The 52,795-nt window shown below is 46.9% G+C and overlaps 3 protein-coding genes and 1 long non-coding RNA gene across 13 annotated transcripts; 3 read left to right on the top strand and 1 right to left on the bottom strand.

The window, feature by feature from the left end:
* Window positions 1-2,726: 2,726 nt before the first annotated feature.
* Window positions 2,727-22,661, top strand: C1H14orf93 (chromosome 1 C14orf93 homolog). Of its 3 annotated transcripts, XM_070626686.1 has the most exons (8): window positions 2,727-2,812; window positions 13,280-13,799; window positions 14,012-14,329; window positions 16,411-16,725; window positions 20,136-20,197; window positions 20,430-20,533; window positions 21,220-21,332; window positions 21,609-22,661. In XM_070626686.1, exons 3-8 carry the CDS (start codon window positions 14,273-14,275, stop codon window positions 22,026-22,028), a joined length of 1,071 nt encoding a protein of 356 aa, XP_070482787.1. In that variant the 5' UTR covers window positions 2,727-2,812; window positions 13,280-13,799; window positions 14,012-14,272; the 3' UTR covers window positions 22,029-22,661. The 3 variants fall into 3 exon arrangements, with proteins under 3 accessions (XP_070482787.1, XP_070482783.1, XP_070482784.1); XM_070626682.1 differs by having other exon boundaries at window positions 13,280-14,329; XM_070626683.1 differs by having other exon boundaries at window positions 2,762-2,897; window positions 13,280-14,329.
* Window positions 22,662-26,136: 3,475 nt separating this feature from the next.
* On the top strand, window positions 26,137-36,596 carry AJUBA (ajuba LIM protein). 2 transcript variants are annotated; one of them, XM_008528984.2, is made up of 8 exons: window positions 26,137-27,606; window positions 30,432-30,533; window positions 32,021-32,088; window positions 32,222-32,284; window positions 33,015-33,145; window positions 33,228-33,279; window positions 34,026-34,094; window positions 34,533-36,596. In XM_008528984.2, the coding sequence occupies exons 1-8, from the start codon at window positions 26,571-26,573 to the stop codon at window positions 34,656-34,658; spliced, it is 1,647 nt and encodes a 548-aa protein (XP_008527206.2). In that variant the 5' UTR covers window positions 26,137-26,570; the 3' UTR covers window positions 34,659-36,596. The 2 variants fall into 2 exon arrangements, with proteins under 2 accessions (XP_008527206.2, XP_070482779.1); XM_070626678.1 differs by lacking the exon at window positions 26,137-27,606 and adding an exon at window positions 28,307-29,102.
* A 546-nt stretch (window positions 36,597-37,142) lies between these two features.
* On the bottom strand, window positions 37,143-45,228 carry LOC139084308 (uncharacterized). The gene is made up of 3 exons (XR_011541675.1): window positions 45,088-45,228; window positions 41,675-41,806; window positions 37,143-37,473 (listed from the first exon to the last, which is right to left on the bottom strand). It is a non-coding gene; the product is annotated as an uncharacterized lncRNA (long non-coding RNA).
* HAUS4 (HAUS augmin like complex subunit 4) lies at window positions 44,800-52,512 on the top strand. Of its 7 annotated transcripts, none has more exons than XM_070626696.1 (10): window positions 44,800-44,995; window positions 47,215-47,292; window positions 48,749-48,891; window positions 48,973-49,104; window positions 49,442-49,576; window positions 50,434-50,530; window positions 51,051-51,196; window positions 51,339-51,469; window positions 51,832-51,900; window positions 52,035-52,512. In XM_070626696.1, the coding sequence occupies exons 2-10, from the start codon at window positions 47,238-47,240 to the stop codon at window positions 52,216-52,218; spliced, it is 1,092 nt and encodes a 363-aa protein (XP_070482797.1). In that variant the 5' UTR covers window positions 44,800-44,995; window positions 47,215-47,237; the 3' UTR covers window positions 52,219-52,512. The 7 variants fall into 7 exon arrangements, with proteins under 7 accessions (XP_070482797.1, XP_008527200.1, XP_008527202.1 ...); XM_008528978.2 differs by lacking the exon at window positions 44,800-44,995 and adding an exon at window positions 45,257-45,459; XM_008528980.2 differs by lacking the exon at window positions 44,800-44,995 and adding an exon at window positions 45,285-45,451.
* The last annotated feature ends 283 nt before the right edge of the window (window positions 52,513-52,795 follow it).

Raw genomic sequence — 52,795 nt, 5'->3', positions numbered from 1 at the left:
CCCTTAAGAATATAAACACTGGGGCTGGCTCCGTGGCCGAGTGGTTAAGTTCATGCGCTCCGCTGCAGGCGGCCCAGTGTTTCGTTGATTCGAATCCTGGGCGCGGACATGGCACTGCTCATCAAACCACGCTGAGGCAGCGTCCCACGTGCCACAACTAGAAGGACCCACAACAAAGAATATACAACTATGTACTGGGGGGCTTTGGGGAGAAAAAGGAAAAAAATAAAATCTTAAAAAAAAAAGAATATAAACACTGCCATTTCATTTTCAGGTAAAAGGAAAGTTGTTGGCCGGGTTGCCACATAAGCAGGGGTGCTGCTGGGGTGAAAACAACACTGGAGGCAGTAGCCCTCCTGCTGAGAACTGGATCCTACCAAGAACGTCCAGGACTTTGAGAACCAACAAGTGTATGGAAGAGGTCTGACCGACGGCCAGTGCTGAAATGTGAGGGGCTGAATAAGACAGCTGGCTTGGGGGTTTAGGTCTGCCACCTGTTAGCTATGAGACCTTGTAGTAAGCTCTCTCTGATCCAACATGTTTCTTGTAAAATGGGAATGCCAATAACCTGCCTGTTTAACACTGATATAATCAGACTGTCTTCTTTCTTTCTTTCTTTCTTTTTTTTTTTTTTGATGAGGAAGACTGGCCCTGAGCTAACATCTGTTGCCAGTCATCCTCTTTTTGCTTGAGGAAGATTGTGGCTGAGCTAACATCTGTGCCAATCTTCCTCCATTTTGTATGTGGGACACCTCCACAGCATGGCTTGACAAGCAGTGCCCGGAATCAGAACCTGAGAACCCAGGGCCACTGAAGTGGAGCGCACAAACTTAACCACACCACCAGGCCAGCCTCAGACTATCTAATTTCGTATATTTCATTTATCATATTCAATTTTCCCCAATTATCCTGGTAATGTCCGTGATAGGCTTTTATTTTTCTGAGCCAGATCCAATCAAGGGTCACATTTTGCATTTACTTATGTCTCTTTATTACCCTTTCATTTAGAACAATCCCCTCCCTCTTGTGTGTAGCTGCATTACATTGATATTTTAGAAGCATTCAGGCCATTTGTCTTGTGGAATGTTGTGATGATGAAATCAGATAACAATACTTTTAAAAGCTGTGCAATTGAGCCAGTGAGGCATAATGGTTAAGAACTTGGACTATGGAGCTAGATTTTCTGGGTTCAAATCCCAGATCTCTGTCTTACTAGCCGTATAACCTTAGTCAAATTATTATACCTCTCTGTGCCTTAATCTTATCTATAAAATAGGGATAATAATGGTACCTACCCACTACTGTGGAGATTAAGTAAATTAATTATGTAAAGTGTTCACACCAGTCCCTGTACGGTAAGTGCTCATGAATTGTTCGTTACTATAGAAGGCAGATTCTTGTAGGATCTGAGTTTCAAAATCTGTGTCTTAGAAAAAAATTTCACTCACTGAATTTTAAGTGATTTTTTTTTTCAGTGCTTACTAAATGTCTACAATTATGCCAGCTGCTGCAGTAAGAATAAAAAAATAGTTCCTGGAGCCGGCCTGGTGACACAGAGGTTGAGTGCCCACGTTCTGCTTCCGTGGCCCGGGTTCGCTGGTTCCGATCCCGGGCGCAGACATGGCACTGCTTGTCAAGCCATGCTGTGGCAGGCATCCCACATATAAGTAGAGGAAGATGGGCATGGATGTTAGCTCAGGGCCAGTCTTCCTCAGCAAAAAAAGAGGAGGATTGGCAGCAGATGTTAGCTCAGGGCTAATCTTTCCTAAAAAAAAAAAAAGTTCCTGAATGAAAATGAAGTTTAAGACATGATCTCTGATCTCAAACAGTGTGAAATTACTAAAATACGTGAAATAATCAAGGCAGAGTCAAGTGCTGCTAACCTGAGTGAGCATGAAGTTCACACTGGTAGGAGAGGGAAGGAAGCGTTGTGTTGACTGAAATAGCAGAAGAAGAATGGATAAAAACTGACTAGTCAGAGAAGAGGAGACAGGCATGACTCAGGCAGACAGACCACTTCAGCAAAGAAATAATACGGGGATGAAAAGTGAGCGTCTTGGCAACTAAGAATAAACAGGAGCATGGGACCAGATTGTGGGTGGCTTAAAATCCAAGGATAAGCAACCTGGTCTTCATGCCAGAGGAAAGGGGAGCCATTTTTGGTTCTAGAGGAGGTAGTCTTAGCCAAATGGAGAAAAACTGGGGACTCAGGCTGAGCAAAAACAACGCCCAAAGTGTAAGACTACTTTGTCTCTCACCTGAAGGATGTCACATACTTTTATGAACGCTCATCTAATGGTGGGGCTGTTAAGCAATAGATGTGACCTTCCACGCAGAGACATTCTGCCTGGAAATCAGGAGCTCGGGCTCATGCACCAAGTCGTTGATGCTTAATTCTTGTCTAGAATTTTACTGATTGTTAACCAAGTTTAGCAAATTATCAGGAGCTTGCTCACTGGATTATTTATATTGGGGACTGAGGCCTCGTCTCACTGAGAAAAAAAGGATGGGAAAGGGTGAGAGGAGGGTGAGAAAGTGAAAGGAAGGGGAGAGGGGTGGAGAAACCGATAGGTGCGCGCCGCGCCTCCCGGGTCCGTGCGGGACAGGGCCGGGTCGGCGGTCGGGCGGCCCTTAGGGGCCCCCCCGGGGCCCGGGCCTCGGGCGCGGCGCGTGTGCTCGCGGGCGGGGCGCCCCGCGGCCGCCGGCGGCCAATCCGGGCGGGCGTCCGGGGAGGGGCGGAGCCTGCCGGCTCGGGCTCCGCGAGTCCTCCTTTTTGCACACACACGAATACAAAGAGCCATACGACCTTCGGGTATCCTTTTTCCATTTTTTTTCCCTCCTTAATCTTGTGTGTGTTTTCAAAATTTTTAAAAATCGAGATCTGTGGCAGTGCTGGGGTGAGGAAACTGTTGTTAAGGGGAATTTGCGCTTTCCCCCATTTCTTTTTCTGTCTCTCTTCCTCTTTCTTTTTCCTGGTCAAGGTTTTAAATATACCAAGAAGTTGAAAAGCAGGATGGCCGTGTACAACTGTTTCCAGACAAATTTATAGAGATTTTTTCTTTTTGCTGTCACGTTTTAGGAACTGGTAAATTTTTATGGTCGAGGGATTTAAAAAAATTAGCCGCTTGGGAAGTATAGATTTCTTTTTTTTTGAGCGGGCTGAAGGGATAATGTAAATTTCTGCCACCGGCAACGTCGAAGGAAGCGGAGACTTGAGACTCCCTCACAAAGCTGTTTGCGTGCGTTTTACACACCCTCCCTCAGAACCAAAACCAAGTGGCTTGAATGTGGCAATTGTCCAAGGCCAATAGGTTAAAAATATTTGGCTATTATAACTGAAACACTCATTTCCCTGGGGGGTGGGGAGGCGCGCAAAGCCCTTCTTAGAGTGTGTCGTACACACATTTTCATGAGGACATTGTGTGTGTGTGTGCTTCTTAAAGCAAATGATTTTGTAAAGATTTATCTTGGGGTTTTGTGCTTTGCGTATATGTACAGCATGTGTGTATGTGCCATATCAGATTTTGTTTCCAAAAGTGATTACGTTTGGTTTTATGTGTGCAAAGTAGCCCCTAAGATGTAAGTTTTTTGTTGTTGTTGTGTTCCCAAATGTGATCCAAACAGGATTTCGTGTGCAAATTACAGTTTAGAAAAAAATCCTATGCTTAGCATACTTAGGCATTTTCATTCTATGTGCATTTATTGTATTTTTCTGCTCCTCTTTTAAAGTATCAGATTAGTGAATAATTAAATAATTGCTAGGGAGTATACAGTCCTTGTGGCAAATGAGGGTAGGCAATTTATTGAATCTGTGGTTCCAAGCTTTCTTTAGTGACTGTTTTGCCAAAGTGGTTTTGCTTTTTATTGTCTCACGTTCTTAAATGTACAACTGTGTATATTTTGGCCTTTATGTGTGGTTTGGTTGTTGTGTTCAAAAGGGAAATTCTCTCTTGGCCTTTTGACAGAATGGTCGTTTATAGGTTGGGATTTGTTTGAAAAGCTCCACAGCTGGCAAAGTATCAGGAAAGTAATCCAGTGAAGTCCAGTTCTCAAAGACTGCTCACAATGGTTGTGATGGGGGAGGGGCCAAGAGGAGGCAAAGGCCAATAATACACAGGAGGGATAGAAATGCATTTCGGTTATCGTGTTGTGTTTTTGGAACGAAAAGCCTTCTCTTCATATCTAAGAGTTACAGAGAAAAGTGTATACATTAAAGGACAACAGGCTCAGAGCAGAGCCTCCTTATATGAGCCGTATTCTCATTTCATTCTGTTACAGAACCACTGTCTCCTAGTAGGAGTCATACGGAAAATACGTGTAATCAAATCTATATTCACAGACTGGCGTGAAAGCATAGGAGGTGTATAAGTTGACGAGGGAGAAACTGGAATGTCACAAGGGAAGTAGCAACCAGGAGATAAAAAAGGATCTCCTGTAGAGTTCACATTTCAGTACCACACACCTCTGTATGATGATGGTAGTACACTCCCGTCCCTCGGCTGGCGCCCTACGCAGTTTCAAACAGTATTTAGGACACTAAACAACTGCGATAAAACTATTTGGACAGGTCTTGAAATTCATTGCAATGCAAGTGGCCCTGTGTGGGCTCTCACCTGTATTGGGTGTATTTTACTCCCTAACAGTGCAAGTCAGATAATTAATAAACACTGTCTCAAATGTGGATCATTCCACAAGTTTCGACCTGCATATCTTTGAAACCCAGTCAGACGCCAGTGACCTTTGCGATGGCAGCAGTGCTGGGAATTCTTAACGGAGTTTTGCCCTTTGTAATTCTTTTCCGCATCACTGCAGGTCATCACAGGTACTTTTTAGGGTCTCAGAAAACGGAGAGCTCTTCCTAGAGCGGTCCGCAGCCCACGTCCAGACTTCCCGGGCTCTGATTTTTACTAGGAACCTAGCTCATATCCAGTGTCCTTGCTTTGAGTTTCTTAGAAAGAAAGACACTTCCTCCAACAAATATATCGTTGGCTTGACCTTCCTACCAAAGTAGAGCAAAGCTAAGCTTAGTTGATTTTGCTTGGGAATCCGGGGGCCCCTGGAGATAAGAACTTTGAACTAAGGGGAACTGCCGCTTTGCTGGTGATATCTGAAAGACTGTGACCAGGGCCGGCAGGAACTAAAAGCCTCCTACCACCAAACGTATGAAACCGATTTGTGGCCACTGTACATATAATCGCGTACACGCAGCTTTCTAACCAGCAGACAGCAAAAGCGAGTAAACAAAACAAAACAAAAAAAGCAAGCTAAAGATGGCGGCTGACGGCCTTGAAAAAGCTTCGCAGTCCCGTCCCTCCCTGAAGAGGCCCCTCCCCTCCCTGTCTCGTTGAGTGACTGTGGCTTGCAGCCAATAGCGTCCCTGGCCCTGCTCCCCCCTTTAGCTAACTGCCAATCACTGGGAGCCAGAGGACAAGTGGGGCGGTGCTTCCCCCGGTGCGCGCGCTGGCGGGGTACACGGGCCGGCGCCGCCGTCTCCCTCGGCCGTCCGCGCGGCCGCCCGCGCGCCGCTGAGTCAGCCTGCGCGGCGGCGCGGGGCACACGCAGTGGAATAGCCGTAAGGCTGCCAGAGCGGGACCGCCGCGGGAAGTCCCGCGCCGCCCTCAGCCCGAGGCCTCAGAGCTTTCGTGGCCACGTCGCCTACCCAGCGAGATCCCGCGCTCGGGCCACTCGGCGGCAGACAGCCGTCTCCGGAGCACCTCTTTGCCGGGACCCCCAGGGCACTCTGCCGGGGGCTCAGTGGCAGGTCGCCCTGTGCCCTGCGGTCTCCAGGGCAGACCCGAGCCCTGCTCCCCGCGTCGCTGCGGTCGCCCTGCCTGTAGCTCAATCACACTGTTTCTTCGGAAATGGTTTTGCCGTCCTTCGTGCCCACCTTGTCATCTTTGACCAATTTTCAATCAACTAACATTTACCGAAGGCTCGCTGCGCACATGATACAGCTTTAGGAGCTAGTTTTTCAGTTTTCTGGAAATGTAGGAAGAGTCCTTTATGTCTGGCACGTTTATATGAAGACCTTAGACCGGAATTTTAATCTTAACCAAGTTGCATTTTAGCAAATGTTAATAAAAGACTGTACTGCTCTGGGTTAAAATGTACCACTGGACATCACTTGGAATTTTCGGATTTCTTAGGACCTCATTCTGCCCTTTGGGTACATCTTTTTTTTTGCCTCTAAAAGTTAGGTCTTAGATTTTCTTTGCTGATCATTAGATGGGTCAGTCTTTCAAAATGTAGGAAAATAGTATTTTAAGACATTTATTTACCTGCTGTTCTGTGATAAGGAGCTCATTTCTGATAGAAATAGGTTTTGAGAGGACCTTCTAACAGGTGAGCCATTTTGCACCTTCAAGTGGAGGAGCAGGGCTGACCAGCACAGCAGGAGCTTTCAGTGGCCATTTTCCTTTTTTTGTTTCTTAAATGGAGATTATGGTATGAATCGCTGTGCTTTCGGTAATCACATTTAAGGAAGTCCATTGCTAGCATGACCCTGAATGAGTCCAGGGCCCATTATAAAAACATTTATCATCTGAGTGATACTATATCATACACATCTATTAAATAGTGAGAAAACTTTTATTTTTCATAGTTTGGAGGTGAACTCAGTCATGCAGAAAATTCAAACTCAGAATGGGTAAAAAGCAAGCAAGGGAGCTGCCAAGAGTATGATATATTTAGTTCTACCAAAAATACATGTGACTTGGGAGGAAAGGGATGGTTAAGATTATGGACAGTTTCACCCTGAACTGTCTAAAGAAGATCAGTGTTCTTTCTTGTTTATCTAAATATTTATGAATAAAATATCAAAGTTATTGAAAAGCACATTTTTCTAGGCTCCTTTCACATGTGTTAAAATTAGACCACTACGGAAATGAACCCCAAACACATATTTTATGCAAACTGAGGTTTGACAGATGCTGTCATTTTCTGTTGGCAACTCATCATAAGATGGAAGATCTTTTTCTTAACACTCAATTCTAAAAGTTGATAGCATTTTGCAAAAGGCATGTATATTATTCTATGGTGGTCAATCTTACTTTATTCCTATTTTTTCTTTCTTGAACAAAAATATGAAGTCGGTTTTAAAGTAAATCAGCAATCTGAAATTGCAGAAGTTGACAGTATTGATGTTTAATAATAACGGTATAGACACTGCCTGGATAACTGACTACAGTTAACCGTTGCTTTGCCAAACATTCCATGGATTGGTCCATGGGTTATTGAATTAAACAGTTATACATTTTGAGAAGTAAAATAAAGATATCAGGGTAAAGTTTAGGCGTGTTAATAATGTTGGCAGGGTTAAATGGGCTTGAGAACCTTGAACTAGTGATGGAAAAAAGCCAGAATAATTATGTTAGGTCTGGAGTGTTTGAAAAGAACTTAACAGGTTGTAACAACAGATAATGTAGCAGCAGTGCCTATAACAAAGTTCTATTACCAATTTGAATTATTTATACTGAGGAAAATCAGTCTCCAAAGTAAAAAGAATGTGCCTCTAATATACAATTTTGTCTTCATCTATCCACCTCAATGAATCTTTGCCTCTGCATTTGTGTTTTTCTTCTCTGTGGTCTCTAGAAGGAGCTTACCTTCCTTCCTTCTCACATTGGGAAGATCCTTGCTAGAAGAAAACTTAAATCCTTTTTTTTTTTTTTTTTTGGTGAGGAAGATTGGCCCTGAGCTAACGTCTGTGCCAATCTTCCTCTACTTTGTACGTGGGACTCTGCCATGGCATGGCTTGATGAGTGGTGTGTAGGTTTGTGCCCAGGATCCAAACCTGCAAACCCCGGGCTGCCGAAGTAGAGCATGCAAATTTAACCACTAGGCAACCAGGCCAGCCCTTAAATCCTTTTCTAGTATTTTTTTTAAAAAGATTTTATTTTTCCTTTTTCTCTCCAAAGCCCCCTGGAACATAGTTGTGTATTTTTAGTTGTGGGTCCTTGTGATTGTGCTATGTGGGATGCTGCCTTAGCATGGCTTGATGAGCGGTGCCATGTCCACGTCCAGGATCCAAACCAGCGAAAACCTGGGCCTCTGAAGCAGAGCGCACAACTTAACCACTCAGGCATGGGGCCGGCCCCCCTTTTCTAGTATTTTTATATTTTACTTTTTCACTGTCCTTTTCCTTTATGCATTTTAAATATACTGAAGCTCTAGAGCCCCTTCTGACTTCCTTCCTATTTCCTTCCTTCCTTTCACAATTAAACTCTAGAAAACTTGACTTCCTGTCTTGCTTCTATTTTCTCTCCAGCAATTCCTCTTTCATCAGCTGCATAGTTTTACTTTCACCGCAAAAAATACCTGTCTGGTCATTTTCAATGACCATCACAGACAAATAAAATGTATTTCCTTAATTTTCATCTTCTTTAACCATTCTGCTGCTCTTATCACAGTTGATTAGATCCACTTTTCTTGACATTCTTTCTCCTTTGGCTTTCATAACACTGTTTTTCTCCCACCTCACTGACCATTCTCTTTTAATGAAGCCTCTTTCATGGATTGGTTTGAAGTGCTGTCCTCGGCCTTTGCATTTCACACTTTATACTTAGCCCTTGGAGAGCTCATTTACTCTCAGTTTCAACTACAACCTTCCTGCTAAAGATTCCAAACCTGCATTCCAGCTCTGTCTGACCTTCCTCTTGTTTCTGTTTTTCAGTCTTAGTCAGTTGCTTTTCAGGACATTTCATTTAGAGATGTTGCCTTCAGTTTGAAACTTAACATGTTAAATGAATACATATCTTCCTTAAACATGCTGGTTTCTCCTCTCAGCTTCCTTATTTCTGTCATTATGTCAGAAATAATTATGACCCATATTATGACCCTCAGGTTTATAATCTTGAAGCTGTCTTTAACCAGTTATCTCTATCCCCCATATGTATTAAGTAAAGAAAGAATATCAGGGGCCGGGCTGGTGGCGCAGGAGTTAAGTGCACACGTTCCGCTTTGGCGGCCTGGGGTTTACCGGTTCAGATCCTGGGTGCGGACATGGCACTGCTTGTCAAGCCATGCTGTGGCAGGCGTCCCACGTATAAAGTAGAGAAACAGGGGCACGGATGTTAGCTCAGGGCCAGGCTTCCTCAGCAAAAAGGAGGATTGGCAGCAGATGTTAGCACAGGGCTAATCTTCCTCAAAAAAAAAAAAGAAAAAGAAAAAGAAATAATATCAGGGGCTGGCCCGTAGCCGAGTGGTTAAGTTCGAGCGCTCTGCTTTAGTGGCCCACGGTTTTGCCAATTTGGATCTTGGGCGCGGACATGGCCCTGCTAATCAAGCCACACTGAGTGGTGTCCCACATAGACAACCAGAAGGACCTACAACTAGAGTATATGACTGTGTACTGGGGGGCTTTGGGGAGAAGAAGAAGAAAAAAAAAGAAAAAGAAGATTGGCAACAGATGTTAGCTCAGGTGCCAATCTTTAAAAAAAAGAAAAAGAAAAAAGAAATATTATCAGTTCTTCCGCCAGGATGTTGAACCTTCATATCTACAACTCTCATTCTCATCAACTCACTCTTGGATTTCTTAAACATTCTCCTAATCTCCAACTGTTCCACCTTAGGTCTCTAAGACAGGGGTCAGCAAACTACAGCCCATAGGCAAAGTCTGGTCTGCCACCTGTTTTTGTATGGCCCACGAGCTAAGAATGGATTTTATATTTTTTAATGTAATATCAAATGTAATATTTTGTGATATTTCCATGTCCGTAAGTAAAGTTTTACCAGCACGTTGCTATGCTCAATTCTTTATGTACTGGCTGCTTCTGGGCTGCAATGGCAGAATTGAGTTGTTGGACAGAAGCCCCACAGCCTGCAAAGCCTAAATTGTTTTCTGTCTGGTCCTTTACAGAAAAAAATTTGCTGGCCTCCTGCTCTAAGAGTTTCTTTAACTTGGTTTCCAAGACCTCTGTCATCTTTCTGTACCTTACTATAGAAGCCCCTTTACTCTGACCTCTCACATGCACCCTGTTAATTCCTGGAAATTGTTTTTCTTTCATCTCTCAGGTCATCTTACCACCCTGCCAGTTCATCCTATGCATTGCTCAAGGCTCATTTGGAGGTTTTTCTTCTATAAGACCTCTTTCTCATATGATTTCATTCTGTTGATCTCTCCATTATTTTGAACTAACTCAAGAATTTTTTAGTCTGTACCGTATTGTTAGGCACTTGTGTGTATTCTGCTTTGTTCTTTAGACATTCCATTCTCACATACACTGTAACCTCCTTGCCTGTGTGGACTTTGTCTTCCCTTTGTGTGAGTCCGTTTTGGTGACTCATCCTTTAGCATGGCCTTGCATACAGAGAATTTTTAGAAACACCATTTTTTTTTTTTTGGTAACTTGCTCACCTTCTCTAATGGGGATATATGTAGCTAATGAAACTAGTGCTTGTTTTTAATCACTTCTCCATCATTTAACTGGTTATCTGGTTAGTAAATATTATAATGTGAAATATTCCTTTTATTACCTGCTGATCCCTTTCTCTCTTTGTCCTTACATTTCAATGTCTTAGAGTTTATGTGGAAGACTACAGCAGGAGGCGAGGAAATTAAGTCAGCAATAATGTCCACAGAAACAAAAAAAGTTGTTTGAATGCCCATTGTGCTACAATGCAGGCTTTTATAGAGAGGTTAATTCAAGAAAACACCTATCTGTTGCTCTGAATATGACATTCTAAAAAGGACCTAGCATGGTAATACACAAAGTAGAAAAGCAGAAAGAAATTGAGGAACAAAGTGAACTCACAATAGGAAAATACATTTAGCATTAAAAAGTAGCAGAGTTTGGGGCCGGCCCTGTGGCCGAGTGGTTAAGTTCACACACTCTGCTGCAGGCGGCCCAGTGTTTCGTTGGTTCGAATCCTGGGCTGGGTGCAGACATGGCACTCACTGCTCGTTGAGCCATGCTGAGGTGGCGTCCCACATGCCACAACTAAGAACATACAACTATGTACCAGGGGGCTTTGGGGAGAAAAAGGAAAAAATAAAATCTTTAAAAACAAACAAAAAAAACTAGCAGAGTTCAATATTATCCTTAGTCTAAAGCCAGGTCATGATAGTAAGTAAATTGCAAATACTGTTTTCTCAATTACCTTTCTAATTTCATAGAAAGGTTTTGTGCCTATAGATGCATCTTTATAGACTCGAATTTATAGTTTCTTAAAAATTTGATATTAAATTTTGAGGAAAAATCCCTGAAATTCCATTTCAAGCCGCTGCATTTTTTTCAAGATTAGGAAATCAGGATGGGTATCCAGGGTGGGAACTCAAAGCTTTCAGGAATAGTCGTAATATCGCCCAGCTGCTGTTTGTGGAACACTGACTGTGTGCCAGCACTCTGTAGGTGCTTCCATATATTGTGTATAATCTTCACAAAAACACTCAAAGTAGGCCGAGATGAGAACACTGGGGCTCAGAGACGTGAATACTTTGCCCAAGTTCACAGAGCTCTTAAGGGGTAGAGCAGGGTGAGAACATCCCATCCCATCCCCTCCCCCCTCACTTTTTTTTAATTCCTGTTCAGTGCTGTTTTGGAAAGATGACCTAGGAAAGACTATTTAAGGGGGAGGGAAGGGCCCTGGGATAAAGGCCTCTTGTGTGAAGCAAGAGTGTAGCAATCATCAATTTGGTACCAGAAAGGGTACCCACACAGTGTCCCAACCTGATGCATCTTAATTTCTGATTTTACAAATACTGAACCCAACTGGTAAGCATTTGTATATTATCATCTCCATAACTTAACATTCTTTCTCTCACAACATCCATATTTCAGAATAAACTCCTTGCAAGATGTTTGTTAAAAAAAAAAAATTAAAAACCCTGCGGGAGCAGTGTACACCCTTATTTAGGAAGGAAAAGGATATATAAATGATTCATCCATAAATTGACATAGGAATCGCATAGTGCTCTCCTTTAACCTTTAGTTTTAATTTGGCTTTAACCTTTAGTTTTAGGTTCAGCTGTGCCTTCCCATGACTCTAATGACAGAGAAGCTGTAAATGGATTTAAGTTCTTGTAAGAAGTGACTGTCTGGCACAGAAAAGCGTTTCTTCAATATAAAAGGTAGAAAGAGCAAATTAAAGACAATTCTTTAATAACCAAATGTAATTAAAATGCATTGTCAGATTTACATTTTAGTACCTCGGAGGCATTGATATTGCCTGTTTCTGAAATGAGATTGCTGATTCAAAAAAAAAACCCCAATCTCAATATATAGAAAATTCTCCTAACCTCCTCCTCTCCTTTTAATTGTGATGTTATGATATAATTTACAAGGTAAGATAGAAATGTATCTCTTGAGGAAATTGTAAACATACTTAAGATTGTGTCACTTAGGGAGCTTTAGGCAGAAGGATTTTTTTTTTTCTATAATCAAGTGTCATTTAGAAAATGACAATATGAAGTTCCTTGGAGTGTTCTCAGTGGTACAAACCAACCCTCCCACGCCTTTTTTTTTCCTTTTCTTTTCTCCTGGAGTACTTCAGTTGCTTAACTATAATGATTCAAGAGAGAGGCAGTTTGGTTTATCATTGATATTCCGGTTTCCCCTTTTATAGGGACTGGTCATGTGGACAGAGTGGCAGCACTTAGCTATTTAGACATTCCCGTTGAGCTCTGCTTCTCCCTTAAGGAGCATGAAAAGTGGAGACAAGGGACCCCAGAGGTGGTGTCTCTTGGCTACCTACCGGCTGGAGGATTCAGAACAGCTAGTTTCTGTTGCAGAGGCTGGAGCCCCAGGTGTACAACTGTGAGAGCAAGTGGGCTGTGCAGCCCTAGGTCACCGCAGCTCAACTCTCTGATCCAGCTTTTCCTTTCATTTCCCTACCCCATCCCCAAGCGTTAATTGGTGCGGGTTGGTGACATGTTGAGGGCCGGTGTGATCGGAGTGTTCCTTATTTAGGAGTCTTGCTCTGAATGCATCTGTATGAAAATTATAGAGAGGGTAGAATCATGGTTCTTTATGTCAACAAAAAGTGGTATCAGTTCAAAAAAATAAATAAACGCTAGATTGAAAGTAGCAGCAATAACTGGATTCTGCTGTCTTCCTCTGACCTTGAAAAAGATCTGTAACTTCTCTGCATGTCGCTTCTCCGGACCTGGGGTGATATGTGTTTCCTAGAGATGTCGTGTGGAGGAGAGAACGCGTGTGAAGGGTTCTGAACTCCTTAAGGAATGATGTCAAAGCAGTAAAATGCAATAATGCTGTTATAGCAAAGATAGTGAGGAGGAGAAGACAGATCTGCATTTTCTTCCTTAATCTTCTAATCTTTCCAGATGCCGGTGGGTCCTTTTGTGTCCCCTCTCTGTTCCAGAGGTTGGAGTGGTGGGGGCTCCGAGCTTGGGTGCAGGAAGAATACCTTCCACGCTGTGAAACCGTGTTCATCAGAAAGGGCTTTGTAGGCCCCACCCTTTCAGTAAGGGGTGACTGTGACACCCAGCGCCGTGCTGGGGCACACAGGATCTGCAGAGAGAAGGTGGCCTCTCTCCTCCTCTGCAGGCTGAGGAGAGGCGGCCGTGGACTGTGTGCTCCCTCACGGCCTGCCACTCCTCCTTCGCAGAACCCACCACCTGGTGCCCAGGCTCCTCTGATCACCCTCCATGAGAAAGGAAAGTGAATCCAGAGACCCCAGTGCGTCTTACCAAGCCCGTGAAGTCCAGTTGACTGGGGACACCTTTTGGAGCAGTCCAGCAGTGTGAGCGTGGTTGTTCTGGCTTCCGTCAGCCATGTCCTTCAGTGCCACCATTCTCTTCTCCCCTCCCAGTGGCAGCGAAGCCAGATGCTGCTGCTGTGCCTGTAAGAGCGAGACTAGTGGGGGCAGCACGGGCTCTCAGGGCGGGAATCCTCCTTCCAGCACCCCTATCTCAGTGACCGGACATGGCCTGGCGGTTCAGAGCTCAGAGCAGCTCCTGCATATTATCTACCAGCGAGTGGATAAGGCAGTTGGTCTGGCTGAGGCTGCTCTGGGTCTTGCCAGGGCCAACAATGAATTGTTAAAACGTCTCCAGGAGGAAGTGGGTGAGCTGAGGCAAGGGAAAGTGTCCACCCCTGAGGAAGATGGGGAGAGCCGGGCACATGGTTCCCCACCTGAGGAGCCTGGGCCTCTCAAGGAGAGTCCCGGGGAAGCCTGCAAGGGTGTGTCTGCCGTGGAAGAGGAGTGTGACAGCGTGGGCAGCGGTGTGCAGGTGGTGATTGAGGAGCTGCGGCAGCTGGGAGCCGCCTCGGCTGTGGGGCCTGGGCCCTTGGGCTTCCCAGCCGCTCAGAGAGACATGCGGCTCCCAGGATGCCCCCTGGCTGCCAGCGAGGGAGCCCCGATGCTCAATTCCGTGAGTATGGCCACAGAGCAGGGCATGAGTGTTGTTTCTCCCTAGGGCTTTCCCTGGCCTTTCTCTCCTTTTTCTCTATTTTCTTTCCATCCTTAAACCTTTCTTTGGGTGGTATTTGTGATAACACAAAACAGTGCCAAAATTCCTTTGCCCTCAGGGATAGTCAGCACTCCTGTTTTCTTCCTGAATCCTAGCCTCTTTGGCAGGAGGTCATTTCTGGTGTGTGTGTGGTGGGGGTGCCCTTCCCTCCCTCTCAGTCGCTCTGCGTGGCACCTTCCCCTCCACAGCTGTCTCGGCTGCTCCATGGGCTCTGCCTCTCCTGGCGAGAATGCCTGCTGTGCACAGACGGCTCATTCATATTTTATCACGGCCCCTCTGCTTGCCAAGAGGAATTCAGTAGAGAGAGAGATGGGAATGTAGAGGGGAGAGAGGCAGAGGTGGAGAGAGAGATGGAGAGAAGGAGAAAGTGAGAGGGAGAGGACAGAGATCATAGAAGACAGGTGGAGAGAGGGGAAGGAGGCAGGTGGAGATGAAGGGTGAGGAAGGAGAAAAAGGGAGAAAGGAGCCTAGAAGACAGGTGAATCTAAATGGAAAGAATCTATGCGAGAGCGAGACTCTGAGGTAAGGTGGGAGGGAGGTAGAGGAAAAAAAATGGATATTAGACAGTTAATAGTAAGAGGATAACATGTAGGAGAAAAGAAGGAAGCAAGCGAGCATATTTTGTGAGCAGGAAAAGACATAGAAGTACGTGGTGCTCTTTCAGTTTCTTTACTGCTCAGGGCTGTGTGAGCAGGAAAATCCTGACTGAGTAGAGTAAAAACTGCAGAATGTCACACATGAAAGTATAAAAAGGAGATGGAGCAACTATAGGGAACATAGAGACAGCAAATAACAGATGTGTTGCCCCTTGAGAGACAGTGGGAGGTCTGTCAACTCTCCTCCACCGTGGTCTCCCGCTGCCTTCTCTCTTTCCTGCACCCCCTGCGACAAGGCCCAGACACCCAGTAAAGAGTAGAGGCGCAAAACACACAAGGCAGACAGGAGGGATGAAACCCCCAGTCCATCTGCCGGGTCTGAGAAATGAACGGATACACTCCCCTGTCCCCCTCCAGTGTCACACTGCTCCCCGAAGGCCTAGCCGTGTGCTGATGTGCCTGGCCGGGGCTCTCAGTGGTTTGGGGCTGCAGGAGGAGGAACTGGGAAGGTGGGAGGAGGCAGAGGGGTACCAGGCCAGGCAGTGCCCTGAGCTGTGGTTCTTTCAGGCAGGGAAGGCTTCCAAGCCGACAGGATGGAATTAGATTTCACAGCGCAGAAAGCAGCTCACAGGTCTATAAATCTCAGCCTCCTCCCCCGCTTCTTTCTGTGTCTTTTTTCCCCCCACTTTCACTGTTTTGTTTTCTTGGCTGCAGAAATTCCCCTCCCTCCTTCTTCCCTCTCTCTCGCTTCCTCCTTCCCTTCCCTGCCCTGTATGTCCTTGACTGAGGGCACAGGCAGGCAAGTAGGTGTCAGGGTGGTGACAGTCGGATGTGGCCAGGGCAGGATCAAGGTGAGGGCACCACCTAGCCCTGCAAAGGGAATGGGGAGTAGGGGAGCAATCAGTGCCAGCCTCTCTAGAGATTTCTGACTTTATACCTGCCTCCTTTGCTCCCGTTTTTCTCCTATTTCTCCTCTTTATTGTTGTTATTTTATTTTCCTGCTCCTTCTATTGCTTGGTTTTCCTTTCTTGTCATCTACTTCCTCCCCAAATCCCTTTTAGACAAAACGCTTGTCTGGCTATAGTTCTTATACCTAAGGGTAAATCATAAATGACTCCTCACAAATAGAGCGTCCGAAACATGCCTTGTCCTTGTAATCAGTCCTATGGTAATGACCCAACATGAGAGGCCCTGTATGCACGAGAAATATTTGCTTAACACTCCCATGCGAGTCCCAGAGAAACAAGCTATTGACCGTTAACAACTGAGCTGATACCTCCCGCTTTCCACCCTCTGTTCATTCACTATCCTTGGCCAGAGAATGATGGTTGACCAGGTTCCCCTAAGCCTGGACGGCTAATAGGCTATTCTTTTTTATGTTCTTAGCTGGTGGATGATTTTGTGGCCTCTGAGGGTGCAGTACAGCGGGTGCTGGTCCCTGCTTATGCCAAGCAGCTCTCACCAGCCACACAACTGGCCATCCAGCGGGCAACCTCAGAGACGGGGCCAGAAAATGGAACCAAGCTGCCACCGCCCCGCCCCGAGGACATGCTCAGTGCTGCTGCTGCGCTGGACTTGGAAGAGTCGGGCCCCGGGGCAACTGGGGAGCTGAGACACTCTCTAGGGTTTACTGCTTCCCCGTGCAGGACCAGAGGGAGTGGGCAGAAGAACTCCAGGCGCAAGCGGGATCTGGTCCTCTCTGTGAGTGAGCTCGATTTCTATAAATTTTTCTTCATTCTGGAGAGAGAAGTGAAGAGTGATGTGTGGGTTGATGTTAAAATTCCCATATTGAGTGAATGGGTTCTGAATCCTCCTGGAGCTGGGGGCAAGAAGGAGAAAAGTTATTCCCTAGCCCTAGGGATACGCAGTTGCCCTGTTCTCGGTGGAACTTTGTTTAGGCTTTTCCAGATAGATCGATATCTTCTATTGAAAGAGAGGGGAATTATATCACATCTCCCAGTGATCTAATAATTCTGATGGGAAGACGTCTAAGGGATTGAGCAGACTGACCACTGAAGGGTAGCACTGGAAACTGCCTGCGAATTAGCAGTCTTCAGGGTAAGCAGCAAGGGGCCCATTGGGCAGAAAGGCCAAGGTGTCCTGAGGTGGTCCCAAACCCCAAAGATGCAGGCCACTAGACACTCAGCTGTTATAAAGGTTTGGAGATTCTAGTGATTCTAAGATCTCTTGGTAGGGAAAGTCACTGGCCTAAAGCAGTTCCGCCTGAAACCTTGGAGTGGCTTAGAGCCGTAGGAAGGTCACTACACATCCTACAGCGCACAGGACAGCCACTCACGATTATCCCGTCTAAAATGTCAATGGTGCCTAGGCTGAGAAAACTGTTCTAGGGTGACCACAGTCCTTTGGATCAGCTCTGTGCCCAAAAACATCTTTCTGATAACCATGGGGGATGTTCTTTAGCCGTATAACGTTCATATTGACTGTAATGGGTTTCCATTCTCTGGATAATGGCTGATGAAGTAACTTGAGAGTTCTGGTTAAGAGTGAGGTCACCACTCACGTCCAGCTGAAATCTTTTCATAGTTTATAGCCATTTCTGCTTGTTACAATCTTAGTAAAGATTGAAGATAGCTGATTACCACTTATACCTCTGTTATTCATATTACTTTTTGCTTCCTTTTCCTTTTTCTAAGGGATCTTGCTCTTACTCTCCCTTTCATTTGATTTGTTTTGACATTGAAGGATTCTTTGGTTCCCTGGGAAGGAAGACACCATTCATAATCAGTACCAACTGGTTTCTAACCTTCATTTCAAATATTGGTTATGTTTAGGGACATCTCACTTATCAAGAACAGGGAATGGGTAGTTTCTCTGTCATGGATTTCTGGTCCAGGGGGGCTACTCTTGCTGCCAATGATAGAAATGGAGGTAAATACCTAGTGATGCATTTCAAGGGATTTCCCAAAACTTCACTGTGTTTAAATCATGAATAAATATGTGATAATTATAATTTGTATAAAATCAGGACTTTCAGTCACTTCTATCCCTTTTCTGCCTGTTGCCTCCAGCAAGAGGTCTAATATTGAGGTCTAGCTTCTTCCTCCCCTTTGGAGAGCTTGGTGGAACTGGGACCTTCTGGGAGGACAATATGCTCACTCATGCTCTCCACTATAGTACTTGAAAAGGCTCTGGAGGACCAGTGAGGGAATTTTGCTGCCCATCACAGAAGAAGGTTTAAAATGTTCTTGTGCCAGACTGTGAGCTTAGAGGGAGAGGGGTAGCTACAGATCTTCACTATTCCAACCTTTATCTCTGAGAAGGAATCAGAGAGACATTTCTCCAATCTACTGAGGCTGCTGTGGATTGCTGCTAGGGATCCCAAAAGACCAAATGAGAACTCTTAATTCCTTGGAATGCTGCAGATTCCAGCCCCCTGTTGGGGAAATGTATTTATTTTTAGCTCACTCAGGAGGTAGGTGAGCCAGCAGTCCTTACAGTCTTAACACTTATTTTTCTCTAGAGTATTTTCCCTTTCCACTTCAAGCCTGGTTTGATTTTTATCAGCTGATCTCTTCCAAGCCACTTGAGTTGGAAACTGTGCAACTCCCTCATTTTTTCTCTTTTTTCGCAACTCTTTCAAATTCCGTCTGAAGCACTTACCTGTCCCTTGTGATTCCTTAAATTTGGACTTCTAAGCAGTAAAATAATTATATCAAATATGAAGCTAGTATAATAACAGTCCTTTTTATAGAGTGGAGACCCTAGTCATAGAGTCAACAGTACTTTCCTAAGTTTCTGTGGTCAATCAACCATAGAGGTAGAGGGTAAATTGGGCATTTCTGAATATGAAGCTGAAGTCCTGAGATCAGGACATGAGTCCATCAATTTTGGACTGGGAAACTTCCCTTGACGGAGAGAGCTTGGGATGAAAATATAATCAGAAACAGCAAAACTAAATATACTGGGAAGAAATGTAAAATCCTGCATTAGAGTTAAAAGAAAAAAAAAACAATTCCAGAATGGTAGAGATAGTAATCCATGTAAAAATGGATTTGAGTTGACTACAGCTCACTATGAATGAACCCTGTGACACTGTGAGTAGGGATGGTGTTGCTGAGAAAGCTAACACCATCTTGGGTTTCATTCCTACAACTGTAGAGTTCCACTCAGGGAAGTAATGCTCTCTTTGGCCAGACCTCAACTGATGAGTTAGATTTGGTTCTAGGTGCCACGTTGTAAGAGGGACACCGGCAAACCAGAGAGCCACATAGTTTCATGAGGAGTCTGCCTGGAAAGTCTGCCATGAGGAATGGCTGAAGGACTTGGGCATTTAGACTGGATAAGAGAAGACTTGGGGAGGAAATGAAAGCTGTCTTCCAATCTTTCAGGTGCTATTATGGGCAAGCCTGGGGTCAGATTTTGAAGCATCTAAGGCAAAACTTAACAATTAGAGATATTCAACAGTAGAATAAGCTGATTCAAAAACTAGTGAGAACCCATCGTTAAAGGTGTAGAAGGAAAGCTGAAAGACAGCCTGTTTAATGATGTGAAAGAGAGACTGGGTGACAGTCTCCAAGGCCCTTTCCATTTCACATCTCTGTTATCTTAGGTTTGTATTTTTCGGACCATGGTGTGAGTACCCCTGGGATTTGTGGTAATGTGCACAAGACCTGGGCCATTTTAGGGTCATCAATTTTACTAGATTTCGGGAGACATTTTTATATTAAAAGAAATACAGATATATTGTGAAGAAAATTTTAAAATTTGCAAGAGTACAGGGCTTCAAAAAATGTCCACTTGCAGTATCCCTGGTGTGTATTCGCTCTCTCCTTGCTATTAGGAGCATGTTTGCGGAAACGTTTGAGACTTGCTCTAGTGATCATATTCCCCAGGAGCAGAGGGAAGACCAGGGATGATCCTAGAGTCTTCACACAAATTAAATGAAAAGGGAAAAAAAGGTGGGGAGGCATTAGAAATACTAACTTGGACAGACTCTCTGGCTAAGAAAAGGCATCAACAGAAATGGTACCCAGACTATGCGAAGGATTCGGGCAGAGAACTCCATAGGGACAATGCCTAGGGACCAGAGGAGGTTTTCATCATATCCACTCCTGGCTTGATTCTGTGTTTGTTTTTTTTTCCCCCTCTAGAAATTGGTCCACAATGTGCATAACCACATCACCAATGACAAGAGATTCAATGGGTCTGAAAGGTATGGTCCTCTTGAGGGAAAAGAATCACAAGGCACTTTGCCAAGGAGAGGGAAGCAGAGGGGGCTGCTCCAATATAACAATGAGGTGAAGGCTTTGATCACACCCTTGCCTCTTGTAGCCTGTCTTAGGCCATGGAGGAATTCACCACAGAGTTGATTAGTGCTGGGAATCTCTGTTTATCTAGCCTTTAAAATGCTGACTGCCTTATTCACTCTCTTCTCTTTGTGGCAGCATCAAGTCTTCTTGGAATATTTCAGTAGTGAAGTTCCTTCTGGAAAAGCTCAAGCAGGAGCTGGTGACCAGTCCCCACAATTACACTGATAAGGAGCTGAAAGGTGAGAAAAACTGAGTTCACTTCCGTCTCATTCTTTCTCCAGCCCCTGTGCCTGGTCAGAGGAGAAGAGGCACAATGGAGATGATTTGGATGGTTTTGAAAATAGTGGACTTAAAAAATTATTTTTAGCTATTCTCACCAACAATATTCACAAGATTGTCTCTGATTGCCTTTTTATTCCCTTAGTCTGAAATGAAAATGGGAGAAGGAAAGGGCTAGAACACCATCATGCATGATGTTTCTATAGGCCTGAGTCTAGGGTATTATGACAAGGAGATCAGAATCCAGGCCTGCCCTTTTGTCCCAAAATACGACATCCTGGGTTCTCTGCTTTCCTTGCTCTTTGGTTATTTGTCCATAACTAATCCTGAAGCATTAAGAAAGCTTCTTCTGAGAAAGTGCCTGTAATCTGCTATCTAGAGAGTAGGATGGGAGTAAGTTTAATTGGGGTGGGGAAGGGAGTTACAGAAGCACTGGAGTCTTTTTCTAGTGGGAGGAGTTAGTGTTGGAGATGGGGCTGGGCAGAGAGAGCTAAACCAAAGAGGAGTGAATAGCCGCTGATGGGTTGCCGAGAAGCCCACCATCTAAGTAGTGTTTCTCACCGTCCTGACCAGTAACGTTAGGGCAGAAGAATGGGCTGAGGACCAGTGCTCTAGACGACCCTACTTTTTGCCTTCTCCCCGTCAGGAGCCTGTGTAGCCTACTTTCTTACTAAGAGGCGCGAGTACCGCAACTCCCTGAACCCCTTTAAAGGCCTGAAGGAAAAAGAGGAGAAGAAACTTCGAAGTCGCAGATACCGGGTAGGTTTCTAGGCCTTCCTTTCAAGATGCTAAACTCTAAACCCTAATAAGCCACAGTGGGAATGCCAGAGGACGTGACGTCTGAGAATGGGGTTGAGAGCCAAGAATGTAGGCAGATAGAGGAGGAGGAGGGTGAGCCAGTTCTAAGATTTGACTTGGGGGCTGGGTTCTCTCAGGCGCAGATTTTACACAGCCTTCCTCCCACCCAAGCCCTTTCCCCAAACCTATGCATAGTTTCTTTCTCTTCCTAATCTCTGTCCTGGGCTCCCACCTTAGCTTTTTGCCAACCGATCCAGTATCATGAGGCATTTTGGACCTGAGGACCAACGCCTGTGGAAGGATGTGACAGAAGAGCTGATGTCAGATGAAGAGGACAGTCTTAATGAGCCGGGTGTCTGGGTGGCCCGGCCTCCCCGTTTCCGGGCCCAGCGCCTCACAGAGCTCTGCTACCACCTGGATGCCAACTCTAAGCATGGCACTAAAGCCAACCGTGTGTATGGGCCTCCCTCAGACCGACTACCTTCCGCTGAGGCCCAGCTCCTTCCACCAGAACTTTATAATCCTAATTTCCAAGAAGAGGAAGATGAGGGAGGTGATGAGAATGGACCTGTCTCCCCATCTTTTGACCAACCCCACAAAACTTGCTGTCCTGACTTGAACTCGTTCATTGAAGTCAAGGTGGAAAAGGATGAGTGAAATCTATAACCAAGAGTAACTCTGGGTTCTGCTACTCCCCATGTCCCAGAAATGGGCGGCTGTGGGGCTTCCCAGAATAACAAAATGTCCTCTGCAGTCGGAGAAAGCAAAGCTGCCTCTCTTCTTAACACAGTCCCCACTGGAAATGGAAGCTGGCAGCTCTGGCGGGATAAAAAGGACTTATCTAGAAGGGGGAAAACTCTCCCCATTGTGAATGGCAAGCCAGAAAATGCTTATTCCTAAGCGTACACAGTGCCTCGGAGGAGCCTAGGATGAGAAAAGGAGGAGGATGGGTCTAAAAAACATGAGGCCTTCTTGACACATGCCCTGGTCTCTGAGTCTTTTTTTTTTTTCTGGTTTCACTCAAAGCTGTGGGGAAGCAGCCCTTGGTACCTTCTGCTTCCCACTGACTGCTGGTCTTGCTCTGCAGTGGAAGCAGCATAGGACCAGTCCAGGGTAATACTGCCACCTGGTGGGCAGTTTTAGTCATGGGCTTGATTATGAGCAGAACACAGGCTCCGTCCCCTATTTGGGAATTGGAATATAGATATAATAGCTATTGTTTATTGAATTATATAAAGCAGATTTTATTATTCCCATATTACACATGAGGAAATTAAAGCTTAAAGAGTTCCCAAGTCTCACCAGCAGCTGCTCTCCCACCGTGTGACCAAGCCATCTACAGGGCCTTATAGTTATTTCTTAGTCCTGTAAACCAAGCTGTATTTTGAGGAAGGTTTTGTGTGTGTGTGTGTCTGTGCACGTGCATGCATATGCACACACACACTTGCACACAAAATTTGTGCATTTTGAATGGATTGAGAAATAAAAATAGCTTTCTATTCATTCAGTCATACAGCAAATATTGATTGCTTACTAGGTGTCAGGTACTGTGCTAGGTACTATGGATACCATGTTGATCAGGTTACATGCTGATTGGAGGTTTTGTTTAGTCAGGAAGCCAGGCATTTAAGCAGGGAATGAAATGACTTGTGATAAGGGTGATGCTGGGGGAGTATGGGGTGCCATGGGAGTATACAGCAGGGGTAGTTAACCTACTCTGGCAGTCTGGAAAGGCTTCTCAGAGACTGGTGTTTGAACTAATACCTGAAAGAAGGGGAAGAGTTAGCCAGAAGGAAACGGAGGCCAGGAGAGTCATCCAAACACAGGGAACAGCAAGTAAAAAAGTCTAGAGGCAAGAGAGAGCACAGACAAGGTGCAATTTCTACTGCAGAACAGTTTGAGGAAGGGATGGTGCTGAGAGAAGAGGCTGGAGAGCTGGAGAGACTTTGTGAAATATCATAAAGAGTATAGACTTTATTTCAAGGACAGTGAGAAATCACTGAAAGGTTTTATAGCAGGAAATGAGATGATCAGTTTTGTGTTTAGAAGAATCACTTGACCTCAGGGTGTAAGACGGATTGAGGGCGAAGCCTCGGCAGGGAGACTTTTGCAGTGGTTCAGGAAAGAAAATGTGGTGGCTTGATAGATATCATGGTGATGATGGGAGGAGAGATTTGAAAGATATTTAGGAGCAGAATTCATAGGACTTGGTTGGATTTGAGGTTAAGGGAGGAGGACAAAAGGTTGATGTTCAGGTTTCTGGCTTAAGCGGCTAAGTGGTTAATGGTATAATTTACTCAGGGAATGCTGGAGGAGCCAGTTTCGGGAGGCAGGGAAGGTGAAGTCAGTATGCCTTTGAGGCAACCAAGTGGAGATGCTAGTAGTCAGCACCCTGCTTGGTCTTTTTGCCCCATCCTTTCTGGCACTGTATCAGACAATGCTCCACTGCTATTCACAGGGTTTTCCTGGCTGATATTTTTGGAAGTGGGTGGCCAAGTCCTTCTTCCTAGCCTGTCTTAGTCTGGAAGGTCTGCCGAAACCTGTCCACCTCAGTAGCATAGCTTTCAGTATCAAACAGTCACCACAGTATGATGACTGACAGACAGGTGGTATGGTTCCCTGACTGGGAAACAAACCCAGGCAACCCATGAGAGTGTAGAATTTTAACACCTAGACCACCAGGGCTGGCTGAATTAAAGTCGTGGGGATGGAGAATAGGGCCTGTGGAGCAACCAGCTCCAGTTCAGTCTATGGAGTGGTTACCCCAAGGTCATGAGCACTGCAGGAGCACGCCCTATCAGTGCACCTATCTCCTCCTTCACTTGTCTCTGCTTCCTGTTATCCCCTGAAAACACAGGTTGTTGGTCCCAACTGTGCCCACTGCTGCCACCACCAACTCCTGGATGGGCCTCCTTAAACGGCTTCTCAACTTTTCCTCTCCCATCCTCACCCCAAAGGAGCAAAGCTTCCAAATATTACAGGCTGTGTGGATATTTTGAGATTTTATTTTATTTTTCCTTTTTCTCCCCAAAGCCCCGCAGTACATAGTTGTATATTCTTCGTTGTGGGTCTTTCTAGTTGTGGCATGTGGGACGCTGCCTCAGTGTGGATGAGCAGTGCCATGTCCGCGCCCAGGAATCAAACCAACGAAACACTAGGCTGCCTGCAGTGGAGCGCGCGAACTTAACCGCTCGGCCACGGGGCCAGCCCGTGTGGATATTTTGGATGTAAGTAATTGAAAAGAAGAGTCCAGGTTCTCCTTCCCCATCTGGACACAGGAAAGGAGAGCCTTACGGTTAATTCTGAAGATGTTGCTCACAGCAGGTTCTAGATACAACCTGATAGCTCCCCTCTGTTACTAATGCTTTCAGTGCTCCCTGCTTCCTGTCTGATAGTAGGCTCTCCTCTGGATCAGAGAAAAGCTGTAGGCCTGGACCAGGGAAACAGAGAGGCTGATTCTCAGGTGAGAGGAGGTCAAGGAGACAATGCAGCTAGGACAAAGAACTGAATAGTTTGTGCCAAATTAATTTCCCAAAAGATGTTAACCTCCTTTCCTTCCCCATTCCCTAAGGCTACTTAGAAGATTATAAAAGGTGTTCAAAATGTTGAGATGAAAATAATATGCATGATTTGTTTGCATATAATTTTCATACTCATTTACTATCTAAATACAAAGGAGTAGTATTCCTTCTCCATGCTACTTCCTCAGTTCCTGGCCCCTGATGTGCTAGTCTGGGCAAAATCAGCTGGCTGGTATTTAATTAGGTTTGTTCAGCTTCAGCCACAGTTTCTTGTTTTCCTTATTCTTGATCCCTCTGGTATGGCCAAGATCAGCCTCTTTTCTTCTTCCACTCTCATCATTTTTGCTTGCTATCTCCTCTAAATGACATTCTGTTTTTCCTCTGGAATTAATCTTAAATTACTCTTCATCACCAATCTCTTGTAGGTCAGCCAAGCAGGAGGCGAGCAGTTCGTTCCCTAGCCCTAAAACCAGGCCTTCTATCTGCACAGACACCTGAAATACTTGCTAAAAATCTCACTTCCCAACACCAGGGGGTGTCTGCCTATCCCTCTATCTGTCCTATCCTGAAGGTAGAGATTAGTCCCAAATCTTTTCCTCAGTCCTTTTACGTAGACACTAAAGCTCCCTTCCTCCCCCGCCTCACAGAGCTTTGGGTTCAGAAAGTGGTGTCGCTTTATTGCAGTTTATCTGTCTCTCATTCTCTCTGGACTTGCATAAATTTGTCTTTTTCTTAGTCTACTCATCCTTCGGTCTCTGCACTACCCACGATCCCCTTTGCCCCGGCTCCCATTCTTTCGCTACCTGTCTTCCACGCCTGTCTGGGCTCTTTACGTACACGTCTCTGAACCTCTGTATGTATATACCTTTCTTCTTCTCCCTGTCTTCCTTTTTATGGATCTCTCCTTGTCTCACTCCTTCTGTATTAGTCTCTCTCCATCTCTCCCACAGTCCCCACACTAGGAACAAAGTCACGGTATTTGCGCAGAACATGCCTCGCGTCGCCCCGTCCGAGACCGCGACATTCCACCGTGCCCCTCCGCGCATTCCAACTGCAAACAAAGAGTTCCCCTCCCCCTACTCCACTTTTTCCTGTCCCAATTCTTGAATGATGTAGTGACAGCTGCCCAAACTGCCCCTCGCACTCCTGTCGCCTCCAGTCGGAGGATCTCCACCTCTAAGACAGTTAGCACTAGCACCCGTTCCCGCCCCCCCAACTTCCTGGCGCACCAGAGATCCCTGCGCAGACACCCCCCCCCCCCCGTTCCTCTAGTACTGGGCGCTCCGCCCCTCCAGGAAAGTAGATCCGGCCAGGCAGACAAAAGTTTGGGAGAGAAGTTAGGTCGGTGCTGAGTGTGGGAGTGAGGGGGGCGGGGGCCGGCGAGAGTAGGGCGGCCCCGGCGAGTCGACGCGTGAATAGATAGACCTGCGGACGGGACAGCCGCGGCCTTAGGCCCTTCTGGCCCCGCTTGACCTCTGATGAGCGGAGGGACGCAGCCCCTCTCGCTGGGTGATGCTGCGGGATTCTTGGCGCCGGGCATCCGGGCCGCCCGCTAAACCCCTGTGCCTACTCTGTGCCCTTGGGGAACCGGAATCCGGCCGCAGGGAAAGAGAAGCGGCAGCTGAGACGCTGCAGGGTGCCAGGCGGGGAGGGGGCTGGAGGCCCCAGGCCCGAGGGCATGGAGCGATTAGGAGAGAAAGCCAGTCGCCTGCTGGAGAAGTTAAGACTCTCGGACTCCGGCAGCGCAAAGTTCGGCCGCAGAAAGGGTGAATCTAGCCGGTCTGGGTCTGATGGGACCCCTGGGCCGGGCAAGGGGCGCCTGAGTGGGCAGGGGGGACCTAGGAAATCAGGGCCCCGTGGAGCTACTGGGGGACCTGGGGACGAGCCGTTGGAGCCAGCCCGGGAGCAAGGCCCCCTGGACGCAGAGCGGAACCCGCGCGGCTCCTTTGAGGCGCAGCGCTACGAAGGCTCGTTTCCCGGGGGGCCGCCTCCCACCCGGGCCTTGCCTCTACCTCAGTCATTGCCCCCCGACTTTCGGCTGGAGACCACGGCCCCAGCCCTAAGCCCTCGCTCCAGTTTCGCCAGTAGCTCAGCCAGCGACGCGAGCAAGCCGTCCAGCCCCCGGGGCAGCCTGCTGCTGGACGGGGCGGGGGCTGGCGGAGCCGGAGGTAGCCGACCCTGCAGCAATCGTACCAGCGGCATCAGCATGGGCTACGACCAGCGCCACGGCAGCCCCCTGCCCGCCGGGCCATGCCTGTTTGGCCCACCCCTGCCCGGGGCTCCGGCGGGCTATTCCCCTGGAGGGGTGCCGTCCGCCTACCCGGAGCTCCACGCTGCCCTGGACCGACTGTGCGCTCATCGGCCCGCGGGGTTCGGCTGCCAGGAAAGCCGCCACTCGTATCCCCCGGCCCTGGGCAGCCCTGGAGCTCTAGCCGGGGCCGGAGTGGGAGCGGCAGGGCCCTTAGAGAGACGAGGGGCTCAACCCGGACGACACTCGGTGACCGGCTACGGGGACTGCGCCGCGGGCGCCCGATACCAGGATGAGCTAACAGCATTGCTGCGCCTGACGGTGGGCACGGGTGGGCGAGAAGCCGGCGCCCGCGGGGAACCCTTGGGGATTGAGCCGTCGGGTCTGGAGGAGCTGCCGGGTCCGTTCGTTCCGGAGGCCGCCCGGGCCCGGATGCGGGAGCCAGAGGCCAGAGAGGACTACTTCGGTGAGTGAGAGAAGTGGTTAGGGACGGGAAGGGACCCGCCACCGCATTCAGTTCCCCACTGCCCCGATGGCCCAAATTGCCCGCGCCAGGAGGTCGGAGGCGGAGATGTGGGGCTAGAAAAGAGGCAAGAGGGATTTCCCCTTCCCACTGGGTTTAGAGGAACCAGGGGCCCCTTATTCCTGCTAAATTCAAGCCCCCTGATTATCTCGTGAGTCTCAGTTTCTCAAGCTTTAGAGCCTCGGTTTTTCGCGGTAGGAGGGCTCCTAGGGAGGGGACCAAGTGGGACAGTGAGAGCATCCCCCATCTTGCTGCCCCCTAGGCGGCGGTGCCCCTGCAGGCTTCTGCGCACCGCTCCCCCGCCCGGGCCTAGGCTCCGCCCGCAGGAATTCGGGGAATGCGCGGGTGGGGGGGCGGGGCGGGCAGGCCGCGTGCGTGCCGGCTCCTGCCCCGGCTCTCCAGGTGCCCGCGGGCGGGGCCGGCCGCGCGGCGCAGGGCAGAGGGGTGGGGTGCGGGGGCGAGGGGCTGCTTGCTAAGCCGCGCGGAACCGTGGTCGTAGTGGGGGAAGTGGTTTCTGGGGAGAGAGAATGAAGTCGCCTGGGACGGAAAGCAAGGACCCTACTGCTGGCTCGCCCCAGTCCTGCTGGCTTGGTGCGTGCGTGGGCATTTTAGCAGAGACCTGGTGGTGTCAGCTTCTTTTTTCGCCATCCTGCGGAAGTCAGGGCACCAGCCACGACGACCGGGACACCGTCACCCCTGGGTGGATAACGACCCTATGAAACTGCCAGAAATAACCTGGCTTTCACTTCTGGCCATAACCTGCTTAGAATTCAGGCTAGCCTAGCCCCTTATTTTCTGCTGCTGTTAAGGAAACCTGGTCGCTGTCTCTCTCCGCCATGCGGTTGCCTTTAGAAAGTATTAATTGATTACATGTCTCAGCTGAGGGGAGGGTGGGATTTGGGGTCATGAACGATGTTTTAGCCAAGACCCACAGGACCACTTCACTATATAAAGAAATGCTAATCTGATTGTGATAGGAAGAACAGAAGTGGAGGGCTCACCCCTAGGGTTGTGGGCCCCTTCAGTTTTCCAAGCATCTCCTTCTCACCATCCATGTTCCTGCCCTGGACCCCATGCTCTAGACCTCTATGGCTAGAAATGTAAAAGGAGAGGAACCCAGCCCGCGGAGGGAAGGTTGGGGAGGAGGTTCAGAAGTAGCAGGGCTGCAGGCTGGAAGGACCCTGCCTAGTTCAACCCCAATCCCTCCATTTCCTCCCACCCTGAGAGAGGAAAGCCAGAGCAGATGATGCTTTGGTCAAGGAAGACTAAGTGACAGGATGCTTTTAGCAGTTTCCTTTTGAGGCCCAGGAGAAGTGGCTGTTGGATGGAAAGAAGTCTCTTTGGCTAAGCCATCAGAGCCAAAAGGAAGAAAGGAGCTCAGAGAGAGTGCAGTAAAATGGCAGGAAGAACCTAGGTGTGGATGTGCCCGGTTAGAGGAGGTAAGGTAGACATGCCTGAGCAGTTTGCTCTTGTCTTCCCATAATGACCAAGGCTTCCCAAAGAAACAGCTCTGACAGGGCCCCCTGGCATGCAGTCTGGGGGCCGATCTCCCCTCCTGTGGGGAGGCCACATTTTGACCCCAGAGGTGGGGGCCTCCCCTTCCTGGGGGTCAGATTGCCTCCCCTGACAGAACCGCCAGCCTGACTGTACCCTCCTACTCTTGCCCCTAGTAGGGGCCCTCTTCCTTGGCTACAGCCTTGCCCAGCTGCCAGAGGGTGGGAGCAAGACAGGCCTGGGCTCATCAGTTGCTGCAGCTGCTGCACGGGCTCCCAAGCCCCTGGGCAAAGACTGGGATGGGCCCCAACAGGCAAGGAGCGTGGCAGTATGCCGAGGGGGAAAAGTGGGGCGGGGTAAGGCGGGCCCGTTGGGATCTGCTCCCCAAAGACAGGCCCTAGCCCTCACTCATGGGCCTGGAATTGGGGAGTGGAGGGAGGAAAGAACACACCCAGGAAAGGTGGGTGCCAGAGCCAGGTATATGTATTTTAGGGGGGGGATGTTCGGGGAAGAGCAGTTCAGCTCTGTCCCTTACCATGATAGGAGATGACAAGAAGACATTAGGGGTTCTGCCACCCTTCCCTGCCCCCTTTCTGTGCAACCCTCAGTCCCTGGAACACACCTGGCATTCTCAGCAGCCGTCTCCCCATGGGAGTCACGCTCACCTGGTCCCCTCTGCACAGGGCCCTCTACTGAGCCAGATCCTTCTTTCCAGATCCTTGGAAGCCTTGAGGTGTGGATCAGTGAGAAGTCATTCTATAGCTGAATAGCAGCTCATGTTACAAATGGGGAAACTGAGGTCCCAGAGAGGCTTTCTGGGACTGGCTTGCTTTCTCTAGAAAGTTTTTGAGTCTGCTGCTGGGCCCTTATGAAGTGACATCTCTGACTGTCCCACACAGTGCAACAGGGATCGTACCTCGCCTGTTTAGTCTTTCTCCGTAACAGAAACTAAGCATTTGAAGGCCAAGGACCATATATTTGACTTTCTCCAATTTTCCACAGTATTGGGCACAATATTTTCACTATGCATGAAATAGATGTTAAGAAAATATCTGTTGATTAATCAATAAAAGAATATATCTGCCTAGACAAGGCCTTGCTGCATCCCATTTCTCATTACCCTCTCTTCCCAGAAGGGAGTCCATTAAAGGGAAGCTGTGACTGGTGGTCCTCTGGCACAATCAGGAAAGAGGAGTCAGGAAAGATCAGGAATCCCTGGTTTTGAGCTGAGGAAGTGGGATGTGATGCTGACAACCTCTTCTCTCTCCTCTCAGGCACCTGTATCAAGTGCAACAAAGGCATCTATGGGCAGAGCAACGCCTGCCAGGCCCTGGACAGCCTCTACCACACCCAGTGCTTTGTCTGCTGCTCCTGTGGTGAGTGCAGCCCCCAGGCCTCAAGCACTCCCCACACACGTACATACATACGCTCACAAGTGCCTAGGGAAAGCAGAGCTTGTGCCTCCTCATTTGCTCGCGGAGGGTCCCCACCATGTATCTGGACGACCACTGCTGCCCCACCTTGTCTCTTGCTTCATGCCTCTGTGCTCTACCTGGCTCTCCCGCCCCCATGTTGGGTCTGCTTTTTGGAGTCAGCCCTCCCTCTGTTCAGCCTTTTTCCTCCCCTCTGTTCCTCTCCCTTTCTTCTGCCTCCCTTCTTGCCCAGCCTGGACTCCTGCCCAGCCCTCTGGCCTCTCCTTGGTGGGGTTTGGTCTTGGGCAGTCGAGTTGCCTGGGGCGACAGTGAAAGACTGGAATGTGGGAAGGGCGGGGGTGGGCTGGGGGAGTGGGGAACTGTGGCGGGCGGAGAGGGGGTTTTCTCTTGGCTGGTCAGAGTTCAGCCACCTCGCTAGAGTGCAGGCCACCGGGCCATGCCAAGCTGATGACATCACGCTCCAAGAATGCCCGCTGCTGTTAGCTCAGGAGGCCCGCCTGGAGGGGGGGGTGCTCCCAGCGGCCTTAACTCCCCAGCCCTTCCCTTACCTCCCTCATTACCCCTCCCCACTGCTTACCCACTCTGATTCCTTTGCTAAACCTTTAATCTCCTATCTCTGCCTGTCTGACTCCAACACTCAGCTCTTCTCTCACCCCACCCCCCGGCTTGGTTCTCTTTAGGTTCATCTTTCTGTCTGTTCTGTGTGTAGGGCCTCTTCTGGGTATGTCTCTTTCCCTCTCTCTATCCGCCTCATGTCTCATGAGTTTCTAAGTCAGCTTTTCTAAACCACTGGGCAGAGCTGGATGTGGAGATTTTGATGGGAAGAAGGCAGAGGTGGGAAACTTGCGCACTCTGGGCCCTGGTCTTACTCCTCCCCCATCCTTGGCAATTTAGACACCCTGGAGCACGTTGTCCCCAGCAGTAACTCCAATATGTCCTGACCTCTGTAGAGCCTTCCTGGAAGGAGATGGACAGGGCTAGGAGAGCAGGATAGCTATGTTTGGGCAAAGAGGCTCCTAGCTTGAAAGGTCCCAGAGGGCAAGGTCTGTGACAGTATGGTCATCTCTGTGCTCGTTGTATCGCACGTTGAAAGCTTTGCTTTCCCAGATGGCTCCCCTCCCCATGCACTGGGCACTGGAGAGGAAGGTGCTCATTTAGGGCAGGGTCATAGAAAACTGTTGAGGAGGCAGGAACTGGAGGAGTGGTGAGCAGAGGAGAGGGGAGGTTGGCAGGAATGAGACAAAGCAAATTGGAATTGCATCAGATGGGATTTTTGTGGGGGGAGGGAGGGCAGACAGCAGTTTGGAGGACAAGCACTAAAATCTAGATTTAAATACATCATGCAACATTGGGGAGCAGAGACCCTGGAGCGAGGAAGCCCTGTGCCTGGGCCCCGGGATAGGCTCCAGCCCCTTCTCTGCTACTTCTAGGGCGAACTTTGCGCTGCAAGGCTTTCTACAGCGTCAACGGCTCTGTCTATTGTGAGGAAGATTATCTGGTGAGTGAGGGGTTCCCTGTGCCTGCAATTGGCTCCCATATTGCAACCCCCTTCTTGGTGGCCTATTGGGGTTCCACCCCTCAGTTCATTCTCAGCTTGTAACATCTTCCCTTGACCTTTTTTTTCTCTCTAGTTTTCAGGGTTTCAGGAGGCAGCTGAGAAATGCTGTGTCTGTGGTCACTTGATTTTGGAGAAGGTGAGCAGAGTGTATTCAGCTGAGACTCTACAAGGCCGAGGGGCCGAGGGGTAGAATCAGGGGCTAAATGGGTACTGAGAAAAGATGGGGGGAGGAAACCTATCACCAGATGAATCACTTTCATCCCATTCCTCCCCAGAGCACCTGGTTACAGTGGCTTCTCTATACCTATGGGATCAAGTCTGGACTCCTAATGCTGCCATGCCCATGCTTCTGGGGTCTGGCCCCTCCCTAATTCTGCAGGCATAGCCAGGCCCTCTGCCTAGGAGTGTGAGGTCCTCAGTCTTGATCCCCTTTCTGCTACTGACTAGGATCAGTTGGAACTCAGTTTTCTTCTGGAAGAAGGAGGGATTGGATTAGATCAGTGGTTCTCAACTCTGGCAGCCTTGCACATCACCTGGGAGGAAGTAAAAGTACCAATGCCTGGGTCATCACCAGAGACTGTGATGAACACTTCTGGGGTGGGACCCAGGCATTGATGGGTTTTTAAAGCTCCCCGGTGATCCTAATATGCAGCCTGGGCTGAGGACCACTGGCCTGGATGCTAAGAGCTTTTTTGGGATTTCTGTCTCCTTTTTAAGACTCCTTAGTCCCCTCAGATTACATAGCATTGTTCTGGGAGGATAGTAGGGGGTTGGATGAGGTTAGCGGGAGCTGGAGGGGAACATTACGGGTAGCTGGAGAGCTGGGACTGAAGGGAGGCTGATTCTCCTCCCACCCCATGAGCCAGATTCTCCAGGCTATGGGGAAGTCCTATCACCCAGGCTGCTTCCGATGCATCGTTTGCAACAAGTGCCTGGATGGCATCCCCTTCACAGTGGACTTCTCCAACCAGGTGTACTGTGTCACGGACTACCACAAGTGAGTCTGCCCTTGGGGTGTGGTGTAGAACTGGGCTCAGAGATTCCCCAACCTCAGCTCATCTCTGTCCTGTCTCTTTCAGAAATTATGCTCCTAAGTGTGCGGCCTGTGGCCAACCCATCCTCCCTTCAGAGGTCAGTATGTCTGGGTTCTCCTGCAGGGCAGCCAGTGCCGCTGCCTCTAGGGAGAGGATGGGGACATGCTTCCTGGCCTCCCATGGGAGGCAGTGGTGCTGAGGAATGTACTCTGCAAAGATTCCCGTGTGACTCTGCTCTCGAGGTCACCACCCTGACCCTAACATCCGGGCCTAAACATGTCTGACAGCCTCACCGGGCCCAGGCTCCATCTCTTTTCTCCCAGTCCAGAACAGATTTTCTTTAAGGTCAAGTTCACCAGATCCCAGATGTAGGGGCTGGAAAAAGGTGGGAAGAATCCTCAGGGCTGGTAGGAAGGGGTTGGAAATGGTTTATGCTGTGTGTGCAGAGGGTGTACCTAGGAGAGAAGCCAAAAGCCAATGAGGAGCCAGACCCTATTGGATTTCCTTGTCCCCAGCTTAGCCTGCTTTATTTATGCTGCCTGCTCCTTTCCCTTCCCTCTGCTTCCCCCACAGCTGGAAGAGGAAGGTAAGGCCAGAGCCCCTGGAGAGAGAGAAGGCTGCATGAGGGGGCATGCCCTCCTGGAGGCAGGCAGCGCCAAGGAAGGGGAGAGGGAGGTCCCGGTAGGACTTGCAAAGGCTAACTCAAAGCTACAGATGATTGCAGAGAGGTTCCGGAGGCCTTTGATTGATCCTCCCATCAGGTGGGAGGGGGGCTGTGTTGGGGGAGGGTGAATTTGGGATTGTCATGCTGCTCTCACCCTGTGGTGGTCTGCATTATTTCAGGGCTGTGAGGACATTGTGAGGGTGATATCCATGGACCGAGATTATCACTTTGAGTGCTACCACTGTGAGGTGAGTGTTGTGGGTGAGGGCTCCTGGAGGAGAATTGGAGTGGGGCCAGGGAGGAGTCAAATCCTAGAGCTGTTGGAGTCCATATAGGGCATGGAACCCCAGGAAGCTGCTCTGACCTATCTCCAGTCTCTTTCTCATCCTCCAGCCACTCTCTCTGGTCCTGGTTGTTTAGTCCTTTCTGAATCTAGCTTTCCCAGGGTCGAGATTCTGAAAACTAGGGGATCCTGGTAACCACTGGAAATGGGAGCCTGTTTCATTATTTCTGCTGTAGCAGCGACACCTCGTGTCCAGCTGAGGTATTTTCTCAGGTTTCTCTTCTGGGAGTCCATTCCTTCCAGTCCCACCCCGAGGCATTAGGAGTCTGGTGTTGAACAGAACAGACTCCCAACATGTCCAAGGTGCCTGAGCTGAGATGAACTAGGTGTCCTTCTTCCCTAGGACTGCCGGATGCAGCTGAGTGATGAGGAAGGCTGCTGCTGCTTCCCTTTGGACGGGCACTTGCTCTGCCATGGCTGTCACATGCAGCGGCTCAATGCCCGACAGCCCCCTGCCAACTATATCTGAGCTGCAGTCACTGCTGCTGCCATCGCCACTGTCGACAAATTCCTCTGGCCAGTGGGCCCCTTTGAGGCCAGCCGAGGCAAGGAACACACTCTGCAAGCCTGGCAGAAGAGTCCTCTGGGGAGGGCCCCAAGGACCAGAGACCCAAAGATCAAGACATTCCAAATGGATTGTGGAGGAGGAACCTTCCACTTGCCATGGTGGGGGTGACTCGCCTTCTTTCCACGTGTGGAGGCTGTGCTATAGCTCCTACCCAGGCACACACAGGCGGGTTCCAATACTTTCTGAAGGTCGGAGTTTAGTCTGTATCTCCAGTATGTGTTGGTGCATAAGTTCTGGATTATAGGAAGAGAGGACATCATGGGAGCTCCTCACTCTTTTGTACCCTACATGTGGGGTCAGATGTGGGGTCAGCCAGGTTCTTACCACAGTCTCTTATCTCTCTATCTGGATGAAGACGTGGAAACTCTGGACCTTATTCATGAGTTATTTCTTGGCCATCTTCTAAGGACTGGGAGAGCTGCTCACCCTTCTGGTAGGAATAGAGACCAGCTCTGGGGGGGGCCTGCTTCCCATATTGCCAGTTTCTCAGGGACTCAGGTGGGCCTGGGGAGGCTAGGTGGGTGCCTGTACTTGGCTCCTCTTCTCCTTAGCTGGGGGAGGTAATGAGTGGGTCTCTGGCTGTGGAGTTGCTGGGTGAGACATCTAGGAAGCTTCAGGCTAGCCACACTCCCAGGTTTAAGTGCACTGAGCACTCCAGCCCTGTATCTGCACACACGGGCACATTCACACACACACACTCATGCTCTCACTCCCTTCTTCTCAGGTCAGGTTCCCTAGCAGTAGCACACTACTCCAGACCTGCCACCTCTCAGAGGGACCCAGGATTACATCTACTGCAACTCCCAAACCCTGAGGCTCTGCGAAGCCAGACGGGCAAGACACTTTGACCTGGTTCTAGTCAGTTTGGCTGAAATTGGTTCACCTAAAACTAGATCTTTTAAAACCAATTCACTGAAAACTTGTTTGCTTAAAGTTCACTTCACTTAAGGACCAGTTTACCAAAACCTTAATTCCCTTTTGGATGTTTTTATAGACATTTAGATGTTCTGTTCTTTTTTGTAATGCTTTGGGTGTTTCCAGGATTTATATCTGTTCATCCAAGGGTACTTCTGAGTTATTATCAGCAACATAAATTTATCAAATTTGCAGCACTTTGTAAATGATGAGATTGCTTCCTACCTTTATGGATATCTTTTTCTATGTTATCTAATTTTCAAACACTTTTTAAAAAAGTTTAAAGTTTCTAGCAATAAATAGAATTAGTACAGACATTTTGTGTATCCTTTTTTGTGTTTCTTAATCCAATGCTCCTTTATAAATTAGATGCCTTTAGAAATGTAACAGCTCAATATGATTTTGATGCTTTGGTCTGTCTTCTACATTTCCTGCTGTTAAAATGCCAATATATTCTAAACAAATGAACAGACGTGTGGCATATTCAGTTGACTAAGAAGGGTTATACCGACAACAGCAATAAGTGAAAAGGTGAATCTGCTTAAATCCTTTTGAAATGCTGCAGATTTGATAAATATTTATTTTAGAATAATTGTTTCTAGGTGAATTGGTTTTAGGCAAATTAATCTGATAATCTTTGATCCTTAGTCTTCATTCTGTGTCACTTAGAGTTTCATATTAGAAATGAGGACTCTTGAAAACAGAAATTCCACGTTTAGGTGTTATTCTAAGAAGACTATGCCAGCCAACCTGGGAATTGAATAGAAGAGGCCTCCGAGTGAGAGTAAGAGTTCGATTCATACCACTGAGTGCCAGAGGCGGGAAATGCACTTTTTTTGGAGGGATAAATGTTCTGAAACTAAATTACTTGTTATCCAGCTGGGATTGCTTCTTCCAAACTATTATTAAATAAGTGAATACAAAGACTCTGTGACTGGAACATTTTCTCACCAGGCTGCTCTGGGCCTGGGAAGTCCAGACAAGCATATATAGCTTTACATCCCTCCCTTCTGTCTTTTACTGTTGGGGGCATCTTGGCTACCTTGACCCTTATTTCTTACTCTGATTTTGGTCTCCATCTGTTGCTGACTGGCTGGTTTCCTTTCATCTGTCCAAGCCGTGGAGCTCCCCAAGACTCTGTTCTTACCACCGGGACAACTCTCTCCTTCCTGAGGAAAAACAAGTGCTGACATCTGTTGAGGACAGGCCCTGGGAAGGCAGGCCCTGGCACCCCACCGCATCACTGGCAGGCTCCCACGTGTACCCTGCATCACAAGAGTTTCCCTTGTTCCTGTTCACTGGGAGATTGCTCATCTTAATAGTTCTATTTAATATTCACAATCGATACTGAAAGATTCATAGGGTGCTGCCAAGGATACAGCAAAAGGCAGACCTTGTTTGGCCAGCTTGGGACCTGATTTTCATCAATAGCCACTAATCCTGAATGGGGAAAGGAGGAAAATGGAAGAATTATGGATCCATTTTGTGTTTCTTTAGATGAGAGGTACAGGACAGGGCTGAGGCTTTCACAGCAGACTCAGGCTGTTTGCTCTAGCCAGCCCTGTTTGCTACAGGCCCGAATGTGGTTTATGAAGAATAAGGCTGGTGATGGTTCTCTCTCTGCCTTACTTCTAAGAGACGTGTCTGTTTCCCTCTTCACCACCTGGAGCTTTCAAGGCCAGGGAAATGGTAAGGTTCCATTTATAATCAGGCTGGAGACTCTCCTTAGTCAAGGAGGAGGTAGAGAAAGAGCTATTTCCAGGCATGTGAAGCCAGGTGGATGAGGTCCTTGAGATTGTACCTACATAGAAGGGAATAAAAAGAGGGAAAGGAGACTAAAAGGACTGGGAAAAAACCAGTGAGCATTTTTATTTTGTTTTTTAGAAGGACCAATATCCCAGAGCTGGCCTGGGGTCATTCAGAGCCCTAATGGTGAGGCTCCACAACAAGGACAAGTGTCTAACCAATCACAGTCCTCTCCATCCTCTCCTCCCTTGCAGCAAAGGAAAACCTAAGACTGGGCCTCTGCTGTGCCCACTGCTTGTGTAGGGCCCTTGGGATATCCACATTTGGCCTTGGTTGTGAAGGACTGAAGGTTTGACCTGAGAAATATGAGCAAACTGTTCCTGGAATGTATAGATTAGACCAGTCTAACTGGTGGTAGGAGAGTCAGAGGCAAATTCTGCCCACTATGGGTTTTACTTCACCTAAGCTTAGAAAGGACAGGGCTGAGCTGTGTGAAGGGAGCCAAGGTGCTATCCAAGCAGGGAGAGGTGGGTTAGGAGGAACATCTAAAAGGTACGGATAGACTTGTGTCCTAGAGAGTTAGAGCCAAGCCAGGTGTGAGTTTAGAGATAACCCAGTCAGTTCATTTTACTGAACGAAGAAATAAAAACTGAGTGATGATAGGACTTACCTACAGTCACGAAGCTGGAAAATGATGTCCCAAGTTTTGCAGACTAATAAAGAGCTTATTTCCCCTCTCCCTCCCCACCCCCCATCACAGGGACTCTTATGCAGAAGTAAACTGTAACTGAGATAAGCACTTCATTATGATAGAGCATTAGGGAAAGTTTTAGTGGGAAAGTCAGGGAACACAAGAGACAATTACGAAAACTTTTGGTTCTTACTAGTGCTTTTTTTGTTAACTAGAATTAGCAGTTGCCAAAGTACCTCTAAAAGTACATTAGGAGAAGCAAACGGAATATACTGCAGGAGAGTCCCCACCCTTGAGGCGGTCACAGTCTAGCCAGGGAGACAAATACACACAAAATGCCTTGAGAAGGTTACAGGCAACATGTCAATAAGTGCAAAGTAATTGAGTGTTACAAACAAAAGACCTAATGCCACAGAGGACAGATGAGAGGAGTGAGACTTTGTCTGGCTTTGATTATAGATCAGAAAGTGATGGCCTATAGGCTAAATCCTGCCCCCAAATGCATTGAGTTTGGCACACTGGAAGTTATTTTTTATAATATTAATTTGAACCCTAGTTGAGGAGTGAAAAGGGCCAGCTAATGTAGAAAGAATGATAGAATTGGAAAAACAGCATTTTGTGAACTTGAATACAATTTTTGTTTCTGGCAAAGATTATTAATTGGTGTTAAAAACCATATGTGAAATGGTTGGTGGACAACTGGTCATTCGTGTAGGGCCAGATAACACTATCAGTTTACAGTCTTGAGGCCAGAAATGTGACTGTATGTTGGAGGGGTCAGACTGTCATCACGCATTTCTGGGAATCAATCTACCGGTAGACCAGTTCTGGTGTGAGGCAAATACATAACCCAACCTAGTACATGTCCTAGCTGCTTCCCACTCCCAGAAGAAGTATGAGCTATAACTTGCAGTTTACAGGAAATACTGGGGATAGAGTAACAAAGTAAAGGACACTAGGAGGAAGCAACTAGACAAATCTAGGAGGTAAGGCATCCTGTAGGGCAACTAGCCAGCTCTCTTCAGCAAGTCAGTATGATTTTTTAAAAAGTCAAAATTGTTAGATTAAAGAGACTTAAGGGATATAATAACAATACAATGCATGGTCCAAAATTCCCTATTGGTTTAAATAGATCTCTATAAGAGATATTTCGGGTCAGTTGGAAAAATTTTAATTTGGACAGGGGAAGATGAGGTGAAAATTATTGAGATGGAAAAGTCAAAATCTTTAACAAAATGCCCATTCCCAAACCATATATACAGGGTAATCATATTTTGTTTATAAAATGTCTATATATTTATGAAAAAAACATTTGAAATGATATGCACTAAGGTGTCAGCAATAGTGACCTCTGAGTGGTGAGAATATGTTTGGTTGTTGTTGGCCTACATTCTCTATTTTTTTACAATGCATGTGTACTGCCTCTGTAATAAGAACAAGCTGTTTCAAATAAAATAACTTGCCAACATTTACAATACAGGAGATTTCACAGAAAAATCTGGATATTGTATACGAAGAGCTATCTCTCACCTCCGGGATTCCATTCCCACATGGCAGTGATTGGTTGGAGATGAGTGATGGCTGCTCCATTATTTGATGTATTCTCTTCTTAGTTTGTCACAGTCCCTACCACTCTCATCTGTGCCCTTCACACATTGCTTACCTGCCTGGCTTTCCTAATGCCTGGCTTTCCTAGACTTTTTTTCTTCTTTTTTTTTGAGGAAGATTAGCCCTGAGCTAACATCTGCTGCCAATCCTCCTCTTTTTGCTGAGGAAGACTGGCCTTGAGCTAACATCCATGCCCATCCTCGTGTACTTTATACGTGGGACGCCTCCCACAGCATGGCTTGACAAGTGGTATGTAGGTCTGCATCCGGGATCCGAACTGGTGAACCCTGGGCCACTGAAGCAGAACGTGCAAACTGAACCACTGCACCACTGGGCTGGCCCCTTCCCTAGACTTTCGAGTCAGTAACCCTTGATTTGGATTATCCCGATGGGCTCCCCATCCGTGGAGCCTCCCCACTATTAATCATTTGAAGGTACCAATAAATAGTTTTGAAATGCTGCCCAAGAAAAGCATCAATTCCAGAATTATCTGCACCTGGGTTTTTTATAAGGCAATCTAGTCGTGGGGAACCTAGGTGTAATAATTAAGCTACTTAGTTACCACAGTTGTGTACTATAAATTAGTTTAGCAAAATCTCTCTTTGGTAATTGGAAGAGAGAAAGTACTGTATACTAAATTGCTAACTTCCTCAGAGTTTTGCTTTTTTTGACATTACACCTTAATCACAGGAGGTTTTTCAAAAGTTATAATGTATGTTTTTCGCAAGCAGGAAACTCCAAATGCCCTTTGGTTGTTCTATTTCTCCTACTGGTTCTGATACAATTTTTAAAGGAGAAAATCTCGGGGCCAGCCCAGTGGCTGAGTAGTTAAGTTCGCGCACTCTGCTTCTGTGGCCCAGGATTTCAGCGGTTCGGATCCTGGGCGCAGACATGGCACCACTCATCAGGCCACGTTGAGGCAGTGTCCCACATGCCACAACTAGAAGGACCCACAACTGAAAAATAAACAACTATGTACTGGGGGAATTTGGGGAGAAAAAGCAGGAAAAAAAAGAGAAAATCTCCTTCATATGCAATTCAGTATAAGACAGTGTCATCATCAGTTTAAAATCCAGGGAAACACTTTTATCAGCCTGGCACATGTTTTCGCATTACAGCAGCACACTCGATCTGTTATAACAAGAGCTGCACCCGTTGTGCTTCATGTCTAGTTTTTCAAAATGATACTAGTCTTCTTCTGAATCAATTTCCTTTACTGTCTCATATTGCTTTGGTAAAAATTTTTCCAATCTGTCCCATTTTTTGAGCCAAATTTCTCAGCTTTTCTTTGAGCTCCAAAATTTCCTATCAGGCCTTGTTTATATCCTAGTTCACAACAGTGTCTCAAAGCAAAACCAGGTTTATTCCAGTTTGTATAACAAAAGTTTCCATGAACAGACAGGTAACCCTTGAAGCCACAAGGGGCTGGGTTTGAAATCCCCTTGGAAGGGTTAAGCAATTACAAAAATGGCACATTATGAACATTTGTTCTAAAATTTTCATTTGATGTCATAGGTTGATTACATATTTTCTTTATCCACTTGTTTTTTCCTGAAATCATGTACTTACAATGGGCATGAAATTTTCTAGCTTAATCATCAATAGTTGTGGCTCTGAATACCTTCATTTTCCAGTGAACACCCTTGAAAATAATTCTAAAATCTCTTGACTGCCTGTAAAATTTTTTATTCCTGAAACTAGTTTCTGGGTCCATAATACCATAATATATTCCCGCTACTTGCCTTCAGATACCTTCAAAGTGGTACAGCTTATTTTTTTTTTAATTTTTCTAAACAATTGCTAAATCTTCTAAACAGTTAAGTGTGGTTCCACAGTCCAATAGCTATTTTAATGTCCCAGCTTTGAAACTGGTTATTTAAGCCCAAATTTTCAGTGTCAGAACATATTCTACTCAGAAGTTTCCATTAGTTTGGTAAGTAGAATACCAAATACTCACCTGAAATCTCTACCTTTGGAGCACCATTTTGTTTCCCGGCTAGAGCATGGGAGGCAGAGTCCCTGCAATGTTCTCAGCAAATCTCCATTCTTCTCTGTAATTCTAAACAATGCAGCAAAGGAATGTCCGAGTCTGAAAGGTTAAGTAGACTTTTTCTCAGACTCCCATTTACATTTATCATCAAGTTAAAAAGCTATACACGAGTAGTTTTTGAAGACTTGATCAAGAGCAATGTCTTCAAGAAGGTAGAGCTAGATTGTGGGCAGGAGTTACACCTAATTTATGTGTCTATACCCCTACCCTTTGCCCCCTATCCCCCCACCCGCCACCCCCTCAACAGAGTCCAGCCAGGGACTACTCGAGCATGTTCTTGGCTTTATCATTAAAGAACATTTAAGAAGTGAGTGATTGTATTTTGCATATGGCATAGCAGAAGGTGAGATGAACAAAATTGATGAAGAGACAGGCCTATAAAGGCCAAGTGTTCCATGGAACAAACAAAACTATATAAGGTATTAGCACTGTGGGGGTGGTCAAAAATTCATTCTTTCAACAAATAAGTGCCTCTGTATGCCAAGCACTGAGATAGGTACCTTGGGGTCACGGAGGAAGCAGCTCCTATGTACAAACCCAAACAAGTTAAGGTTTTAAAGAGGATTCTGTACTCCTTCTCAGCAATAAAAAGATGAACTAAAAAAATGAATTACTGATACTGGCAACAACATGTATGAATCTCAAAATTAACTATGCTGAGTGAAAGAAGCCAGACCAAAAAAAAAAAAAGAGTACATCTTTGATTGCATTTATATAAAATTCTACAAAGCGCAAACTAATCTATAATGACAGAAAGCAGATCAGTAGTTGGGAGGGGCCAGAAAGAGGAACTGCAAAGGAGCAGAAGCAAACACTTAGGGGATGATGCATATGTTCACTATCTTGGTGAACTATCTGTGGTGATGGTTTCACAGATGTATAGTTACGTCAAAACTTAATGAACCTTAAACCGAATACTTTAATTTCAATGAGCACTTTAAATATTGTATGCCAAAATACCTCAATAAAGCTGTTTTTTAAAAAATCTGCAACACAGAGAAGGAGGCAGGGAAAGGAGAGAGAAAGAGCATGAATTCTAGGGCTTCTCTTGCAGCTCTTTCTTGCTCAAGGACACCAGATGGTGTCTGATTGTCAGGTCCTTTTTCAGTCTTTTGCTGCAGTTTTAACTGCCAGGATGGTCTATGGCCTCAACTTTCTAGTCTTATGTAGAACTGGCAAATTAAGTCTTTCACTTCAGCTGGTCCAGTCTCCTCTTGGACCCAGAATGCAGCTTGGACTCCCTGTCTCTGTTTCACTTCCTGGGATGTTTCCTTCGTTCTAAATGATCCAAATTTTCTCTCCTTTCAGGCCCAGCTAAGGTAAGATTTCGTGGTCTTTCCTATCCATTCCTGCAGAAGGAGTTCTGTAGAAGTTTCTCTAGTATTTACAATCTAAACTGCTCTTTTGCCACCTTTTTGCCACAGTGTATTATTTACTTTTCATGTGCATGTCTTACTTGCTCAACTAGATTATGAACTTCTTCATAAGGGACTGGGTCGTCTTTATCTTTGTGTCTCTCCCAAGGCATTTAATAAGTGCTTAATAAGTATCAATTTTAAAACACCTCACTTTGATAGTCTGTCCAAAGCACCTTCTCAGCCATTATCTCATTTGATCATTACATCAACACTATGAGATTGGAGGAGCTAGAAATATGTTATTTCCTCCTTTCGACAGATAAGGAACCTGAAGCCCAAGGTCACACAGCTTGTTAGAGACAGAGATTGAACATACGAAGGTTTGATCCAACTCCAGGCTTCCCATGGCTCACTCCTCTACCCTCCGACCTGAACACAGGCCTCTGCACCCTTCACCTCCTCATCCTCCCAAGTACTTGAGAGCTGCTTAGCCAAAGCTTTGTAGTACCGTCTTGGAAAACTTGACAAATATGAGACATGAAATTTCAGTTGATTTCTGATCAGCTCTGAGTCACCAAAGCATGCTTGCTATTTTGTTCCAAGTGCTGTTTGTTAGGGACATTATGCCTGATATTTAATGATGCTGCACTACAGAGCTGAGGAAGCATAAATGATTTTTAAAAGCCTCAGAAAATGACAGCACTTTAATATTAAGCATGAAAAGTGGCAGCTGACAAGATGACCAGGGATATAAAATTTCCACACTGGATCACACTATTCCCCACGTATTGCTGGTAGAATTCTCTAGTTAGTACTAAAAGAAAAGGTTAAACTCTCTACCACTCAGCATCCCCAGCCCTGAGAGTCCTTCCCCACCACCCCAGACTATCAGCTGTTTCTCTGATGCAGCAGATTCGATAACCTTGGTGCAGTTTACTTAGCATCAAGTATTACTTTTGAAATAATTCACCTAATGACTAGATTCTAGTCAACTTTGAAAAGAGGCTGGGGGTCAGGTTTAAGACAGAGAGAGGTTGGGGGACCCCCTTGAGAGGCTCAATGACCTTTGGTCAAAGTGCATAGCCAGCCTGAGGTCCATCCCAGGGAGGAGGCCAGGGATTTGTCTCCCTCCTCCCAGCACTGTCTTCTCTCCCTCTGACCTACTGCTGGGATCCCCCATTGGCTAAAACCAGTCAGGGAATATGGGGACCCTGAAGTCCTTACAGGTAGTCCTTACAGGTGGTCCTTACTGTCTACACAGGCTGTCGAGGAGCAGAATGCGGACCTGGGGGGCAAATGGAAGACATCCAGCTCATTGGTCTAGGTATGGGCAAGTGACCAGTCTGGCCAGTGAGACATGGTGCTTCTGGGGAAGATTTTCTCCCCTGACTGGTATAGGAAGAAGGCTCTCCCTCTTCCTGCTTGGGATGGTGTTGAGAGGATGTACTTCTTGGACTTCTGCAGCTACCTTGTGACCAGGAGGCGAATGCAAAGAGAACTGCAAAGAACCTTGACACCTTGTACAAAGCCTTGGGACCTTCAGCTTTAGACTTCTTGTTAAGCAAACAATACATGTCCATACAATTTTAAAAACGAAAGAGCGAGAGGTCAATGAAGGATGAGAGAGAAAGGAGAGGGCAGAGGAGCCTGGAAGAGGAAATGAGAGCGGGAGGCGGCGCAGCGCTGGAGGGCGGAGCCTGAGGGAGGAGCCCCGCAGTCTCCGTGTGGACGGCAGGTTTGGGAGGGTTGAGGCCACCGGGTCAGGTCCAGACTCTGCAAGCCGCGACCTTGAACAAGTCCCTTAGCCTCTTTGCGCCTTAGTTTCCCGCTCTGTAAAATGGGTACGACAATGACTTCCTCGTAGGACGCGGTAAGAGCTAAATGAAGCGAGGCAAGGCAGGTAGAACCCTCGGCACAGTGCCTGACTCACGGAGGCCCTCAATAAATGTTAGCAATTATTACCATTTTCTCGACATTTGCTCTTAACAAGGGGAGGTACCCCGGAGGAGGGCAAAGACGCCTTCCTCAGACCGCTCCCCTTCCCCGCCCGGACTCCCAACCCCGAGGCTGCGAGCCGTTGGGGTCTGAAGGTGCGCGCCCGGCGAGGGGCGGGGCCTGCCGTTCCCGCCTCTGGCGTGGCCACGCCCCTCGCCCCTCCCACGCGGCCTCTGATGCTCCTTTGCCCCTTCCTCTCCCAGGCGGTCCTCCTGGCCTTGCTTCCCCCAGCCCCTGCGCCCGGCCCGACTGAGAGGTTCCGGGGCCCGGGCCGGGCGGAGTTCCGGGCGTCGAGGCTCCGCACTGCCTCGGGAGCTTCCGCTGCCCTCGGGTGTGCAGGTTTGCTTCAGAGGGTCGGCGGGCGGCGCTGCGGGGAGGAGGAGCGGTGGGAGCGTCAATCCGGCCAGCCCCGGTCTCCGGCCGCCCAGGCCGCCCTCGCCCTTGGGGATCCTTGGCTGCCCAGACGGAAGGAAAGTAGGCGCCGGAGAGCCCGCTCCGCATTTTGATTCATCTCGGGCCCTGTAAGGGTCACATCTTGTGAAAATACCTGTAAAATCAATTTAACGTTCAGTGCAGCGTGTAAAGACAGCTCTAAGAATTTAAAAGACGCCTGAGTCAGAACATTTAAATGCTTGGGTCCCTGTAGCAGCGTTTTAACACGTCTGAGTGCAGAGGGTGGAGAATCGAGCCTGATTGCCGCCACCTTCCACGCCCTGTAACATTTTAAAAGGGTAAAGAAAAGCGCCCTAAAAAACCCCAAGTGGGCGGTTCCCTTAGGCAGGGAAGAACAGCTGACTTTTTAAAAATTTGGGTTGGTCCTCATTTCTGTGTGCAAAATTTGCCTGCAGAACTTTCTTTTGCGGGCTTAGATCTATGATAAACAGAATTGCTGAAACACAGAGCTTAACTAAGTAGTGGCTTTTGTTGACAAGTCGATTGTGTTATTAATTCTTAATGTCTCATCCAAGGCCGGAATCGTTATCTCAGTTTTGCAGGTGGAAAAAAGTTTGGCACAAAAAAGCATTTCCCTTCAATTCACACAGAAGCAGCGGCTGAGCTGCAAATTAAGTCCTAGCATTCTGACTCCTCAGCTGCGTCCCCCTCTAGACCAGGTTACAAAACAAATGAGTAGTTACTTTGATGTTACTCATAAAACGAGGGAGTAAACCAAATGTTCTGTGAACATGAAGTGTTAAATCATAACCCTCTATGTCTCTTCTGCTTTGGGAGGCTCAGCTGACCTTTGGAGTTGATACAGAGAGGAGGAGGTGGGGCAAAAAAGGGGAAAATAATGTCAGGGGAAAAATTTTGTCTCCGGAGTCCAAACTGTTCCCATCTTTACTGTCGCCTTTGTGTTGACGTCATTCTTTTCAGTGTACTCCGTGTTCTGGCACAACACGGAGAGCTCACGTCCCGGCCTCAGCCGCATTAACTACCCCTTTGCGTTCCTCCTTTGGCACTGACCTCCCTGTCAGTCTTCTTGTCGTGCTCCTTCCTCCAGGTGCTCTTTACTAAAGCTGTTATGTGAAAACCAGTTGTTGTTGTTCAAGTGTGGAATGATTTGTCACTCCTGAAGGATGTTTCTAGAGTTAATGATCAAAAACTACCAACAGATCTTAGATGAAAGGACAAGTTAAAGAAGCGCAGAAACTATTGTGGAATTTGATAGCTGACTTATTTGACTGGGGAAAAAACCAGACTTTGATTTTTTTTTTCCCTTTCCCCAGTTCACTCCTAACTGGAAAGCAGCAGCTCAGTTCTAACTTAGATGAAATGGTGGGGGGAGGGGGACATCCTTCTGTTTAGTGAATTGGAAAGTTTTCTTTCCTAAGGAAGCTCCTTTTTAGACAGCTTGGAACAAGTGGAAACATTTATTTGCTTAGAATGCAAAATGTTTTGCCACTTGTAAGTCTGTTTGTCCCTAAAACTTGTGTAAGAGCTTGGGACTCAGGATGTGTGATATAGTCCTTCTCTGTAAGAGGCGTCCATGATTCCTCAGCATGTAGACAACAGAAATTCCAACCCAAGGTAGTTTTCTCTGGAACAGCCAGCCAGTTTATTCATCGTTTTGTTTTCTTTCACTCTGTTCCGCAGAGAAGGAATCCCAAGAAACTCAGATGGCGTCCGGGGATTTCTGCTCACCTGGAGAAGGAGTGGAAATACTCCAGCAAGGTAAGAGTAGCCGTTTGCAAGAGGGTTGATGACTTATCCAGAAAGGTCTTATCCAGGTTCTTGCCTTCTATAATAAAAAGGATTTATAATGTTCACCAGTATGATTTCTCTCACTGAAGCCTAAGTTTCGGGGGAAACTAGAATACATGAAGATTCTTAAACACTCTTATTAGAAAACAGATTACATTGACTCCTGTTCAGTACCTACTTGTGCAGTAGACTAAAAACTCAAGATGCGGGGCCAGCCCCATGGCCGAGTGGTTGGGTTTGTGCACTCTGCTTCGGCGGCCCAGGGTTTCGCTAGTTCAGATCCTGGGCCCGGACATGGCACTGCTCGTCAGGCCATGCTGAGGCGGCATCTCACATGCTACAACTAGAAGGACCCACAACTAAAAATACACAACTGTGTACTGGAGTGCTTTGGGAGAAAAAAGAAAAGTAAAATCTTTGGGGGAAAAAAAGAGAAAAACTCAAGATGCTCCCATGCTGTGTCAGCAAGCATATCATGAAGATAAGGGTGACCAGCAAACTCCTTGAAGGCTTCCTTCCTTCTTGTGTCTTTAATTTTCTCATTTCTTGTTCTCTAAAATCTCAGATCCTCCATATCTTGAATTCTTTCCATATCTCAAATCCTTTCTGTATCTTGAATCCTTCAAGAACTTGAATCTTCTACATTTTGATCATTTCCATATTGATCCTTCAGTGCCTCAGGGGAAAAAAGAGATTTCTTATTCTCTAAAAGGACTTTGGGTATGGTGGTCCAAAGAATGAAAATTCGAGTGTTTTGCAAGTAGGAGTAAAACAGAATACTCCAGCAGAAAGCATGTGGGAAAAGAGGTAGAAAGAAAGACCCTTGAGTATATGGAATAACCAGAGAATCCCAGTTTCTTGCACTTTTTCTCAAGCATGTGCTGTTATGCATCCACATGGGTTACTCAACTCTGCTGACAATAAGGAGAACTTGGTTAGTTAAATTTTTTGCTTACTTTTGAGAGTATACCTTCTCTCAGTCTTGCTTATGCAACTAGAGATCATATCCAAAGTTGGAACTTTACAAGTGTTTTTTCCCCTTCCTTAAGAACTCTAGTCATTCTGTGTGAATGAGGCATTCTGGGTACTGTGGTGACCCCTACTAACAGGTCCCTAATTGATTCTATTTGTCTACTACTTCCCAACTGTATTTCCATTTTCTAAAATCTTAGTTTTATTAGAGGCTCATTCCCTAATTCTTGATTAATATCCTTGGATATAATATAAATGCTTGTTACTTTGAGTATTACCTCTAGTTTATTTGTATATTTTTTAAAAAAATTTCATTAGATTTAGAAAACTTCTCTACCAAAAACCTAGGGGTTTTTTGGAAGTGAATGTTAAGCTAAGAGTTACACTCGATTATATAAAGTAAGAGTCCATACCTTCTTTGCTTTTTTGTCCCTTTGGGGGACATCCTATTAAGTGTGCAGCAAACAGCTTCCTCCTTGCAACCTGAGTGAAGAGGACCTGTTACAGAACCCGCACTTCAGCAAACTTCTGCTGAGTCTCTCACAGCATGTGGACGAGAGTGGCTTAAGCCTCACCCTGGCAAAGGAGCAGGCTCAGGTAAGAACCCTGGGAGGAGGGAGGAAGGAAAAGTCTTCCAAGAGAGCGAGGCTCCTATCTGGCATTTTTTGGGTTTTCTAGGCATGGAAGGAAGTTCGGCTACATAAGACAACATGGTTGAGGTCTGAGATTTTACAGAGAGTCATTCAAGAGCTGCTTGTGGACTACTATGTGAAGACACAAGACACAAATTTAACTTCTGAGGACAAAAAGGTGAGGCAGGAGAGATGAAGTAGGGGTTGGGTACCAGCTATAGGAATGACCAGGCCAATTGCACCTTCGTCTGATTATATGATTTGGGGGAAAGAAGAGCTTTGAATATGGTTATCAAAAAAGAAATGGACTGTAGTTATGGGGAAAGAGGTAGGTGTGATGTCAGAGTGTTGAAAAGAAAGATTGACAGGGGAAGGCCCTGGCAGCTAAGTTATCTGAAGGTATGACATGTTTGAGGACTTTGAAAATGTGTGGAGAACTGGTCTGAGAAGATGGAGGAGGTGGAGTGGGAGAGGTTTCACAGTAACCTCTTTTTGTTTTTTATTCTCTTTCTCAGTTTCATGAGACCCTTGAACAGCGGCTACTCGTGACTGAACTGACACAGCTCTTAGGTCCTAGCCAGGAGAGGGAGATGCCTCCGGTGCTCGGGCTGGAGAAGGCAGACCTTCTGGAGCTCATGCCACCTTCAGAGGTTGGGAGTGGGCAGATATTGGGACCAAAGAAGCAAAATGGGTTAATTTCTCCAATATACTTAAATATTTTTTTGTTACGCTTTATTATCTTTGTAAAAATGATACACGTTCATGGTGACCAAACTCAAATAAATAAGGAAAATGTTACACAGAAGACAGTAAAAGCTGAAATACAACTACATCTAGAAATAAATACAGTATTATTATATACAGCTTGACATAAATGGTATTCTCCCCTCCATGATTATAGAGAGAGTATAATCTGTTTTCACTGCATATATTTTGGACTTTTTTTCAAGTCAATAAAAAAAGTAAATAAAATGATACCTCCTAAAGCACTCTTAGCACAGTGTCCAGACACATAGTGCTCACTGTTCTTATTATATCAGCAGTTTCGATCCCTGATAGGATTCCACTGTGTGGATGTAGCATAATTTGCTTAACCTTATTGATGGATATCAATTCAAGGTTCTTTCCACATTTTTGCTCTTAGAAACCACACTGATATGAACATGCTAGTTCATACGTTTTTTAATATGATTATTTCCTGGGTGTTAGTACTCAAAGTGGGATTACCGGGTCAGGGAATACACATGTAGAACACACTAGTAGATACTGTAAAACTGCTCTCCAGAAAGGCGTTCCCAGTGCCCCGGTTCTCCACATTTTCATCAACGTGTGATCTTGACAGTCATTTTATTCTTTGCTGATTTAATAGGGTAAAAGTGAAACTCCCTGATGTGTCTTGAGGCATTTTCTTTGGTTAGCATTGAGATTGTTATCATGTATTCATTGGCTGGATCTTCCTAGTTCCAACAGTCTGTTTGCATCTCTTTTTTTGTTTCTGTGGCTGTAGGATTTTGTGCGGATGAGAGCTCAGCTCCCGCTAGAAGTGGAGGAACAGCTCAAGAAGAAATGTTTTGCCCTTCTCTGCTACCATGATCCCAGTTCAGGTGAGTGCTGGCTCTCCCTGCCCTGTTCACAGCTGGCCTTCAGGGCTCCTGGTCTGCTCTTTTGAGAATAGTGTATTTGGATTTTCAATTTGGGACAGAAGCTGGGAGGCATTGGAGATGCTTATTTGTTTGTTTTCTTGTTGATAGAATAAAAGCAAGAGATTTTGTAAGGACTTCTTTTGTTGAGCAAGGTAGTAAGTGGGAGTGTCCTCTGGCTGCAGAGAAGGATGAGTTCTTCTCGGGAGAATCAGAATGGAATGGGGAGGAAAGTTCAGGCTATACGTGTTCCCCTTGTTTTTGTTTCTGTGATTTAGGAATTAAGCACCAAATCTGGAATTAAAGGTAAGAGTGAAGAGAACTCAATTACGAGAACCGGACTGTTTTTAACAAGACATCCAAAGAAAACCTGGATGAAGACAGAATTTGTAGGGCTAGGTGTAGAATAGGGGCACTGAAAAACAGCCTTAGATGGGAGTAGCAGTTAGGGTTTTCCTGTCCAGTCGTCTGTCTCTTTGCTCAGATTCAGACAGTGAAACCCTGAAGGCAGCAAAGGTGTGGAAACTGGCAGAGGTCCTGCTGGGTGAGAAGCAGCAGTGCCAGGATGCCAAGAGCCAGCAGAAGGAGCAGATGGTGCTGCTGGAGAAGAAGAGTGCCACCTACTCCCAGGTTTGTCAGGGCAGTGGGGTAGCCTGCTGTATCTTTTACCCTGACCCCAGGGGCACCTTTGGAGAAGCCCAGGTTTCTGATCTGCCTTCTTTTCTACCATCTTTTGTTTATGTCCTCTTCCTCCTGCCTCCTGGGGACTCAGGTGCTTCTCCGCTGCCTGGCCTTGCTGCAGAGGCTTCTTCAGGAGCACCGGCTGAAGACTCAGTCTGAGCTAGACCGCATCAATGCCCAGTACCTGGAGATCAAGTGCAGTGCCATGATCCTTAAGCTGAGGTGAGCTATGACCCCTGTGGATCTAAGGGACTCTGTCTCACACACCACCCCCTCCAACCCTCGCCCTCGTCTCTCTTTCCTCTCCTCCATGTCTAGCACCTTGTGGGTATTTAGTAAATGTCACTCAACAGTACTCGCCTTTGGAATACCCCAAAACTTTCAACATTCTGGAGACTTACATTTTAAAGCCTTCTGAAATAGGTGCTTTACTGTGAGATAAATTGCTCAGGAATTCAGTATGACCTTGTTTATCCTGTCACTCCTTAGCCCACACCTTGACCATGGGCAGGTACTGTGTCTCATTCCTAACTCTGCTGCTGTCAGGGCTCCTCAGCTTGACATTTCTTTCTTCCCTCTGTCAGGATGGAGGAGCTGAAGATTCTGTCTGACACTTACACTGCCGAGAAAGTGGAAGTTCATCGTCTCATTAGGTGAGAACTCCCAAGAGCCTGGCAGAGCTCGTTCTGACAGTCTCCAGACTCATTCATTTTGACCTGTTCCCATTCTTGTCTGCTTTCTGAGGAGCCAGATCCTTATATTGTATCTTCTGTGCCTGGGCTCTTAGGGACCGTTTGGAGGGGGCCATTCGCCTCCAAGAGCAGGACATGGAGAAGTCCCGACAGGTCCTGAACACCTATGAGGTCCTCGGGGAGGAGTTCGACAGGCTGGTAAAAGAGTATACCCAACTCAAGCAGGCAACTGAGAACAAGCGCTGGGCCCTCCAGGAGTTCAGCAAGGCCTACCGCTGAGCGCTGGCAGGGCCAGGAGGCACAGCTGCTGCATGGGTGCTGCCTCCTTCTCTTCCTGCTAATGGGACCACCTCCACCTGAGGCCACCGTCACTCTCAGGGGAGTGTGGGAACACTTGCTTGAAACACGGCAGTCCTTTAGGCAATATCCTGGTTTCTCTTCCTTGTTTACAATGACGGAGTCTCTTCTGGAAAATGTAGCTAGTTTATATAATTTTGTGTACAGCTATTTGTCAGTGTCAGCCCTGTATTGTAGTTGATTATCTCTTGAATAAAGTGATGATATTGTGGCTTAGGATTTTAGTCATTTTCCTTTGGGCAAAGATGGACAAAGAATTTCGAAGGCTATGTGGAAAAGGAGGGGAAACTGAGTGGATCCAAATAGAGACAGATCTATAATGCTTATGCAAAGGGTGCGAGGTAGGATTGTCACCTGGCCACTTGGAGTCTTAGAGGCTTCCTTCTTAGGGAGCAGAAATGGATTAAAACTGGGCTTGCTCTTGAACTATAATCTCCGGAGGGGTGCTAGATGCTTAGGTGAGTAGGAAACTATTTTGCCACTCTCATTCTGTGACTCT

The sequence above is a fragment of the Equus przewalskii genome, chromosome 1, assembly GCF_037783145.1.
Source record: "Equus przewalskii isolate Varuska chromosome 1, EquPr2, whole genome shotgun sequence".
Taxonomy (NCBI): Eukaryota; Metazoa; Chordata; class Mammalia; order Perissodactyla; family Equidae; genus Equus; species Equus przewalskii.
This window is presented reverse-complemented; position numbering and strand designations above follow the sequence as displayed.

Coding starts and splice junctions, on each gene's coding strand:
- C1H14orf93 (XM_070626682.1), top strand. CDS start 13,730: ATGTCCTTCAGTGCCACCATTCTCTTCTCCCCTCCCAGTGGCAGCGAA. Junction 16,726..20,135: donor AGCGGGATCTGGTCCTCTCT/GTGAGTGAGCTC, acceptor TTCCCCCTCTAG/AAATTGGTCCACAATGTGCA. Junction 21,333..21,608: donor TTCGAAGTCGCAGATACCGG/GTAGGTTTCTAG, acceptor CTCCCACCTTAG/CTTTTTGCCAACCGATCCAG.
- AJUBA (XM_008528984.2), top strand. CDS start 26,571: ATGGAGCGATTAGGAGAGAAAGCCAGTCGCCTGCTGGAGAAGTTAAGA. Junction 32,089..32,221: donor ATTGTGAGGAAGATTATCTG/GTGAGTGAGGGG, acceptor TTTTCTCTCTAG/TTTTCAGGGTTTCAGGAGGC. Junction 33,146..33,227: donor TGTGTCACGGACTACCACAA/GTGAGTCTGCCC, acceptor TGTCTCTTTCAG/AAATTATGCTCCTAAGTGTG.
- HAUS4 (XM_008528982.2), top strand. CDS start 45,297: ATGCTCCTTTGCCCCTTCCTCTCCCAGGCGGTCCTCCTGGCCTTGCTT. Junction 45,595..47,214: donor GCTGCCCAGACGGAAGGAAA/GTAGGCGCCGGA, acceptor TCTGTTCCGCAG/AGAAGGAATCCCAAGAAACT. Junction 48,892..48,972: donor TGGCAAAGGAGCAGGCTCAG/GTAAGAACCCTG, acceptor TGGGTTTTCTAG/GCATGGAAGGAAGTTCGGCT.